Source organism: Ascaphus truei, chromosome 1 (assembly GCF_040206685.1).
Source record: "Ascaphus truei isolate aAscTru1 chromosome 1, aAscTru1.hap1, whole genome shotgun sequence".
Taxonomy (NCBI): domain Eukaryota; kingdom Metazoa; phylum Chordata; class Amphibia; order Anura; family Ascaphidae; genus Ascaphus; species Ascaphus truei.
Genome location: NC_134483.1, coordinates 72,136,743 through 72,208,831, shown reverse-complemented (window position 1 = coordinate 72,208,831; position 72,089 = coordinate 72,136,743). Strand labels below are relative to the sequence as shown.

Genomic DNA, 72,089 nt, shown 5'->3' with positions numbered 1-72,089 from the left:
TTAGAAGATCACCATGGGAACAGGAATAAACATAATCAGCTAACTAAAGTCATATTAAACGCCCACATTTACATAGAAGAAAATTGTACAATAGTGACACGCAGAATGTACAACTAGCACATACTTGCGTACAAGAATTAAAGGGACAATAACAAAGAAACAATACATTTGAAATAAGATGTTCAACAATATAGACAAAACGAATATTATGAACTAAACAATAAAGCCCTTAAAGAGACACATACATAATTAGAAAGAAAGAAGACAGGTCAATTCAAAATCATCATGACCTCTCTCCTCTTGGAGATCTTGCCTAGGCTACAGTTCCGTGTGGTGCTGGTTACCTATGAGGGTCCATGAGAGATGAGCTTCCGCGATGTTGTGGGGAACACGACAGGCTTTAGGTGATCCTCAGGTTCTCTTCATTGGTGACAGCGCCTCCAGTCACAGTAGAGCTGGGGGCGGTCCTGTCCATGACAGTCTTTTCTCCTATACTTCTGCCCAATAGACTGCGACTTAGTCAGAAGTATATATAAAAGGGATCTTTATTCAGGCAGCCACTGCAGGATGTCATTACAGCGTATGCCTTGTATTGGAGAATGGGTCCCTGACCCCTGGATGGTGCGGGCCTTCTGGCAATACTGAGTCCTTGTGCTCTGCACAGATCTTGGCTGCATCTCTCTACCCCAGGAGGGGAAGAGCTCCACTCCACATTTCAACCCAAGGAGGGGAAGAGCTGGACTCCACTCCTTACCCCAGGAGGGGAAGGACTCAACTGTAACAATTTAGACACTTACTCTCTAAGGCTCAGAGGGAGAGGGCACAGGGTCTGCACCATGATTGGTTATACACAGACTCCCATTCACCTCCACCCCAGTCACTCAGAGAGGCAGCATGAGGAAGGGTAAACCCACAGGGCAGCTTGTCACTGTCTGTAGCTATCAGAACTTATGTGACAAGAAGGCAGAAAATTGTCTGGATCAGCCATGGCTATACAGTATTTACACTTTTGACAATTAAAACATCCCAATGTTGTATTGCTCGATAACCAAGTTTTGGTATTAAATTCTGTTTTAATCTGGGAATTCTTGGAGCTATTTTTTTGTTTAATATTGTCAGATTTGCTGAATATTATTTTTGGTTTGTTCATAAGAATACTATTTAGATAATAATCTTGTCTTAATACGTGATGGTTTTTTTCACTCTTTTTTGAAGCTTTATTATATTTTGCGATGAATGGAATAAAGTGATTTTTACAATCTAAAAAATGTGGTAGTTAGAATTTCTGATTGTTGTAAAAACATTGCATCTTCTGAGCAATATACATCTACATTCCACATATCCATCCAGGATAAAGATATTACTGCTGCTGTCAACCTTTTTATCAAATGTTTTTTAACTTTATTGACTTATTCTATATATATACACTGTGTGTGTGTATATATATATATATATATATATATATATATATATATATATATATATATATATATATATATATATACAGTGTTCGACAAACCTATACATTTGCTCACCCCGGGCGAGTAGATTTCCCCCGGGCGAGTAAATATTGGCCCAAGCAGCACACGTTTGGTACTAGGTGGCGAGTAGATTTTTTTGTGTGGCGAGTAGATTTTTTGGTGATTTGCCAACCACTATATATATATATATATATATATATATATATATATATATATATATATATATCAAAAAATAAATAGATGATACCGTTCTGTGGCTAACGAAATGCTTTTATTTGTGCGAGCTTTCGAGATACACTGATCTCTTCTTCCGGCGATGTTACAATGAATGAAGCAAGGATTACTTAAAAACAGTGTCTCCCTGTTATATATATATAACAAAAACAGGCAGCTGGCACTCTAAATAATAAGCAACAGTGGTGGTGCTAGTCCCATAAAAATAAGTAAACAAAAGATCTTATCCTACTTGCGTCAGGCAAAAAAAGAGGCAGCACTCACTTCAAGGTATAAATTGTGTATTAAGCATGTGTAGACAGACAACCAATCCCGACGTTTTGGCTCCGGACCGGAACCTTTCTCAAGGGGGGTGCAACATACAAATGACAGACAAGACATATATATAGAAAAACCAAACACCACAATCACCTGTGCCAAATTACCTAATTGTGGTTTGCCCGCGAACTTTAAAATTACCTGCTGACAAAATGGAACCGCCATCTTGGAAGAGGCGGCGTACTGCGCATGTGTACACGACTAATGGCCGATTGAGGGTGCCATCTTAAATGTGGCACTTATATTGCGCATGTGCAGTTCCCAAGAGTACCGTTGAGCCTGGCCATGCTAAATGCAGGGTTGGGAGGGATAGTAGAGCACCCCTGGTGCTTGTATTGTCCACCTTGTACATGTGTAACCCTCTAGATGTTCCGTGACAAACGCAAATCTGTCTAGAAGTGCGGGCCGCCATCTTGGATGAGGAAACGCACTGCGCATGCGCAGAACAGTAATGGCCGATCGAGGACGCCATCTTGGAAGTGGCACATATATTGCACATGTGCAAATGAAATATGTGTCAAGCACCTTACCAACGATATAGGGGGAGGTAAAGGGAAAAGGAAAAAGTCACCAGTGTCTCTAGTAATGAATAAACACATGCATAGCACCTCTAGACTCTCCAAGACAGCCCAAAGACCAAATGTAAATATAACAATAAATTGGAAAACAGACAGCATAAGGGATAATAACCTCCTCAGATACAGGAGATACTCATAAACTACCAAAGTCTATTCTTATTGACCAATATATCTAAATGAAGTACAACCCTCTTAGCCCAGTCCATCTAACAGAAATCTTCATTTGTACATATCTTAATTAATAAAATGCATAACTCATATGCTTTTTGTGAAACTGAAGCTATAGAAAACCATATCTAGCTAGTAATTTAATAGATGCCAGATTGGTTTTAACTACAAAAAGTACAAAATAATGTACAACTAATAGAAGGAAAACAAAAACAGTATGTAAATAACTAGCTAATAAAATCCAACAAATGAATAACATAGGGACAAACCACAAGACATGAGTGTGAGGGCAGGGAGTGTGAAAACATAAGGGGAATGCGTGAGTGGAAAATAACCACCCAGGAGTATAAAACATGCAATGTCAATATTTTGGTCTAAACCAAACATCTATACTGAATGCAAACTGTAGGCTATATTCTAAGCAATTGAAAAATGCATCGGCACGTCAATTATCAAATAAAAAAGGAAAAAACAAGATAATTCATTTTTTTGATTATAAAAAGCATCCCAAACTGAGGTCCTCATTTAGACCCAAAAGGGTCTAAATGAGGACCTCAGTTTGGGATGCTTCTAATAATAATAATTAAAAATTAAATGAATTTGTTGGATTTTATTAGCTAGTTATTTATATACTGTTTTTGTTTTATAACAATAATATAACATTGATCTATCTGACATTGTTAATCATTATTAAACATTTTAACTCAACCTATATGACTGATGTTGCTGATCTCATACATGTTTATAACAAATGAATTAATTGCAATTGATCTATAATACATCCGTATGAACCTATCTAAACAATCATATATCAATTAATCTTCTTCACAATCGTAATGGAAATGCCAAGGATACTAATATATATGAACAAAATAAATGACTAAATAATTAATAAACTAAAACATAATATTTTATACAAATATAAATGAAATAAATTTCTAAGCTTGATGTAATTAATCATACATCATAATACTATGAATAGTAGAACGATGTGTGATTTTAGGGAAGAAATGAAATATATATTTGAAATTATAATATAAATTAATTGTATATACCAAACTAATTTCTAAAAACCAAACAAATTATGATATATATATAATTATATAATATATATATAAAATATATGAATTAATAAAAAATGCAAAATAAATAATAAATAAATAATAATAATAAATCTTATAGGATAAATGGAATGATTAATAGAACATGTTTATACTATATTTATTTAATTTTTGGGATTATATATCCACCAATTTGAGAGAGACCTTAGAAACTTTATGGACAGAGAATTTATGAACAAAGAATTTGGATATATATACACTAATGTGTGTCTCTTTTAATAGACTAGTGTACCGCAAATAAATCATGTGAAAGATAGAAAAGGACAAGGGGAACATAATGTTAATCTCCAAAATAGATAATATCTAACCCAAAAATTGGAATATTTATTTAATGATTGTATAATGACACAGTGAAAGGAAAGAGAGAGGAGCGAACAAAGAATAAAGCATGGAGACCAGATGCAAGATGCCAGTAATCCATTATGTGATGAAATATATAATATAAAAGAAGATATATAGAATAATATAATTGTAAATGTATTAATATCTAATATTATGTGTATATTTGAAAATAACTGGATTGTGAAAATGTCTATTTGTATACTCTAAATAAGTGTAACTATGTGTATAATATATTTACATAAGATTGTGTGATCAATTGCAATTAATTCATTTGTTATCAAACATGTATGAGATCAGCAACATCAGTCATATAGGTTGAGTTAAAATGTTTAGTAATGATTAACAATGTCAGATAGATCAATGTTATTTTTTATGTATGGTATATCTTATACTTCCTTATAGCTATGTGTGATATATGTTATAGTCCATTAACTTTACCTCTAATTATTGATTCTCTTTTAATAATATGCTTAATGTTAACCTGTTACCATATATTAGCATCCAGCACAGATGACCTAAATTAATTATCAAAACCATTTGGGTTTGTATTCGTTCAATTGGACTGAGGCATTATAAATAGTAAGCCATTACAATGATAGTCCATCCCCTGATGAAATCCGCCGAGTCGGAAGAAACGCGTAGGGTCACGTGGTTAATGAACTACGGTGGTGGAGCAGTCCAGACGCCTAACACAGACACCAGCACAGAAGTTCCCAGTCATCTTATCCAAGACGAGCCGTGCTGAATAAGAACTGCAGGCTGCTCATTCGGGTTGCCGGAGAGACGCTGAGACGGTGACACCAGCAGCAGTGAAGCCTTGCAGTTCCCATAGCTAGATGGAACGGAAGGAACTTGCTACAGTCTGATATTTGTTTGGTGCATGGGCTTGTCCCATGCAACGCTTTTAATACACTGGCAAAGTGTGAATGTGCATTTGTCTTCGTTCGTGGTAAATGAAACCTATATTATTGGATTTTACACATGGATCGGGCGCTTTTTCTTTCTCTTTTTTTCTAATATATATATATATTAGAAAAAAAGAGAAAGAAAAAGCGCCCGATCCATAAAAGCGCCCGATATATATATAGTATATGAGTGTAAATGTGATAGTAACTTAATTATTGTCACTTGTGATGTCGCCTCCCAGTAAACCTATACACATTATGTCATTTAGTTCAATTATTTTCATTTAGTTCAATTATTTGGCCAAAACATTTGAAGCCTGCAACCACTTCAAGGTGGACCATACCCGCAGGCCCTACACTGCAATTTTATACTGTGACTTGTATATTTCTTCCATTGCATGAAGGAAAGAGGAAACAAAACAATAAAGCCAACAGTATGGGATGCATGAAATATATGCAGAGCCTAAGGGGTTAAGATTTAGGAGCATTGTATGTGCTTTTGTATGAACTTCAGGGCAGTTTCTGTCCTATCTGCCAAAGAGGTAGGTTCTCTCTAAACAAGTTTTGTTGTTTTTCTGGAACATACAGATGCATCTGACGGTTTTAGACCACTTGCCAAGGAAAATCTGTGACCATCTCGCAGTAACGCGTGAGATGATGAACAGAAGGCTGTAATGGTCCATCGGATTAACACAGCGGGGTCCCAGCGTTTGTATGGGACTCGGAGCCCGGTAGGCAGGGCCGTCTTAACGTATGGGCATGCTGGGCAGTTGCCCTGGGGCCCCACAGCATAGGGGGGCCCCACGCGCCCAGCCCATGTGTGCCCACCAATGCACTCCCCCCACCCGGCACCCCGGCTCGCTCTTAGGGTTGCCAGGTGTCGGTATTTGTTTCCCCTGTCCGGACATGGGATAGAGCAGGGCTGCTGCTGCTAGGGGGCTGGGCAGCTTCTGATTGGTTGCTGCTGTGTAATTCAGCCTATCGGGAGGTGGCAGGAGCCTGGGGGGGTGGGGCCAAAGAGCGGAGGAATAGCATGCAGCAGAGAGGTGAGGCTGTGTGGGTGGTGTCTCAGTGTCCTGCCTGTGTGTGTGTGTGTGTGTGTCCTGCCTGTGTGTGTCTCAGTGTCCTGCCTGTGTGTGTGTCTCAGTGTCCTGCCTGTGTGTGTCTCAGTGTCCTGCCTGTGTTTCTGTCTGTGTGTGTCCTGTCTGTATCTGTGTGTGTCTCAGTGTGTGTCTGTCTATCTGTGTCCTGTGTGTGTATGTGTGTGTGTGTGAGTGTATGTGTGTGTCTCAGTGTGTCTGTCTTTCTGTCTGTGTCCTGTGTCCTGTCTGTATATGTGTGTGTGTGTTTGAGTAAGTGTGTGAGTGAATGACTGGGTTGTATCTCAGTGTGTGTGTGTGTGTGTGTGTGTGTGTGTGTGTGTGTGTGTGTGTGTGTGTGTGTGTGTGTGTATATATGTCTCAGTTTGTGTCTGTGTGTGTATATGTCTGTGTGTGGTGACAGAAAGTACATACAGTACTGGCAACTTTGTTTAATTGCTCACTCACCCTCTCTTTTACTATACTAAATATCTTCCCATTTTCAAGATCTATTAAAAATAACTAGCATTGTAAATTCTCAGAAAAGCTCCATAACTCAGCTCTCATCACAACAGATTGCAATCTCTGCAGCATCCTTCTTACTTACAGATCATCCCCAAGTAGGCAGAGCAGGTTACTTATCCAATGGCATGATTTAATATGCAATTTAAAGCTTGATTTTGAAGTCTAAATTTGCGAGCTACTGTACTGATAATGACAGGGAGAGGGGGGGGGTGAGAAGATGAAGGGATGGGGGGTAACAGAGGATGAAGGGAGGGGGTTAGAGAGGATAAAGGGAGGGGGTGGGGGGATGAGATAGGATGAAGGGAGGGGGTGGGGGGATGAGAGAGGATGAAGGGGGGATGAGAGGATAAGAGGTGGTGAGGACAAAGGGGGGTGGGAGGGGAGAAGACAAGGGGGAGAGAGGATGAGGAGGGGGTGCAACAATTTTGGAATTTGTGGGAGGAGCAGTAAGATCAGTATTGCTCGCCATGTACAGTATGACTGCAGGTCAGTTATTTATAAATGATCTGACCATTACGTCATTTGTTCTAAATTTCACCGCAAGCGTGCACCAATTTGCACTAATTTGCACTATTTCATATTCTATTTCCTAAAACAATCCTCGGAAGGGCGCTCCCTCCCAATACTCCTCCCCAGATTTTTTACGAAATATAATATACATTGGTGCAAATTGGTGAATACTTGGAGTGAAATTCAGAACAAATGACATAAACAGTCAGGTCATTTATAAATAACATTCTTCCCCACCAACGATTCTCGAGTGCGTCGCACCTTTCACCATTGTGTCCAGTATTGTTGGACAAGCCACCTGGCAACTCTACTCGCTCTCCCCCCGCCCGGCACCCCGGCTCCACTCGCTCTCTCCCCGCCCGGCACCCGGCTCCCCTCGCTCTCCCCCCGCCCGGCACCCCGGCTCCACGCGCTCTCCCCCCGCCCGGCACCCCGGCTCCCCTCGCTCTTCCCCGCCTGGCACCACGGCTCCGCTCGCACTCCGCCCGCCCGGCACCCCGGCTCGCGTCACAACCGCTCGCAGCCTAGCTGTGCAGCACTTCCGGTGCCTGCTGCTGCTAGTGAGCGCGTGGGAGGCTGGGGGCGACAGAGTAGGCACGGCCCCGTGCACTGCTTTGCCCCGGGGCCCCTAATGTTGTTAAGATGGCCCTGCCGGTAGGATTCACACAGCGTGATTCCCATTCAAATGTGACACGCGTGCCCGGTGGGGGTGGGGGGGGGCGGCACATGCACAGCGCTATCCGCGATCTGCGGTCTGAGGGGAGAGAGGGAGCTTGCGACAGGAGGGGGAGTGGTCGGGAATTTCATTGAGTTTAAAAAATCTTGCAGCACGGCGCGGCTGCGCCTTCAGCGTGCACTGTGGCAGTGACTGGGACCGCAGCCTTAAATTGGTTTTAGTGCAAAATTCTCAAAGTAAGCAGTCCACAACCGGCAGTTGCTGTATTGGTACAGGCAGCCTTCGGGCGTCCCTTTACCCGAAGAAAAATGTGCCTGAGGTCTCTAAATGCCACAATACACTATCCTATGATGCGCTCTGCTCCTGTCAAGAGCAGTATACTCTGCTGCTGTCCTGAGTGGTGAACTCTGTTCTGGGAGCTGTCCATAGCTCTGTAGTCTGAGAACTGTCAAGGGCTATGTGCACTTGGAGCATTGGGATCTGCTGATATTGATCAGGGCTGTGGGCTCTGATGTTGGCCTGTACAGTGGCTTATCCGTTCACAGCCATGTGTGCTCTGTGGCAGCTGCCTGTTCGGAACCGTGTAGGCTCTATTGTGCCTCCTGGTTCGTGCATGCTCTGTGCTGCTGCCTAGAGTCTGCTGTATTTTTGCACAGTGATTTAGCGCTCTTCTGTGTGATGCTCTGCCATGGGTTTGAGTGCTTTGCCATGTGGTGTTCGAATCTCGCCTGCTCGGAGGGACTTGGTGATGGTCTTTATTCCCATCCTGAATAGGGGACTGCTCTGGTATATCCCCATCTGTTTGTACTAGTATATAACTGATGTATAGAGAAAGGTTGAATTGTCCTTACCATTAATTCTCTTTCTCCTTGTCCCTGAATGACAGTACATATTTTCCCTATGAAATCTTTGCTATTTTTGTTATTTTGTATTTATTTATTGCTTTGTTATACTGATAAACTGTTGCAAGGAGAAGAGCAGGGAGCCTTGTAGGGGCTGATGGAGACTGATTTGTTGAAAGTTTTGTCCTACCCCCATCTGGACAGGGTTTAAACCTCATTTGTTTGTACTGGCATGGAGGGACTAGGAGAAACTGGTTGATTTATATATGTGTCCTAGTCGCAAAAGGTGTTAGGTGGTTAAGCGCCCCTATCTACAGTATCCACTAACAATACAAATATGTAAAGATGTAGCAGACTTCATTGTTCTCCCAGAAAATTCAACATACCCAGGCATGAGAGAGAAATATGGAGTAAACAAACACTCCTAGTTTCAAAGAAATTGCCCCTGTGCCAGTCAGGAAGCAGGGCGAATCCAACAAAAATTGCCAGCAAGTATCCAAAAGTATAAACAAAAAGCTCTCCGCACGCAGGAACAAAATGTCACCAAGTCCTTAAGACATTAAAAAAAAAGTGTGTGTGTACCGTGCACGCGCACTTTAAGTGAAACTCCTTTGTGCTTTGTCCCTGTTTTGTCACAGAAATTGTATTTGTGATGGTGATGTTTTTAATTAAAACACAATTTCAATGACAAAACACGAAGAAGTTTGACTTAGACCGCAAGTGCTCGGCACCCCCCCCCCCCTGTTTTAGTTATTTGTACTTCTATATTTATACTAACTGTGAATTCCTCGTGTGTGGGTCTGTGTGTCTCTGTGTGTGTATGTCTGTGTGTCGGTGTGCGTGTCTCTGTGTGTGTGTGGTATCATTGTCTCCCAAGTGGGGCGGGGTTGCTGCTGCTCCTGCGCGTGTGTGCCGCACCGGCAGCTGATGCTCATGCGCGCCGAGTCGGTGCCTACAACCTCCGTTTTTTGGAAATATTTTTACCGTACCACATACTACATTATAAATCAAGCTTTATAAGTGGTAGAAAATGAGTCACATTTAAAGTATTCTTAATTGTATGTCAATTTTAGAATACTGCAAAGTAAATCTATAATCTGCTTTTGATTAGAAACTATACTTCTGCAGCAGTTCCTTACTAAGGATAAATTATATCCTCCGTCTGCCACAGACATCCCAATGCAGACTGAAATGTCGGCCAAATAATAATCTTTGCTTTGTTTTAAGTGTCGATGTAGATAAAAAATATTTTACTTCTTAAGGAATAAATGGGCTTATGTATGATGAGAGCCATTTGCTTTGAGAAGGGAACACCCCCACTTATCACTTGTAGGAGGGTGTGATGTTTATGCCTGCCAAGTTTCTGTTAAAAAAATAACAGGAAGGCAGAAGAAACATTCTTCCTGTAGACCTAATTATGACATTCCTTGTAGATGTTCACAGCAGCAATGCAACTTGTGTTCTCACTGTTCCTTGACACAACTTGTTTTTAATGGAATGCACAGAGATGGGAGTGACCATCCCTTGAAAAAGGGAAAGGAAGTTACATACCAATAAGATGATAGTACACCAAGAATACCACCCCCTCCCTGTGGTTATTCTCAATACAGTTATAATTTGAAAGACAGACTCATTTTTATAAAATCTGCCTATTAGATTATAGGTCATGGGTGCAGAGCTGATAAATATTTATGCATCTACTAATTTCAGTTGATCCATACAGGCATATTTACAAAATATATGCTTAAAATCTATAGCATAGTAATAGGACCAAACATAGTATTCTCAATGTATACTTGCATTCATGCACAGTTACATATTTTTTAATGAAAGCAAGAGTTGTGTAGATTGCATCTAATATAGCCTTTTAAATGCCATAACATGCAACCTGTAGGTTCAATCTAATAATATATACTCCAATTTTTACCTTGACATTCTGAGGTCACTGCTAATATGCAAATAAATATCACGTGAGAATTAAAAAGGGAGAAACTTTTCAAAAGAGAAACATAGATTGTATGCTGACCAATTGATTATCTGGTATTAATGCTTTAAAATTCACAGTAGCACAGAAACTACTTTTGTCAAGTACATCTTGCAAAATAAAGTAGCTACTGTCAAGGCAAAACATATGGCATATACAAATGCTGGCATATCCATTAACAGTGGCTAAAAGACAAAATATCTCAGCTGTTCACTCTTACCACTGGGATAGCTGTCATTCATCGAGTTGTACGGATCATTAACTGGAGAACATGAACCAGCAGAATTGTTACATTTTGCAGTTTGACAAATAATGTCACCAGCAATATTCTGCATATGATGAACCTGAGGCCTGGATACATCAGGCTGGGGTAACCAAGAAAATGCACTATTACTACCACAAAAAGTGTGTTGTTTTTTTAGTGCAATATATCATTGCAGTACTGCTAAAAATAAAATTTTTTATCAGATCCGATAAAAAATATTCCTAATACCACTTTTTGTACTATCAGCCATACATAATTTCAATTTACGACAGAAATATCACCGGTTTTTGTTTTTTAACCACCTGCACCCAGGTGGTATTAGCCCTATCTTTCCTATGTATGTTATAGGTAATATATTGCCCATTATATCTATATGCAAGATAAGCTAAACCAACCCCAAATAGGTGATAAAACAGAACTTTAAATACATATTTACAGTTGCAGACAGCATGTCTAACTTTACGTGGCATGAAGTAATCAGAAAGTGCTAAGGTGCATGAGATCGAGGACCCCCCTGACTCGAAAAGTGAATCAAATCAAAAAGTGTGGGGTCCCAGCACTCAAGGAAATAATCAAGGAGAATGATATATAAATCAAAATGTTGTTATGAGAGAAAAGCAATTGGTACAATATAAACAGAGGTCTCGTCACACATGTGATGGACCGATAAAAAACAGGGACTTTGTCCCTAGTGTATCCCAGTAAAAATCGTTAGGATCACCATAACATTGGTGGGTGAAAAAGTTACAGAAAAAAAAAAGGGTAAAGTTCCTTAGTCTATGTTTTGTATAGAGCAAAGGTATCGGAAATGGTCTTGCTATATGTGCAAGTTTGGAGCAGATCTAGGGTCTGTTCCTCTTATGGCACAAAGCCACTTGTAGGAGGTTGAAGTGCCACACTAAGTAAGTCTCCTCAATAGAGTAAAGTGTGTTCAGTAAAGCAAATAGTTCCTGGTCAGTCAAACACAATCTTAGTGAAAATAGAAAAAGTCTAGGAAATTAGCTTCAAGTCTGTCCACCAGCTAATGTAGTACAGTCTTGCAAATATTTTTGGCTTTTTTTATGGCCCTTATTCTGGACCATACAGTGGCGGCCGACCTGAGTCTAAATCGGCTAGATCCGCGATTTTCAGATTATCCCGGTTATGTGCGGTTTTGTGTCGTTTTCTCTTCCGGAGTGAACTGCGTTATTTTCGCGCTCGTGATATTAGCATTTTATTCTCGCTGTCTACAAAACTGCAATGCCGTGTAAAAACTCAGGGGGGCGTTTGCGAGCTGTTGTCTTGGAAGTCTAATACCTTCGCGGTTCAACCTACGTCAGTACACAGTCTGTGTGTGCGCACGCAGTAATTGTAAATTTGCATATTTAAAGTATACATGCATTTGCAGTGCTGTTCTGCAGTACAGTACAGTATGTCTCATTTGAAAATTGTTGAAACGCATAGGTGTGTACTGTACTGTAACAGTGTCACATTTCGACATACACAGCGCTCTCCCCTCACTCGGGATAATTAACTGCACTGCAGGGTATTTCAACTTCTTATCTTCTGTGCAATGCAGTACATCTCTCCCACACCATTCCTTTGAACGTGTGTCTGGTTTGAATCACATTCCTGCTTGACAGCAGTAATTTACTGTGCATGCGCCTGTAACTTTGCCCACCACTGCTAGCTTGAGTGAGTGAAAAAAAAAAATTTTATTGTAATTTTTTTTTTTTCTCCACAAGCCTGCAAAAACCATCTTACTGTATTACGATATTCAATCTGTGCTGTACAGTAGCTTTTGTCTGCAACCCTGTGCGTTTGACTGCACATGGTTGATTTGTGTGCTTTTTACGTACTGTATTTGGGGGTGTATTATAATGATGAACTGCCTTTTGAAATTAAAGTATGTCTTTAGCTTTGAACTTCATGCGGCTGTCTTTAATTTTTGGAATCTTGCCATTATGTTTTTAATCCGTCCATAGCCGAGCTTCAAAGCCTCACTGCGCCTGCATGTAATCCTTGTTCAGATGGGAGCTATTTAGCTGCTTAGCTGCTTACTGCGCATGTGTCACCCAACCCCCCCCCCCCCTCTCCACAGTGTCATTCATTTTCTGAAGTTAGTCATTGTGTTTTTAATTCGTCCCTAGCCGAGCGTCAATCGCCTCACTGCGCCTGCGTGTACTCTAAGCCTCTTTGAGATGGAAGCTAGCTGATTACTGCACATGACTCACCCAACCCCCCCCCCCCCCCCAACCCTTTGAGGCTTTGTTTATGGTAACGCTTTGGAAAATCCCTTCTCGAATTTGAAATGTAAATCTGATTTGCTCAGCATTGTGAGAATTGAGAGTAAAAAAAACCATTAACTGATTCATGTTGTTTTGTAATTCATTCTTATACTGTAGGGGTGGGGGGGGGGGGGTGTGTGGATGTTGTCAATGATTATGATTACCAGGAATGTGAATAAATATTTATTTTATTTCATCAGGAACAAAAAAATACAAATATAAAAATAATCATGAATAATACATAATGCAGTCTTTATTAAGTCTTTACTAAGTTCTTCTGGCAGATTGAAATTGGATAAACATTTAGAAAACATTTGTAAAACATGGAGAAACATGAATTATGCACATTTATAAGAATATTATGTAATAATATATATATACACTGTAATGTATAATATATGTATACTGTATATATATATATATATATATATATATATATATATATATATATATATATATATATATATATATATATATATATATAATACTGTACATAGTAATATTATTTTTTCCGTCGTTATCTTGTTCCTCATTCCATGTACAGTACAGTAGTTCATTGAGAGGAGAGGTTTTGTGTACATCAATACTGCTGTTTATATACTGTACATTTGACTGTACAAACAGATTAGACTGGACACAACACCCCACCTCCCCCCAGGCCACCCTTTTTTCCTGAAACGACAAGAAAACTAAAAATTAGTGCAGTTACTGTATGTGCGTACTGTATTATGGCATTGTGTGATATGTAGTACTACTTTAGATGGCTGGTGCTGCTTTCTCTGAAAAGAAAAAAAATGACCAGTTAGTAAGCAGTTACTGTACTACTGTCAAACTAGTCTACTGTATACTGGAACTACTGTATACTCTGACTACTGTTAAATACTACTGTATGTAACCTGATGGCTGGTGCTGCTCTCTCTGTAAAGAAAAAACTGTAACTACTGTACTGTATACTCTGACTATTGGGAAAGAAAAAAATCTGTGCCATACTTACCTGTATCATACTGTACTTACAATACTACTGCACAGTACTACTTTCCTGATGCTTGCCCATTACACGCGATCACAATGGGCAACACAGTCGCAATATGGTCTATATATTTATTGCAGCGTTCCACGGTGAGTACATTGTTCCAAAAACTCATTATGCCTTTCAACAACTCGTCCTTTTTGGAGGGTTTCGTCACTTTCCGGATATGATCCTTCAGCTGATGCCAGACCATTTTGATCGGATTGAAGTCTGGCGATCTGTCATTGGAAAAAAAGGACAATTAGTTTAAGAGATACTGTACACAGTAAAAACAGTGGGGAAAAAATGAGACACGGTCTACTGCACTTACTCCGCTGGCGTCTTCACCCAGTTGATACCGCGCTCAAGGATATGCGCTGTTGACGCGGTGTGCTTCGGATCGTTGTCCTGGTAGAAGCGGTGACCATTCGGGAAGTCGCGTGTGATGTATTGCAGGGACAATGTTGTCTTGGAAGAAAGCTTTATTCATTATTCCTATAGCAAGAAAAGAAAAGTGCTTAAAAAACTGCACAATAGTACAGTACAGTGCATACAGTAAGGTTACACTAGTAAAGTACAGTGCATAAGGCTACATTATATTTGATATATTTTACCTTCAAAGATGACAATGCATCCTGGTCCACACCTAGAGATGGCACCCCTCACATGCAGCTTAACGGGGTGTTTTGGCCACGGCTTCAAAGATATGCAGCCTTTTTTGTGGAATGCAAAGCTTGCAAATCTCTCCAGCGACACAGTAGACTCATCAGTGAATATGCAATCCTGGAAAGTCTCCCCACTGTCGATCCATGCCTGGGCCTGGACCACTCTTTTGATTTTGTTTGCGTCCCGTATCATGGGGTACACTCTGTAATGACAAGGAATAAATAATTTTAGTGGTACAGTACAGTTTCCTAAACAACACTTTTACCTCCTGTACTGTCCAGTACTAACCTCACACGTCCATATTTCCATCCAATGCTGCATCTCATCTTCTTTATGCTGGTCTCAGATACAGCGAGATTGTGATTTTCCTGCAGAGTGTATTTGACCCTTAATGCACTCCTCTCATCATTCTCCTCACTTATTTTGTCCTCCAGAAGAGTTGTCTCCCTACAATGTAAAGAAAAACATTCCTCTAAGTAAAATATTTAGAGACAGTAGATCAAGAGGATACAATATATTGTTCTATTAATACAATATGCAGCAATACAAAACTGTTGAAATATAAATATAAATATACAAAATATATATACTGTTGTAATATAAATATAAATATACAAAATATATACACTGTTGTAATATAACTATACAAAATATATACACTGTTGTAATATAAATATACAAAATATATATACTGTTGTAATATAAATATAAATATACGAAATATATACACTGTTGTAATATAAATATACAAAACATATATACTGTTGTAATATAAAACAAAAATATTAGATACAGTACTGTAGATGTACAGTACATTTTTGGATCAAATTTTTTTATCAAAGTTTTATAAATATAAATATACAAAATATATATACTGTTGTAATATAAATATAAATATACAAAATATATATACTGTACTGATATAAATATAAATATACAAAAAATATATATACTGTTGTAATATAAATCAACAAAAATAACAAAAATATTAGATTTAAATTAAAATTAAAAAAAAATTTTAAGTTGTATAAATATACTTACGCGTTAGTTACCCTTGGTGCCCTTTTGCGGTCTCTGTTTTTTCTGTGTGCATGATAGCTTACGGTGGTTGCTGGCACAATAATGTCAGAAGTAGCTAACCAGCGTTGGATAGCAGCAATTTGGTGTCCGCTCGTGTACATGTCCTTAATTCACATGCTGAGCTCCTTGGAAATCTTTTTAACAACCATTGCAGCGAGTAGAAAGAAATACAAACACAAGAATGTATATTCGATGTTTAGTCGATGTATATTCAATGTGCAGTGAATCCACAAAATGGATGGTATATTTATACGTTAATGACTCACATTAGAGTACGCCCACTTTCAACACCTGTACCTGGTCGCCATGCATTAAAGGTTACACACTTTGCATAGCCCACCACTCGATGATCTTTATCTGAACTTGCCCTTGTCCAGATACTGCATTGTGCCACCTGCTTCCATGGAGCAACCCCGATTCTACGGACGCAGGAACCCACTCGCCTCTGCAGTGCCTGTCAAGCAGAAAAAGCGAAAGGCGGTTGCCTTTTTCCACGCAAAGGCAAAAGCGACAGGCTAAGGCCAATAAAGAAAACCTTCTGCTGACCCCAAAGGCTAAGGGTTTTCATAGACGTCAGCCTTATTATGTCAAGAAGATATACAGTGATGTACACTGGCGACACACTTTATTCGAGCTTGGCTAGTCCCACGAATTCGGGTATACCCGGGTGTATTGAGGTTTGTGACTGTTTTCTGCCCGAGTGCATTGAGTTATTTTCCAGGCAGGGATTGAAGCATTTTATTCCCGCTGGCTGCAATACTGCACAGTATATATATATATACTGCATTACAATTCATGAATTTATGCCATCTGGTAGACACGCGAAGCATTGCAGCCTATTAAATCCTAATCATTATCATTTAACAGATCAGCCGCCCATCAGCCAGGCATGAACCCAGGCTGGGAAGGCAAATGCAACGGGGCTTGTCAGAGGTGAGGAGTGGCGCATTCCAGGTATCTGCCAGGTACATACTGGGTATTTGCTCGAATAAAGTGTGTCGGTGCAGTACTCTCGACGCAAAACGATTGGCAGCCAACCCATCGAACCCGCAGACCACTTCCTCACATACGCTTCGACGACTCTGCCGCCGCTGTCCCGGAAATCTTCAGCCCGTCTTCTCCACCCCTCGTTCTTGACGCTGCCGCCGCCATCACGGAAACCCACAGGCCATCTTCTCCAGTTCTATCTGACGACGCTGCCTCCGAAATCCACGGGTCACTTTCTCCTTTGCTCTTAGACGACTCTGCTTCTCGGCCGGAAATCCAAAGGTCACTTTCTCCATCCCTCTTCGATGACGCTGCCGCTTCTCCTCTACCGGATATCCACAGGTCACCTCCTCCACTCTTTTTCGACGTCGCTGCCGCTTCTCTCCATGGAACCCCCATCTCATCCTCCGTTGCACCCATCCACCCAGATGTTCACACGCCATGCACAAGAAGCAGCTCATTAGACCGGATGCTATATGGGATAACTGTGGATCTCCCCGGGAATTCTATTGTGCTGGCAAAGATAGATCTGCTTCTGGAGACATTGCTAAATGTGGAGCAACGGATGCTACAAATGGATCAACGGATGGATCGACAGATGGAGAAGATAGAGGCTGACATAGCGGGCATACATTATTTGCTCGGTGTTAATGCCCCTGTTTCCCCGACGCTGGAGCAGGGGGGTGACATGGATGTGATGAATGGGACCTTCAACCCCCTTCCATCACCAAGCGCATCCCCTCCACCAGAAGATGTAGTGTACATGTATACCATTGAGGAGGACATGACAACCCCGTCAAGACCACGCCAGGAGACAACACGGTGACCAAGATCGGAGGAAAGCTTCCTCCCAGACAACCTACCATCGCCCGTCGCCTCAAGCACACCTGCTCCCAAAAGACCTACATTCGCTCGCATCGATACGGTGCCCGATACGGTGCACACGGTACGATCTGCCACAGGCGCTCAGGGAGAAGTATAGGGTGAATAGTGCTGGTGCACCCCACAAGTATGCCTTGTTACTTTTTAAGCACCATGTTCCCTACTCGTTGTACTGCGACTGGGCCTTCAAAGTGAACTATGAAGGAAATCGCGTTAAAAAGGCGCTTCCTGCCAATTTAAGAAAGAACATTCAGGATGAAATGCGGCGCTTTTATCCAATTACAGATCCTGTAATGAAAGGCGTTTGAGACTGCATTAATGGCGTTTTGCGCCATGCAAGGAATCGGCCATGGACGGACAATGTGGAGGACTTTCCGTAAGACCATACAGTTGTGCTGAACTGTATTGTACTCTACATGATTTGACCTGCTGTACTTAAATAAAGGAGATGTTGTTGTGTGTTTTTTTACTTGTATTTATACAGAAATGTTTTAACTTGCTGTCCACACACATAGGACCTGCACAATTCCAGTCCCTGAGGGCCGCAAACAGGCACGGTTTCAAGTTTGTCCTGAAAACCTGCCCTGTTTGCTGCCCTCGAGGACTGTAGTGGTGCAGGTCTGACTGACAGTTTTGCACACCATCCCACTGTACTGTATATGTTTCTTTAATAAAGGAGATGTTTCGTTATGTATACTGTATTTTATGAATAAAGATTTTTTTTAATCACAGGTAAGACCATACTGTTGTGCTGAACTGTATTGTACATGTTGTGACCTGCTGTACTTAAATAAAAGAGATGTTGTTGTGTGTTTTTTTACTTGTATTTATACAGAAATGTTTTAACTTGCTGTCCACACACACAGGACCTGCACAATTCCAGTCCCTGGGGGCCGCAAACAGGCACGGTTTTCAAAGGTTACCCTGAAAACCCGCCCTGTTTGCTGCCCTCAAGGACTGTACTGGTGCAGACTGTTTTGCACACCATCCCACTGTACAGTATATGTTTTGACTTGCCGTTCTTTAATAAAGGAGATGTTGCGGTTTGCTTATTTTATGAATAAAGAATTTGTTTTTAAAACATGTGACTGTAAACCATACATAAATGTTTTCACAAATGTAGCAGTAAACCATACACCTGTTGATGTTTTGAATTGCTGTGCACTTAAAATGTTTCTACATTGTACAGTATTTGTAAATAAATGTTTTTGTACTTACTCCACCAATAAATGAACATGTTGATTTGTTTTACATTGTTCCATTTGCTCCTTTGCTACTGTAACAAAATACAGTGTTTCTAGAATGTCGAGGCACACTGCACTGTATACTGTAGGCATGCTCAGTATAAGAGTATTAAAAAAAAATAGAAGACACAAACTGTACTGTACTGTATGTACCGGCACTGTATACTGTAGAAGCCACATAATGTATGTGATACATGTAGAATAAATGCATAGTTTGTTTTTTTCGGGTTTATTACACAGTATACTGTACTGTATATAAAAAAGTATTGTACAGTATACTGTACTCCCGGAAAACATCAGCATACTGTTTCAGGTACAGTATTCTATCCTAATCAATAACTATGGCCGCTAAACTGTAGACTCCGGTACGTGGTTTTTTAAATCCGATTCAGCAGGCATTGTTACACAAAGCGATATTATCCATCGAAATCCCTCCATTAGCCGTTTTCTTTTCTGAGGAAAAACAAAAAGAAAGGTTTTACTGTAATGGTCAGCCCCCTAAAGAAGTTCCCAGCCAGTCCCACCAATTATTTTCTCGGGGGGCGTCTCCTGTTCACATGCGCATGCGCCTACCGTCGATGTAATGACACGCATACTGTATGCGTTTCAAGAAGGTTCCAATGCGCATGCGCCTAGCGTTCCACCAATACAGTAGTTCAGTATCTGCAGTACAGTACTGTAGAAGCCGCTTAGCCACTAATATTGCTTACAGGAGAATCGTTTGACTTTTCAATCGCACCGATATTGATACTGTATTGTCAAAATAAAAAAAACACAGAAAATAATACGGCAACAATACTTACCATAGAATTTCCCATTCAGCTGGCGCCGGCGCCGGTCCACTGCCAGTCCAGCATTCTTGATCATCCACGTCGATAGTTTGCAGCGGGACTAGTCCACCTGTAGTCAGCTGATGAGGCTGGAAATTGCTTAGGTAACTGTATCCATATGTGGAAGGAAAAAAGATACAATGATCTCAGCGAGATACTATGTACACAATGTGTAGCCACATGTAACAAGCAGGTTGCTACAAAGGGGCCCAGAGTAGCTAGTAAAGTTCCTGTGAATTTCAAAGTGCATAGGATATGCTCTGAATGTATTCTCACTAGATTAACCCTTGATTGGTCGTAGTCTAGTGAATCATTGCAGACCCACTTAGTGTGTGTGCACAAAGGGATCTGGCCACGTATTGTAGATTCAGTAAAGGGCCCACAGGGTCCTAGTGGTACAGACCCAGGGAAGAAATAGTTTACAAAGTGTAGTGTCTAGGTGTTCCCGGTGCAGGGAGAATATAGAGATGGGGGCTCCCCAGACAAAGTGGTTAATGCATCCATGCAATATCAGGTCATCGAGCTCGTCGGGCAGTCTGGATAGATAGAAGGCATAGTTCTGTAAAGATAAAAATGAAAGATCTGACCCCCCTCATGGCTGGAAGAAAGGTTCCCTGGATTCCAACCAGGATTTGAGTTATTCCAGAGATGCGAATCCTGGTATTCAAGGATGATGGGGTATCCATCTTGTATGGAGCCAATTCCCAGAGTAAAGTGAAAGTTTAGTGGAAGCATCTAAGGTCCAGTTCTTTATTCTCACATGTGGGAAAGTGTGTCTAGTGTCCCAATCCAGTTGGCCTCCTTCCCAAGGAGTCGTTTGGATCTGGTTGTTTGGATCTGTCTCCCCCTCTTCGCATTTTCGGTACCCCCATCTATGACTGGAAAGTGCAGTTGGTTGGGATTATGGCCCATCTGCACAAAAACGGTGTGCTATTCGTTATATACATCTTTTCGGTGTATCGCAGTTTGGTCAGAAAGCTCTGATCCATGTTAGTGCCTCCTATGTCCACTGAGAGAGTCTCAAATGTTTGTGCCCTTTTTATAGAAAAAACAGAGGCTGCTGCAAAAGTTTCCTTGAACCAAGGTATTATAGAGTGTTGGATGTAACATTCTATTGCCTTATATCTGCTTACATTGGCCTTTGTCTATGTATTGGCCTGTCCTGTTTTTATTTCATCCTGTGTGCTGTTTTGGACACTTGTGAGAGACTTTGAAAGACTGTTCAAACTTCCCTATTGAATCCACCACTGCTGCATCGTGGCACGCTGAGGGCATCCCAGCAAGCTGCGTTTTAACCTCTGTGCAGAGGATACACCTGCCGAGGTACAGGAGCAGCTTCATATCGGCCAGGAAGCAGGAGCGATTTCACCGAGCCCCAGTACCAGCTGCTGAACCTGGCTGCATGAAGGGAAATCCCCTTGGGAGTGAAAAGACTGACGTCCTGCCCCAGAATCAACTGAGCTGCAGCAGCAGAGGGAAGCAAGCACCTGAATCTACAGCTAATAGCTGCCGAGTGGTAAACAGTGTGATACACACTACATGCCTTTTACCAACTTTTTTCATGTACGCAGATATATTACCCCCTTTTTAATTCTATAATATATTGTTGAATTTGCTTCACTATTTGGCGTTGTGTGCTGTTTTCTTTTGTTTCCATTCTATTAGAGAGTGCTGCTCATCCCTTTTTTTTTTTTTAAGATTTAGACCAGCCCCGTGCAAGTATCACTGCGGGGTTCACGGATTGGTCCACCCAGTATTAATTGCTTAATTGGTAGGGGTTATTCAATTACCCAGGGTATAAGAAGGGGTTGTAGCCCTCTCTCTAATCTATCTCTGATGAAGGCCACAGAGGGCCGAAACACATTGGATTGAGGAACAGATAACGTGCACCCCCTGTAAGAAGAGTGAGGGTCCACAAATTTGTTCCAGTAAATTGGATTGTTTTCATTACATCAACGTCTGCAACGTCAGCAGCGCCTGCAACATGTGCAGCTGTTAGTGAGAAGCAGCATACAGCATAGAGCCCAAGGGAGTCACAGAAAACATCAGACCGGAAACGACCTGTGGTTAGACCGCATCCAGGTTCCAGAGAGAGGACAACGCCAGCCGCAGCATCAAGTTCTTTCTAAGCACCAAGCGCGACCCCTCGGTGTCCAGCGCAAGGAGGAGTGGTGCCCAAACAGAGAGATGACGCAGAGGTATACCTAGGCACCTGCTTCCCCTTGAACATCCCAGTGACCCGTGGTAAACCTCCAGGAAACAATTGAAGGACAACATACCCCCCCTGAATTGGGCTTCTACAGCAATCAGGCAATTTAACCTCTTTTATTTTGTTCAATTCATTTTTATGTATTATGTATCATTTATTGCATTTTTCCCTTCCATAAAGAATTTACTTGTATCACTTGTGCCCTTTTTTTCTGTTTTGTTTGAGGTTCGATTGAGGATTGATCAGCCGTATATTGGGGCTGCAACCACTGCAAGTTTATTTACTGTACATGGGACTGGATTTTTTTTTACCAACTGATAGGTTTTCATGTCTATTGACTAATTAATAATTTTTTAATTAATGTTTTTATGAACTTCTACACAATTTTTTGCTCTTGCGCTTTTTTGAATCTACCAGGGATTTGTATCTCCTTTGTTTATATCTGTTGTCTGCATCGTTTAGGAGTTTTACAGGTGGTTCATGTCATACACTGTGGCATAATTTGTCAGTGTGTTATTACCCTTTACAGTACCAAGCACGCAGAAACAGGTTTTTTTTTTACCAGGGAGATTGTATTTGCCTTGCAATATTATTTGTCCTTCACTCTCCTTCCCAACCTCCCCAGTTGTTAACTCAGATTTTTTTTGTTTGTTTTTTACCCCTGCGTAACATTGCTTTGCCCAAGGCTGTCTTTTTATGTATTTAAGCCGTTTGTCTCGCTGCACCAAAGTGCAGTGTCTATGTACAATCTCTTTGATCTTGCCACTGTGAGTGTTGTATGTAGAGACAAAGGGGACATAGCACTCCTTACTGGTTTTAGGTGTCTTGGTCTTAATAGGTCTGGACTAGTAGGAATCATTCCCATTGGTATGGTACCTCGATACACATACAGTATATAATAAAGATAAATCTAATAATAATAAAAAAATAAAAAATAAACCAATACACACACACACAGATATATAGGCGCGCTGACGAGTATTCTAAAACTTGCCTTAAACTTGCCTTGGAAAATCTGGGGCTATCACCAACAAGATCCAGGTACATGCTGGGTACATGCTGCAACATTTCAGTGATGTTTCTGCAGAGACTAATGGCCCATCGGATTAACGCATCAGGCGTCCCTGGCAGTCCCATTCAGTTTGAATGGGACTGCCAGGGACCCCCGCTGGTAATCCAATGGGCCATTAGTCTGTCTGTCAGGGAAATGTTGCAACATGTACCCAGCATGTACCCGGGTCTTGTTGGTGATTGCCCCAGATTTGTTTTAGAATACTCATCGGCACTACGGTATATCCGTCCACACTCTAATTAATGAAAGGTTGGTAGCATTACAGACATAAAGGCCACCACTGGCATAGTGAAACAGTGAAGCAGTGTGAAAGTCAAACTACAGAATATTGCTCTGGTATGGCAAGGATCACCATTTAGATAAGCACAAAATACATTATAAAGTGTGTGGACAAATTGCATAACACGAGCATTGAAGGTAGAACATCCTTACCTGAAATACAGCCAGTCCTTCCTCCGTAGGAGGCAGAGATGGATTCCCCATGTATATCTCCATAGTCTGTATAAATAAACAGACCCACAGGCTGGCATGTTGGCGTGCAGACATGCAGATACACTAAATCTCTTGCACACGGACTTGTACATCAAGCTTCAGGCGTGCTGGATTAATGACACACTGACGTGCTTCTGTGTGCCAAACACGCATTTCGCGAAACATACCACCGTTTTTGTTTAGCTGGTGGGGTGTCTGACATCTTTGTGCATGTAGTGGGCTGGGGAGCTGGGAATTTAAATCTTTTCAGGGCTATTTTATCTCATAATTCATAGGCAATGTTTTTACTCTGTGTCCACCTGAAGTGAGAGAGTGGGTGAAGGACTGAGGTCCTAAGCCAGCCACAGAGGCAGGCCAGCTTGTAGATTCCAACATGGCTAACAGGAAACCAGCGGTTAACAAGGGAGTCTCAGGATGGAAGGAGGGGTAAATCCAGAGAAACTCCACAATGACCTCCTGTTACACCTACTTAGGCTTTATTTAGGGGGGTGGATGACACACCAGGAGTGCGTGAGGTGGGTTTAAATTATGATAATCCTGCTAATGTGTTGCTTGGTAAAGATCTTGGAAAGATGATTGCCCAATATGAAACCACTGTGACCCAACAATCTCAGGAACCTGCTGAAAAATTCCAGGTACTGACGCACACTGGGAACCGGGGAAGGGGGACTGACAGGGGTTGTACAGAGATGGGGGGTGTCCATCTCCCCAAACAATCCATCACCACCAACCAGATGGTTGCAGGGGGTTTCAACTAGGTGATGGGAGGGGGGGGGGGCGGAGGCTGTAGTGAAGTGGGGGCAAAAGAGAGCTTTTTATTACACCATTGTAGATTTTTATCGCAGTGAGCCCCGAAGGGGTTAGTGAAGGGGGTTATACCAAATTGGGGGGCAGTGATAGTTTCCTTGTACAGTCCGTTATCACTGGAGACCACCAAAGAGAAGATTGAGGGTGTGGTTGAGGGGGGTTATACCAAATAGGGGGGCATAGTTTCCCATTACAGCTTATCACTGGAGAATCCAGAAAATTAGAAAGAGAGAGAGGCTGGGAAAGGCAGAAATAGAGATAGTAAGAGGACGGGAGGCAGAGAGCCATATACAGAGCAACAGCCAGCCAAAGAAAGAGAGTGAGAGAGAGAGAGGCTGAGAGAGGGAGAGAGAGTACAGAGAAAGAAGAAGTGCCAGAGCAAGAGAGCAGGCTCAAGAGACAGCAAGAGAGACTGTAAGAAAGAAAGCAAGGCTCTCAGGTAGAGATAAAGGGGGCTATGCACTAAGCTCCGAGCTTTCGCGCCGGGCTGAAAAAAATTAGCACGTCCGATAAAAAATTAAGCCGGTGGCGCGATTCACTAAGGCCCTGAGCCCATTTTCTATCGGACGTGCCCAAAACTGGCTTATCGTGCGTGCAAGCTTTCCCTCTGCTATCGCACTTAAAGTTCCCGTACGCTAGCTGATAGAAAAAAAAGCCGCATGTAACATTTGAATGGAGATTTGCCATCTCCATGCAAGACTGTTACAGGCGATCGTACACTAAATAAATACATTTTAATAATAGTGTGCATGAGCAGGGGGTGTCCGGAGCTGAACCGCATTGGTTTCAGGTCCGAGGACCTCCTACTTCAGGAGATATAGGCCCCATTATGGAGTGCCAGTATCCCCTGCAGTTTAAAGCTCCCGCGTCACGTGACCGGGTTATTTACATTCTGCATGGGATACCGGCACCCTATAAAGGGGCCTATATCTCCTGAAGTAGGGGGTCCTCAGACCTGAAACCAATGCGGTTCAGTTCAGGAGACCCCCTGCACATCTACACTAGTATTAAAACACACATAACAATCAATAATAATTCATTACCGTAGCGGCTATCCGCTATGGTAATGAAGCTGCTTTAATGTATTTTTAATAATAGTGTGCGGGAGCAGGGGGTCCCCTGAGCTGAACCGCATTGATTTCTGCCTCAGAGACCCCCTGCTTCCCGAGTTACAGGCCCCGGTATGGGGCATCGGGTGCCAGTGTCGCCGCCATCTTTATAGCGTCCAAGACGCGACGTGGGCTCTATAAAGATGGCGTCCACACTGGCACCGATGCCCCAAACCGGGGCCTGTAACTCGGGAAGCAGGGGGTTTCTGAGGCAGAAAGCAATGCGGTTCAGCTCAGGGGACCCCCTGCTCCCGCACACTATTATTAAAATTTACATTAATGCAGCTTCATAACCTTAGCGGATAGCCGCTAAGGCAATGAAGGGGTTAAGGCACATTAGCATGTTTATTGGGGACAATTGCCCCCAATAAACAACACACATCCCCCCCGCCCCCTAACACATACAGTACTGTAATGGGCAAAAATACTATTATCCACATATGGATAATAATGCATTTGCCCATTTTAAATACATATAAATTACAATAAATACAGGCAATATATATGACACTTACCTTTTACAGGCACCCACAATGAAGGCCGTCTTGATCCTCATCTTCATCCTGCCCATGCCCCCTCCGATGCTGCAAAACATGCACAACAATCACAATAGCCAATGTAATGTCCCCTAACCCCTTAATCACCATAGAGGTTATTAAGCGCTACAGTCATTAAGGGGTTAACCCACCCTCACCCACCACACGGGAGGCCTACATACCCTCCCCCACTAACCCCCCACCCTGTGAGGCCTAACGATCCTCACCCACTACCCAGCTGGGAGGCCTACCCACATACCCTTGGGGCCAATACCCCCTTCCCCCACCCCCAGTACCCACAATAAAAACAATACACAGCCCCACAATCATCATTCTATTTATTAAATACATAACCCACCCCTTTGTGCCCCCCCATAAATACATGATTTATTCTTTTACATAAAGGGTTCATACCCCAGGCCCACGCGAGTCTCCGGTGGGCCCGGCGGGTCACCTCACAGACCTACAGGTTACCAGCAACTTGTTTCATACAAGTTCTGGAGGCCTGTTGGTGGGTCCCACCAGGCGCCCTGGCCATCCAGGTGGTCTCCGCGGTTCACCGTGGGCCACAATTGGGTCCCCACGGTAGGTCCGCGAATGTCTGGGAGCCCCGGGTCAGACCCACAGGTGTCTGAGGGGCCTCGGGTGGTTCTCACTACGGGTCTGCGGTGCCCCCACGGGCAAGACACCGTTATGGATTGTAATGGTTTTTTATTTTATGGTTTACCTGTAGATTGGTTCCTGTCCTTTCCGGGTCGCTTGGATTCAGTGAGTGGACATCTAATGGTGAGTAAAAAAAAGAAAAGTTTATTATTTTTACTTTTACAGGTTTTTTTGATTTTTCATTCATGTCTTTTATTTTGTCAGTCCCATTTAATGCCCGTGAATGAGCTACTGCTGCGGCCGAGTTTATTCGAGCATTTGCCCGTTCTCGGCCGCAGCAGTAACCTGGCGCGCGCCGGAGGGTGCCGGGCGTGCGCCGAAGCCTCGGAGGAGGGGCCTGCCGATCGGGGCTTCCCCCTCTCCTTACCTGGTCCGCCGGGTCCCCCGGAACGTCCCGGCGCCGTCAGTACATCCACGCGACACCAGGGCTCCCTCGGGGAGCCCTGGGCACGCGTACAGGCGGCACAGGCACCCGATGATGCGTGACCGCGCATCGGTGATGCGCGGCACGCTGAGGGAGTGCGGCTCGCAAGCCGGGACATTTCCCGGCTTGCGGAATGAGCCGCACTCGAATAAAGTGCGCCGCCTGTGTATGTACCTATGTATATACATACATTCACGGACACTGAATGGGTGTATTCTATGTGTTTTTTGTATGGAAATGCATTGCTTTTTATGCTGTATTATTGCCCCTGTATTTTATGTATATCTATCTATATAGATAGACATACAGGGATAATAATTGCTTGTTTTGCTAATGTTTATGTTCTTTTCATGTATGGCTAATGTATTTATCAGCTTTATTTTGTCATTGTTGTGAATAATGTAATTTGTATTTAGTTACAGGTTAATTGTAATGGCTTCTTTATGGTACTTAGATTAGAATGATGGTGGTTACTTTAAATTAGAATTCTTTTGACAATGGTTTGGCTTTAGGAATTGAATAGGGAATTGTATAATTGATTTGCATTGTATTATAATTGTTTGAGGTAATGGATTAATTGATTAATGCTAATTGTATTGATGTTGCTTAGTTTATATTTGATTTTCATGATGGCATTGGTGGTTAGGGGACATTGTTCATATTGTATTTTATTGTTACATTATTTTGCATAGTGTTACATGATGCACAGATTAATTGCATCATGTACACACTCAATTGTGTGACATTTCATATACATTTGTCTAGCTGCTGGTTTGTTGGTTTATACAGGTAAACCCCGTTATAACGCGCCTCGTTAAACCGCGATTCGGTTATAACGCGGTTTTCCCGTGGCTCCCGTTTTTAAAAAAAGAAAGAAAGAAATTTTTTACATTTAAATTTTTTTTTTTTGCACAGTGCACACACTGCACACACTCTCACTGCACACAATTCTCACTGCACACACACTGCTCACACTGACACACACTGCACACACACACTGCTCATTGCTCACACTGCACACTGCACACACACTGCTCACACTGACACACACTGCACATTGCTCACACTGCACACTGCACACACACTGCTCATTGCTCACACTGCACACACACTGCTCATTGCTCACACTGCTCACATTGCACACTGCACACACACTGCTCATTGCTCACACTGCACACACTGCACACACTGCACACTGCATACACACTGCTCATTGCTCACACTGACACACACTGCACACTGCACACACACTGCTCATTGCTCACACTGCACACGCTCACACTGTACACACTGCACACTGCACACACACTGCTCACACTGACACACACTGCTCATTGCTCACACTACACACACTGCACACTGCACACACACTCACTGCACACACACTCACTGCACACACACTCACTGCACACACACTCACTGCACACACTCACTGCACACACTCACTGCACACAGCTCTCACAATACACTCACATGTCAGCAGCCCACCCCCCTCACATGTCAGCAGCCCACCAGCCCGTTTTTCACATGTCAGCAGCCCGTTTTTCACATGTCAGCAGCCCCCGTTTTTCACATGTCAGCAGCCCCCGTTTTTCACATGTCAGCAGCCCTCGTTTTTCACACACACGCACACACACACACGCACACACGCACACACGCACACACGCACACACGCACACACGCACACACGCACACACCACACCTCTTGCAGCAGCAGCAGCAGCAGATCTGGCTGGGAGGACACACGCTGCAGTAGCAGATCTGGTAGGAAATACACTCACACATGCTGCAGTAGCAGATCTGGCTTGGAAGACACAGACACACGTTGCCGCGCACCGCAAAACCAGGGGGCTGGGAGGGAGAGGGAGGGGGCTGGGAGGGAGAGGGAGAAGGGATGAATTGCCGCCATTTTTTTAAAACTTTTTTTTTATTTATTTATTTAATTAACTTCCTTCCCTCCTCACTCCCTCCCTCCCGATCAGGCGCGCGGCGGCCATGTTTTTAAAAAAAATTAGCGCGACCCCATTACTAATGCGGTGGTCTCGGGGTGGACCCCGAGGACCGCGTTATAACGGGGTTTACCTGTATTTACAATGGCTGCTGGATTTATTTTAACATGCAATGTGGTGATTTTAAGATTAAAAATTCATGTTTTGATTTATGCATGTTTTATGTGTTTAATAATGGCCAAATGATCTATTATCCATATCTGGATAATAGTTATTTGGCACATTATTGTACTATATTTGTTGGGGGGGGAGGGATGTATGTATTGAATGTATAGGTCAGGTTTATTTATTTTACATTCAGGGTTGGTTCCTTGGTTCTGCGTGAGACCTCTGGAGACCACCTGAGGTATCCTCAGGTATCTCACGGGTACCAGGCTGCGTGGTTGACGGGTGACACCTGCAGGGAAGAACCGGTGGCCCCACATCCGTGGGGGCACCGAGGACCCGTAGTGAGCACCCGTGGGTCCCCAGAGCCCCGTGAGAACCACCCGTGGTAACCCTAACCCTAACCCTACCCACGGTAGGCCCGCATGGCGCTTGGCGGGACCCACCAACAGGCCTCCAGAACCTGTGTGAAACAAGTTGCTGGTACCCTGTAGTTCTGTGAGGTGACCCGCCGGGCCCACCGGGGACTCGCGTGGGCCTGGGGTTTGAACCCTATATGTAAAAGAATAAATCATGTATTTATGGGGGGCACAGGGGGTGGGTTTTGTATTTAATAAATAGAATGATGTTTATTGTGGGGCTGTGTATTGTTTTTATTGTGGGTACTGGGGGTGGGGGGAGGGGTTATTTGCCCCAGGGGTATGTGGGTAGGCCTCCCGGCTGGGTAGTGGGTGAGGGTGGTTAGGCCTCACAGGGTGGGGGGTTAGTGGGGGAGGGTATGTAGGCCTCCCGAGTGGTGGGGGAGGGTGGGTTAACCCCTTAATGCCTGTAGCGGTTAATAACCGCTATGGTGATTAAGGGGTTAGGGGACATTACATTGGATGTTTTTATTCTTGTGTATGTCTTGCAGCATCGGAGGGGGCATGGGCAGGATGAAGATGAGGATGGAGATGGCCTTCATCGTTGGTGCCTGTAAAAGGTAAGTGTAATATGTTTTTACTGTATTTATTGAAAGTTACAGAGGCGGCACACTTTATTCTTAGTTGGCTCGAGCCGCCAGCCGGGAGGCTTGCTCGTTTTTTTCCCTCGGCGTGCTTCATCGGGAGCGTGCGCGCATGGTGCGCGTGCCCAGGGCTCCCCGAGGGAGCCCTGGTGTCCCGCGATGTGGGGGATGGCGGTCGGGGGCTCCGGGGGACCTGGCGGACCCGGAGAGGGGAAGCCCCGATCAGAGGACCGATCCTCCGAGGCTCCGGCGCGCGCACGGGACACCTCGGCGCGCGCCCGGTTTCTGTCGCGGCCGAGACCGGGCAAAGGTAAGAATAAACTCGGCCGCGACAGTATATGTATTTACAATGGGCAAGTGCATTATTATCCATATGTGGATAATAGTAATTTTGCCCATTACTGTACTGTATGTGTGAGGGGGGTATATTTAGTTATTAATATTGTTTATTATTTTTGGAGGCACAACATTGTTACTGCAGGCCCGTGGGTACCCCGGGACTCCCGCGGGGACCCCCGCACTCCCGCGGGGGCCCCGCTTGGTGAGCCGGGGACACCCGCCGGCCTGTTGTATGGGTGTTGCGCATGCAAAAAGGTAAACAAAGATTTTTTTCTAAGTCCTGCTTTTTTATCACCAGCCTTTAGCTGGTGAGCTTTATTCAGCGCAACTTTCACGTATGATTAGTTTGCGTTGCTTAGTGAATCCCGCAGAAGGGCAGGATTCAGCGCAAACAGCTGATCGTACGAGCAAAGTTGGACTTTGAAAAAATTTCAAGAAAAAGTCTGTTTTAGAGCCCAAAGTGCCTGTTAGCGCGGCTTAGTGAATAGCGCGGAACTTCGCGCTCTTAAAACGACTTATCACTGCTTAGTGCATAGCCCCCAAAGAGCTTAAGAGACAGTCAGAGGAATAGACAGCTGGAAAGAGACAGCCATTAGGGACATGGTCCCCAGACTGGGATGATATGGACGGTTCATCACACCAAGATGAGGGCGGTATTCATGTAAGCACAGAGAATAGTGTGTAAGATAGCCTCTTCGCTCATTTTAAGAAGGGAGATGTATTGAATAGGGCAGAAGATATTGGGTATTTTAACCAATCTGGCACACAAGGGGTTAATGTTGGTTACAAATTGCCTTACAAATACAATAATTTGTTTTATGGCTTGTCAAGCCAGGCCTGGCTTGTATAGAACTCCAGTTTTCTCAAATCATCATCTGTTTGCCAGAGATGGGATTAAAATATTGCTTTCCTGACACTGGAATAAATAGGACACTTTAAATGTACCTTCCAAGACAGTCTTTGGAGGGTTCAGGGGTGCTTGGCTAAGAAGATATTCCAAAAAGATTAAATGTAATAAATATGACACCTATTTTGAAGAATAACTAATAGATATTCGTAACAATTGCAATGAGACGGATGCAATACGGTCAATGGATACATGCCACCTCATCTAAAAGACCATTGAAATCAATAGGAAAACATAAGCTCTTCTTTCGTTTCTAAAGCTGCAGTCACATCAACAACCTTACTACATTTCTGCTATTGTAGTGACATGACTTGGGTATGTGAATTTTTGTCTGTCAGCCTTATAGTGCAGAAGAAGTGATCTCACGGACAAATATCTATGGCATACAGTAATACTCACGAGATACTTATTGTTTGAAAAATTCAATTTTAGTTGCTATTTAAACACAGAGGTAGATTTCCATGAATAAACATTGCAGAGACATTATTCTGTGCTGCTACTTTAACATTTTGGTAGATTTATAAACTACTTAAGGAGAGATGACAAGTCAAATAAAGTGTTAAACTTGTGGTGTGAATATCAATTAAAAGATAATGAGGTAATTTCTATTTACGATTGGGAACGGCACAGTATGTTATTCTGCTCTGAAGAAACCATTACATTTGCAGTCAACCTTCATTAACAGAGATGCAATCCACCTTGTTATAGTATAGTAACAGCAGAGAGAAAACTCCTCATGTGTAGCACTTATGAGGCAGTTTGTACAAGCACCGCTTAGTAACTTCCTACCATACTGTTCCTATAGTAATAATTTTTTCTTGTAACTAAAGGGATATTGCTTCATTAAAATGAAGTATCTTTCAAGGCTGCTAATATGGCCCTTGCTAATTGTGTTAGCTTGGTTATGAAAATAAATGTAAGAAAAAAAGACAGCTGCTAAATTAAAGACCCGGGGTTATTCTTCATTAAACTGCAATATAAGTCAATGGGAATTTCTATGCAGTAGTGCCCCAATCGCAATTCAATGAATGGGCAAGGAATGAACAAGGGCATTCTTACATGGCTGGTGGAGAGGGCAGCTGTCTCCTCATTTCTCATTTGACCTTCATTTGCAAGAGAGAGGAGCTCCTTCCAGAAACATTACTTTGGCAGGTGATAAAAGCAGGGTAAGAATATGGAGTATCTTTCTTGGTGCACACTATACTTACCACATGAAATTTCAAGATACAGATCTCATCAAATGTTTGCACAATCCAATTGCTTTCCTAGCCACAATATCCTGAATGCAAGCCAAATAATCTGGTGTGAATATTCTCCAAATAAACAGGTGTGTTCACAGTCATACAGTCCATAACAATTCTCCTCTGCTGGGATCCAGCAAATGGAATGCGGGTTTGGTTAGTCAATAAAAACACCCAGAGCGTGGGATAAAACAAGCATATTAATATCCATTTTTCATTTACTGTATTTTAATGCTAGTTCTGCTCTTAGTTTGTATTATAAAATCCAAAAAATATACACAGAGAGAGTTATACTGTAGCGTGGAAGCACTAATTACAAACATAAACACAGAATATCACTTAAATACTAAAATCAAGCTATCAGACCACATATCACCTGTCTCATCCCTACTGCATAAAATAAAATGTTAGGGTAAAGGGGAGAGTGAGGAGAATAGTGAGTGCTGCTACATTTCTCAGATTGTACTGTACAACAGTCTCTGTATTTGAATGGTGGAGTGGCAGGCACAAAGGGGCCTATGCTAGTAGCCTTCATAAAAAAATAATCTCTGGGCCGTTTAATCCGCCAGTTTTTTGGCGTTGCTATCACGGTATTCAGAAAGCCTTGATTACCTGTGATAGCAAAATTCCAAAATCTGGCGAGTAGCCGGCGTCGTGATGATCGCCTCTCTCAAAAGGCCTCGCCAGGTGATTTGTTTTGGATGGCAAAGAGAGCTGCACAGAGAGAGTCGCCTCTCCCTGCACATATCCCTCCAGCAATCAAGAGTGTTTAATATAAATGTTAATACTAGTGTAGATACGCAGGGGGTGTCCGAAGCAGAACCGCGTGGATTTGAGGTCCGGGGACCCCTTGCATCCCGAGATACAGGCCTGTTATGGGGTGCCGGTATCTCCTATGCATTTAAAGATCTCACGTCACGTGACCGTGGGAAGAAAATGCATAGGAGATACCGGCACCCCATAATGGGGCCTGTATCTCGGGGTGCAGGGGGTCCCCGGACCTCAAATCAAAGCGGTTCTACTCCAGAGACCCTCTGCTCATCTACACTAGCAATAAAATGTATATTAAAACAGCTTCATTATCTAAGCGGCTAACCACTAAGGCAATGAAGGGGTTAACCCCCCCCATCTACCTACAAGGGCCAAATACCCCCTTGAACTAACCCCGCTACCCACAATAAACACTACTACCCACCTCCTATACACCCACATGATTGATACCAGAGGCCGCGGGTGTCTGGGGCCAAAAATAAACAATAATCAAAGAAATACACAAGCACCTAAACACCCCAACAATAAAAGAACTAAATAACCTAATAGTACACATCACAAATAATTATATACCACCAAAATAGCAACATTTTACAATTAGGTTATTCTAAAACACATGCCAAAAAAAACGTCACATGCTTAAAATGAAAAAAAAAAAAAGGCGGGCGCATGATACAGCATCCAATCGGATTGGAGCTGTACCATCTGACCATAATATGTGATGTCACAGGCCATATATAAGGCCTGTACGTCTCATTTTACCTCAAGAAGCCGACGGGACAACATCATGTTGTGGATTTACTATGGGATTTTGGATTGAAAGAAGAAGATTGAAGATTAAAGTAAAGATAAAAATAATGACAGATGAAGATAGAAGACGGTGATAGAAGATAAAAGAAAGAAGATTTGTTTTACCTTGTCCTGATTTTCAAGGTGGATGCCGTTGGATTGCGGGTGATGGCGTTGCGGTACGAGAGCTTGCAGAATCGCCAGGAGTCGGACTGGGAAGACTTCTAAAGGTAAGTAAAATATTGAATGTATGTTTAATGTCTTTTTCAGGTTTTTTTATAGTATTTATGTGTTTTTATGTTCGTGATTGCCCATTGACTGATATTGTATTAATCTGTGCCCCTTTAGGGTACAGATAAATACAGCGACAGGCAATGCATTTTTTTGCAAATGCTTGTTTTATATTGATTGTTATTTTTTTGATTTCTGTTTATTGTTTGGATTAAATTGTTTTGAATTTGGACTGCTTGTTTTTAGTACATTTTAGGATTTTTTAGCATCTTAAATGTATTATATGTTTTGTTGCTACTGGTATAAATTAATTAATTGATGTGTTGGCTACTGGTTTTATTTCTTTAATTGATTCGCTAGTGGTATTATTTTTTAATAGTTTGCTTGGATAGGTCTTTATTTTAATTGTAATTGTAGCACTGTCCCCCCCCCCCCCCCCCTATGGGAGATTGCACAGCCTATGCTACGTGTGTGGTGCACTACCTGTTTGGAGCAGGAGTTACTGAGCTGTCTGTGGTAGAGTAGAGACTTGGACAGGTTTGGGTTCTTGTTCGTTCTCTGTTGTTCAGCGCCTCCAGCCGTAGTGGGTCCCAGGGTGTCTGGAAGTCAGCCCTGTAACAGGGGATTTATCCCTGTTCAGGAAATGTGCCTCTAATCCAGCAGTGTGGTGGTTTACTGCTGATAGTCAATTAACCAACACCAGCTGGCTGATTAGGTTTGTTAGAAAAGCCTGCCTTTGAGACAGGAAGTGAGATTTTTCCTGAGTCTCACAAGTTGTGGGACTGACCATAGGAACAGACGTCTTGAGCCTGCCAGAGACTGCACGTTGCCAGCAAGACACAGGGGAAAGGACTTCTAAAACCTGGAGAACAAAGAAGCCATCCCCTACAAGAAACAGATAAGACTTTACTTTCTAAGACTTTTTGTATATCTGCACATATCAAGATATATGTTTGGGGCTGGGAGACAGCTAATCTAAAGGGCGTTGTGGACTGTATAGGTTTCACTAGAAATACTCCCAAGTGGAACAGAAGCTTTGTTTGACCCCTTATTTGCATACGTTTGGATGATTTTCTTGTGTTAAAGAAACAGGCGCAATAAAAGCCTTATTTAATTTCACCTTAAAAAAGTCTCCATTGCATACCTCTGCACATGTCCTCTTACAAGCCCCCACTACTGCATTCGTCTCCCTCCTGCCCAAGGACTGATACTCAGACAAGAGTGTATAGTAGAAACATGATTTTTATTGGTATACATCACAGGCACCCACTGCAGTTCTCCCTACAGTGGTGCAAATTCTTGCAAGTCCCAGACTTTTATATGGTGCAGGTGCTGGTCTTACAGGCCTTGGACCACCTGAGGACCCTTGGAAACCCGCGGGAACCACCTGAGAACCCCCAAACACCTGTGGGAACCACCCACAGGACCACCCGAGGGCCCCCAGACACCAGCGGCCTTTGGTATCAATCATGTGGGGTATAGGAGGTGGGTATTAGTGTTTATTGTGGGTAGCGGGTGCGTGAAAGGGGTATTGGGCCATTGGTGGGTAGCAGGAGGGGTTAACCCCTTCATTGCCTTAGCGATTAGCCACTAAGGTAATGAAGTTGCTTGTAAATGTATTTTTATTGCATGCATGGGTATCATGCCGGGGACCCCCCGGCATCAATCCAAGGCAGGAAAAATGCATTTCTTTTCTAAGTCCTCTCTTGCTGCCTTATCGGCAGGGTCTCACCACCTTCACGCCAACTTTTCCTGGCGGAAGGATTTTCTGAGGAAATTTCCATTCTAGAGCCTCGATTATCTCCTATAAACCTACTCGAAGCTACTAGAATTGCACGAATGTAAAAACCTTCCGATAAGTGACTTATCGCGGCTCGCTTGGCATTTTTTTTTTAAAAGCCGATAAAGGCTTTTATTGGCCACTTATCGAGGCTTACTGAATAGCAGTAGGGCTTTTGGGCGAAAAGGCCTCGATATGTGGCTTATCGAGGCTACTAGCATAGGCCCCAAAGTGTACAACTTCTCTGATATATTTTTGTGCATTGTATTTTTATAAATAAATACTTGTCAATGAATTTCTAGCACTGTATACTATGACCAGTTTAACCATTTTAAAGGTGCAATCTCATCTTGGAGATCTCATAAGTCTCAAAATAAAAGAAGACGATGCAAGGTCATTTTTTTATCTGATAATGTCCAAAGCACCCTTAATTAAAAAAAATTTACGCATGTGAACTCAACAGAACTTATTACTGTATATTTCCATACATTTCTCCCATGAATGTACTGTATATGTGTTTTACTGAACTATACATGTATGAATGTTACACCCCCACAAACACATACATATACTGAACACACACTAATAGGTATATACTGAATAAGCATTAACATACAACAAACTTATCGTTTCCTTTCCCTAATTCTGATTATGTGGGGGAATAAAATGCAACTCACAATAAGTCCCTTTATTTAGTTTTTTTCTTCTCCATTGTTTTTCTGTTCAAAAGTTCAAAACAGTGTACAAATTATACACATACTGATACATATATGTAGCACTGGCACCCCCCCACCCCCTGGGAGATCTACATACTACATGGTCTGTGGTGCTTTACCTGTTGGTTCAGGAGACAGGGAGCGATCAGCATTACTGTGAGATCAGGACAGGCTACTTTCTTTTGGTTTCTGCAGTTCTCATCTCTGGTGCTGTATGCCTCCAGCAGTAATGGGCTTGTGGGTGTCCAGAGGTCAGTTCCCACCACTGCATACTTATTCCACTCTGCCCAAGAACTGACACTCAGACCCTGGGTGGGACAGTGCCGGAGACAGTGCAGGAGGCAGCACAGCAGCTTGGGAGATAGAGGCCTAAGCAGCACCGGCCACCCCCCACCCCACCGTAGCACACAGTGAGAGAGGCAGCAACCTGTGAGAGCCACATGTAGGTGCTGGAAGAGCCGCAGGTTGCCGACCCCTGGTCTAACACAACTCTATAATATGACACCTTTGGACACTGGTGTCATGCAGACTGCTAGATTGGGTACATTTATGTTTCTTCTGCAGTTCCCCATGTGAAGAAAGTTTATTTTACAAATGTAGCATGTGTAACGGTTTTTCTGGACCAGTCGGACCCACCCAATCTCACATTGGGGGCACCTGGCCGTTGTGCTGACCACACCACCCGGCAGCCAGAACTTCATGAATAAGCACTTAATTATTTCCTTGCCACCCGCCGAGAGCACCAGGAAGCCTCCTGGGGCTGAGTAGGGGTGAGCGGAGATGTCCATATCTTCCTCTGCTTTGCTGGCCATGATGATTACAGGAGACACTTTCTGCAGTGGTCTTGCCTGTTCGCCAGCTCCTCGCAACTGAAGTGCAGGGGTTGGTTTGATAACTCCTCCCTCCGCCAGCTCCACTCTCATTTGGCACAATTGGAAACCACTCCCCCTGGTAGATATTAGGGGAGGGTCCCACAAGTTCACTGGGTGTCCCAGCACCCGCTCTGAGCCCGTCACTGTCCATGAGGGTGCGGCCACAGCTTTCGTGCCATACCCCCCCAGCAGGATGGGTTCTTTGCTTGGCGCCAATCCCGGCCAACTCCTTGCAACTTTTGCATTTGCAGAATTTTCTGCACTCGGCCCACACGGTCTCCCAGGGAAGCGGGAGCCGCAATCTTGGTTCACTTGGCCATTCACTTTAGCAACTGAGGTAGATTTTTGGCTGTAGCTCACCGTCTGGCAAGCAGATTCTCCATTTTCTCCACACACAACCACAATGTCCTCAACACTGTCCTCCAGGGTAGCACCCCTTGATCCTAGGCAGGACCAAAACGGCGCGGCCACTGCCTTAGCACCATTCCACAGCATGCTGGCAAAAGTTCCTTCTGCAGCTTGCTCTTCAGTAGCACGCACACCACGTGCGCTCCCTCCATAAGCCGCGGTCCGCCATCTTGGACTATCCGCACCGCGCGGATCCTCCTTTCTTGCGGTTGCCATCTTTACACTGTTCTTATTCATATCGCACATGGAGCTCCTCTCTGTGGGGCAGCTGCCATTCCAATGCAATAAAGAATGCCACGATGCACCACCTACGTGTACCTAATGTAAGTCTGACTCATGTTGCACTACCTCAGGCTAGGCTCACTCTCTCAGTGCAGCAGACAGAACGTCAAGTCGGATGTCATCAATGGTGGTAGAAGCAGTTCCTTGATCTCTCGATTCCAAGTGGGGGTATAGAGAGTCCTCAAAGTTCCCAATCACATGGGTAAAGAGTCCAGCAAGTTCGTGGTGCTCACGGGAGATGTCGCAGCATCAAACGGGTCTCCACGACGGCTGGATGCACGCTCACAGCCCTCTGTTCCGGCGCTTCCGGATTGGTGACGTCACTGGAAGGCGACACCGCAACTCGCGTTGCGATCTTCCCTCCGGTAGCCGGTAAGTCCACAGTGGTAGGGCAAAGTGTACAGTAGAGTAAATAGCACTTATCCAACGCGTTTCAAAACCTTACTGTTTCTTCATCAGGGAATAATAAGTGATTAAACCATACAACATTGAAATACCCCACGCTTGCATCCAATTGGCCCATCAATCAGACGCTCTAGCCAATAGGGTGAAAGCGAGGAAGAGTCATTGACCCAGATCATAGCAACAAGTGGTTGCTATAAGCAACATTGACAATAGTACAAACTTTATTAAAACAGACAACAATACAATGTTGGAGATATGAAAAAAAACGGCTCTAGAGTAAAAAAGAAAAAAATGTTAGAGTGTTCTTTTTTATGTACGCACAATACTTACCTTAATTGATGATTGTTTTAATATAATTTTTAATGCACTATGAGCATTGTGCGCTGTGTCTTTTGTGTATTTTGTGTATCCAGACCCACTTAACTCCTCTCAGGATCCTAGGTCATCCCTGCGAGCTGACAAATCCATCAGGCCCCCGGACTACCCCTAGGCTCCGTCCGAAACACAACACTGACTGGCAGCATACACTCTCCCTGTTTCCTAGTGTGCCTAGCAAAAGCCTGTCCTGTTGATGCAGATCTCAGCAGCTCGCCTCCAAATGTAACGTTTTTTCTGGACCAGTCTCACATTGGCCCCTGGACACCACCCAATCTCACATTGGCCCCTGTGGTCTAACCCGTCCCCATTACATGTATGGGTCTTGTGGCTGGCTACAGGACTCCTGAGTCTCCCGCATGATATTAGTGGGGATATCAGCAAGACAGACGTTGAGGTAGTGTGCTTAGAGTCCTACCTATATCCAGTGCAGCGCCTCCACCTCATCAGGATCTCTGCGTCCGCAGGGAGATGGGTCTGATGAGGACCTCCTCTGGGGTGCCTCCTTCTTTGCAAGGACTTCACTCCCACACAGTAAGGATTTGGTGAACTTGGGCATCTTTATTCTTAGCATAGGCAGACTGCCCCTCACAGCGGTTGTACTTAGCCGCTCATTGTCATACTGCTCATCCCTTCAGAAGGTCATGTCCTCCTAATGGAGTTGGGTCACCTCTCCCCGCAGGGAGATCACCACCTGTGTCAGGTCCCTGATCACAGTGCAGATACTATTGACTAGGTCTGACAGCCTTGATTGCTGCAGACTTCCAGAACTGAATCATAACTCTGGATTAACACACTAAATTTGGGCAGTGCTGTGTCTTATATAACTTAGGGAAAAGCCACACCTCTTGTGTCACTAACAGTGGACACAGAGTATGTTACCACTCCCCTGGTGTACATATGACACCTCACCAGGGTGTGAGGGCAAACCTCCATGATTGATGCTGGCAATCCTGCATACCTACCAGGTTTACTGCCAGCATGAGAGAGAACTGTATACCATTTTTATACATGGCTACACATGCAAGGTAATACATAGAAAGAGCCAATAGTCCAGAGTAAAGTCTTCATTCATTTCATATGTCCCAAGATATACTGGGTGCATGTGCTGCTCGTAAATCCCAGCACTATAAGTGCATAATGAGATATGGGAGCGTTGCACAAGGGTACAGATGGAAAAGTCCCCAGAGTATCCACTCAACTATACCTCCATCTTGTACTTCTTATAACGTTTTTAGCACTATTCAGGAATGTCCTCTGTGTGTGGGAATATATTTAGCTGCCCGATATCCCCAGCATTGTTTAAGGAATTCGTTTTTACTCACGGGAGCCATCACATCCCAAACTACATGGGCGTGTTTGCAATGATAGATAGAGTACAGGAAGATCTGGCTAAACAGCAAGGACTTGAAGGTGCACAGGGTGGGAAATGACAACTGCAAATTGAATACTTTATCAATCCACAGGGCTGTGCATCTTCAAGTCCCTGCTTTTTAGTAGGATTTTCCATTCTCTAGATTGCGCTGGTTAGCAGCAGAGAGACACTACCGTTGAGTGTCTTTATAAATTTATAATCTTCTACAGCTTATTGGGAAATACAGGTGTAGCGCACTTTCCCCACCCCCTGAGAGATGTGTGGCTATGGTGTGTGTGTATATGGTGGAATACCAGTGGTGCAAAGGAGATCTGAGTCTCTGCTACTGGGAACCTGGGGTATAACTGAGTCGAGGTTCGATCAATAGCGCCTACACCTGTACAGGATTCTATGATGTAGAATAACCCCACTACAGGACCCGCATACAATAAAACACACACTTATGAAAGATAACAGTTTTACTGAACATTAATAACCTATGGGGGGGAGATCTCTCTCCACTGCCGTACCCTCCAATGCTCTGCTCCCCCACCCAAGTTGTGTGACAGCGCTGCCCCACTATAGTGTTTGAGTTGGTGCACTAATGCGTTGGGTACCTGCCGGGTGATGCCACACCCGTGTGCGCTGATGCCACGATGTTTGATCCATGGATCCAATGCTGATACTGCGAAGCCTCCGCCACCACATTCAGTGGGTCCCTCGTGGATTGCACCACCATAAACAATGTCTTTATTAATGTAGGGCGATCTGTTTCCTGGACCAAAGGCCACAGCCACCGTGCGGCATCTCCCTGTGTCCCTAACACTAATATTGCCAGGTGGGGTCCCTATCTGAGGGGCACATCCCTATCGCAGCCACAAACTATGTGGGAGTCGGGGCCTAGCTGGGGCATAATAGGGGGTATCTGGCCTGGTGCAGATGCAACTATCTGCACATATAACTTACTCCTTCCTTGTCCCAGCTCAAACTGCCACTCTCCTAACTGGCAGCTAAAACTTCAAGCACACCCAAAGTTCCAATCTCCCCTCAGGAGATTCTAGCAGCCCTATCGGCTGTACTGTGTCATGTGTTGTGCAGCCCATGGGGCTGCTGGAACCTTTGCATGCGCAAACCTTTTCTGCGCATGCGAGCGCACAAACAAAATGGTGGCGCCCTTACCGGCTTTCCGTGTGCAGCTGGAGGTGAGGAGAGCTAAAGAGGGACTGGGCTACATGGACATTAAAAAACATAATGTCACCATGTCAGAAATGTTGAGTCTACACATTGCCTGCTCGAACTGCAATCCACATTACTAATACATTTTACTACAAGTACAGTACGTGTCTCACCATTGAGTTACAGTATTTTGAAAACCATCATATGGAAGCTAGAAATTGTACATAGCATAATGCATTTGAGTCTATAATGGGCTATTAGTAATTAGTAACCTGTGTGATTTATTTATTTTATTCCGTTCTTTTTTTTACTGTACAGTTGAGGGCCTGTACTTAATTAATCAAATCAATGTTACAGTACACATACATACATGTTCTACTCAGAATACTCACATGTGCTTTAACTGTACAGTATACAGTATGCTGTTTAAAAGTCTGGAACAAGATTATGGGCTGTCTGAGGCATGACTGATTATTTAGAGTGGGAAATGATGGCCACTGCAAATTGATTACTTAATCAAAACGTATTATATCATCCAGAGACAAATTATCTACATCTCTTGATGGGATTGACTACATATTTGCTGAATAATCAATTAAAAGCAAATGGGGATCTTCATTTTTGAATAGCTATTCTATAATTAACCAAGGAGATTCCAATTGACTTCAGTACAGTCCCTTCAGCAGTCACATTTCTCCATAAAACTTGTGTTAACACCTCTGAATTTGTAGAATTAGAAGCATTCGCTTCATCCACTGTCGTTTTGTCAAGGGTTACAAACAGGAAAGAATGGCATTGTTACATTTAGTGTGGGAATGAACTAGAAAAAAAAGATTATTCAGGTTTCCCTAGAATAATTAATAGAAGAAAGGTCATAAGTTATAATATCTGGTACAAGTGTGGGTGTGAACAAGATACTTTAATTGCTATCTTTACTTGTTCTTGTTGTCCAGAGGCAGTGTGCCAAAAATATCTAGGTGAGGCATCATGGGGGAGCTTTCAAAGTCTCTTTGATTTTAACAGTGTATGTGCTGGGGCAATACAAAATGCTCTAAGACTTTTTGAAAGTACTGAATCTGGAAAGTTTGGGTGTTGGTCAGTTGATCCCTAGTCAGAAAGATTTGAATATACAGTACTTGCAAAAATGACCAATTACAAGTGTAATTTGCTGCTATTCTTGCAGTCATTCTTTCGTTGTAAAGAACAGCACCTTGAAAGCACATTCCAAAACTCACCTGTAATGAAGCATTGCGGAAGCTTCAAAGCACTGACCCTTGCATACACTTACCACAACCCCTTGCATGCCCACTTACCATCTACTGTCTTTTCCATTCTCCTCACATACAGTGCTGTGATTAGGGTTGCCAGGTGGCTTGTTCAAAAATATTGGACACAATGGTAAAAGATGTGCCCCCCCCAATACATATAAAATATACCCCCACCTCCCCAATACATATGCAAAATATCCCCACCTCTCCAATCAAATTCAGGGCTTACCTTGAGGATAGTGTCAGGTCGGGCACGGTGGCTGCAGGGGGGCCGGTGGCTGTGAAAGGGCGGGGGGGGCGTTGGCTGTAGTGGGGGGCCGTGGATGGGGTGGGGGCAGTGGATGTGGAGGGTGGGCAGTGGATGCAGAGGGGGGCAGTGCATGCAGAGGGGGGCCTCGGCCATTCAGAGCAGTTGCCGCCATGTCTGGCTCTCCCAAGCTGCAGGCTTCTCTCTCCCTGTCTGTCCCACGCCGAGGTGTCAGAGGCTGACGCACGCCGGGCCTCCCTCTCATGCTAGCACACACCAGAAGCACAGCTGACTTCCGGCGCTGACGTTAGAGGACCCGGTGCACGTCATCATCACAGCACCTTGGCGTGGGATAGACAGGGAGAGAGAAGCATGCAGCGGGGGAGAGACGGACATGGCGGCAACTGCTCTGACCAGACACCGCCCCCCTCCCTCCACCCCCCGCATTCACCCTGCATTTGGAGAGAGATAATACCAGACACATACATGTCCGGTATTACCTTTCATTTTATACTGGACGCAGGGGCAAAATACCAGGCTGTCCGGTTCAAAACCGGACACCTGGCAACCCTAGCTGTGATACAGTGGGCTGTGCAGTAGTTGTTTTCAAAATGCGTTTATAATGTAATGTATTTGAATTACTCCTTTGTGTGTTGGGTGGTTGTAACGAGTGCTCACCACAAACAGGACGGGACCGCGAGGCTTTGGTGGGGATGTCAGAATACACCGACCTACAACCGCGTAACCGTGTCCGGATTGCAGAGGCGTGGTCGTGTAGCTGGGTCAGGGCTGGAGAGGCCAGAATGGTCGTATATACTTGCCGTGGTCTGGGGATGGAGAAGTTGGATGGTCGTTGTGCATAGCCAGGGTCCAGGAGTAGAGAAGCTGGGAGTCCAAATACAAGCCGAGATCAGGAGTCAGAGAAGGCAGGGGTCCGGGTACAAGCTGAGGTCAAGGTAACAGAGAATCAAAGCAGAATGCAAGAGCAGGGCAACAGGATGCTTGAGGCAAGCACTTGAAAACAAACAAAGTTTATGCTCAGCCAATTTGCCAGAGGGCTGGCAGCGGGCTTGCCGGCGGCTCCCTCTGCAGGGCGCCGCCAAGTTATAGGTGCTCGCGCATGGATGGAGGCTTGCGCATGTGCAGAAGAGTTGTGGCAGCCATTACAGGGATTGAAAAAGGGCAGAAGAGGCGCTCCGTAGTTACATAGTTACATAGTTACATAGTTACATAGTAGATGAGGTTGAAAAAAGACTTCCGTCCATCAAGTTCAACCTATGCTAAATTTAGACAACAGATACTTTATCCTATATCTATACTTATTGATCCAGAGGAAGGCAAACAAAAAAAACCATTAAGGGGAAAAATTAATTCCTTCCTGACTCCAAAAATTGGCAATCGGATTAATCCCTGGATCAACATCCTTCCCATGTATACTTATTTGGTATATCCCTGTATACCTTTCCCAACTAAGAAGATGTCCAACCTTTTTTTGAACAAATCTATTGTATCTGCCATCACAGTCTCCATGGGTAATGAATTCCACATTTTAACTGCCCTTACTGTAAAGAACCCTTTCCTTTGTTGCTGGTGAAATTTCCTTTCCTCCAACCTTAAGGGATGGCCCCGAGTCCTTTGTACTGCCCGTGGGATGAATAGTTCTTTTGAAAGCTCCTTGTATTGTCCCTGAATATATTTGTATATAGTGTGACAGAGTCACTGACTGAGTAGGCTGGAACAGTGAATGGAGAGATGCTGCAGCCAGTACACAGAGCGTTAATCTCCTCAGAGAAAGAAAGCACAGCTGAAGACTGATTAAACAGGGGATGAACTCATCAGTGAAACAAGTGCTTTAAAAAGCAGGAAGTAGCTCACACAAGGTGAGCTTGTTTTTCCAAAGGAAGGTGGAGAGACTTCTCCCGGCTAGGAAGCCGTAGCTGTTGCTCTGGTCCCCCAGTCCTGCGAGGAGCTGTGCTGCTGGGACCAGCTGGGACCCCCAACCCAGGATAAAGATAAAGATTGCTGCGAGGCTGGACACAGCCTGCTCCCCGGAACCGTGTTCCTGTTTGCTGTTGGAGCTGCACTACAGATAAGACTTTGTTATGATACTTATTGGTTATACTTTGTGGAGCACATGTTTTGGGCATAACCAGATTAGCTGGCTGCCCTGTTAGTAAGGGCTCAAGAAGTGAGTTAGTTTCCATAACGGGAACAGGATTAATTTTCTAGAAAGTAGTTTCTTAAAGGGACAGTGCACCTGTACTTTATTTTGATTGTGGCTAATAAACCACTACAGTTTAAAGTTTCCCATCATGTCTAGCGTCTTACTGACCCCGCCGCGAGGCCGTCCTGCCACAATAGTTATCATAACCCTTCTTAGACGCCTCTTTTCTAATGTAAATAAATCTAAAGCCTCTCCTCATAAGTTAGAATATCCATCCCCTTTATTAATTTGGTGGCTCTTCTCTTCACTCTCTCTAGTTCTATAATGTCTTTTCTTAGGATTGGAGCCCAAAATTGTACTCCATATTCAAGGTGTGGTCTTACTAATGCTTTGTAAAGGGGCATAATTATGTTTACTTCCCTTCCATCCATTGCCCGTTTTGATGCAAGATAAGATCTTGTTTGCCTTTGCAGCTACTGCATGACATTGGGCACTATTGCTAAGCCTGCTGTCTACAAGCACTCCTAAATCCTTCTCCATCAAGGATTCCCCCAATATATCTCCATTTAATTTGTAAGTCGCCTTTTTATTCTTGTATCCCAAATGCATAACCTTACATTTATCCGTATTAAACCTCATCTGCCATTTACCTGCCCACGTTTCCAGTCTCTCCAAGTACTTCTGAAGAGAAATTACATCCTGCTCTGATTCTATTAGTTCAGAGACTCCCCACAGTTGCGCATGCGCAGATAGAGCTAGCGGCGGCCATTACAGAGTTGCGCATGCGCAAGGGAGATAGCGCACACGGCCCCAATGTTAAAGAGGTCAACAAGGGACTACAACACCCAGCAGCCCCTGGGGCTGCTAACCACCTGATGCCAGGGAGCAAATAGGGTTACAGGATTCCCTGAGAGGAGAGATACATTTGGCGCGCTCAGGACAGGAAGAGGCAGTTGGAGCTGGGTAAAGGTTAGGGGAGGTTGTGTGTGCTGGGGTCAAGGACCCACTGTACTATGCCAGGTAATCCCCTAGGCCCCAGCTAGTCCCCAACTCAAGTGTTTAGAGTGTGGCTGCTTTAGGGACAGGCCCTAGGATAGGGAACCTGCCCCATTAGTATAGAAGAGAGAGAGGTCTGGGACCAGGCCTAATCTGGTAGTCAGAGAGGGAGATGGTCTTCAGGGTGAGACCACTCCTAATGGATAACAGCCCCCGCGGAGTCCAGGACGATGCTGAGGAGATCGTGGATCGGCAGATCCTTTGTGAAGATATCTGCAGGCTGGGTGCTGGAGCATCCGGCAGGTATCGTTAATAAGTGCACCAACAGAGTACATACACATTGTGGGCAGCGCTGTCTCACACACCATGGGGATTGGGTGTAGGCTTTGGGGTGCTGAGGCACGGTGTGGGGTTACGCATTGCATGGTGCGTGGGCAGTTGTACTCTTAGTCATTATAGAGAATAGAGTGTTAAGAGTTATCCGTTATCAATGTTACAGTAAAGGGCCTTTATATTTTACATTGTGTGGCTGTGATTTATGTGTTGGGTCCTGTGAGTGGCTCCTCCCACAATTGGGATCCCTCACAGGTGGAGGCGCTGCACCGGATTGTAAGTACATCACCCCAGGCTCTCCGTGGCAGAGGCTCAGGCCCCTGTAAGCCTATAGGTAAAGGTAGCACCAGTAGCATATTTACAGCCTACCCCCAGATCTCACTTAGGGGTGAGGGGAAACATAACATAAACATTTTATTTATTGATGGTTTTGTTTTGGATTTTTAATTGTTAATTCTGGTGTTTATTTGGTATTTGCTTAATTGATTGTTGGTAATTTTGTTGTGTTTACTTATTTATTGTTGTTTATTTTGTGATTGTTTTAATTGCATTTGATATTACATAGTTACATAGTTAAATAGTAGATGAGGTTGAAAAAAGACATAGGTCCATCAAGTTCAACCTATGCTAAATTTAGACAACAGATAATTTATCCTATATCTATACTTACTTTTTGATCCAGAGGAAGGCAAACAAAAAACCCCATTAAGGGGAAAAATTAATTCCTTCCTGACTCCAAGAATTGGTAATTGGATTAATCCCTGGATCAACATCCTTCCCATGTATACTTATTTGGTATATCCCTGTATACCTTTTCCATCTAAAAAGATGCCCAACCTTTTTTGAGCAAATCTATTGTATCTGCCATCACAGTCTCCATGGGTAATGAATTCCACATTTTAACTGCCCTTACTGTAAAGAACCCTTTCCTTTGTTGCTAGTCAAATTTCCTTTACTCCAACCTTAAGGGATGGCCCCGAGTCCTTTGTACTGCCCATGGGATGAATAGTTATTTTGAAAGCTCCTTGTATTGTCCCCGAATATATTTGTATATAGTTATCATATCCCCTCTTAGACGCCTCTTTTCTAATGTAAATAAATCTAATTTAGCTAGCCTCTCCTCATAAGTTAGATTGTCCATCCACTTTATTAATTGGATGACTCTTCTCTGCACTCTCTCTAGTTCCATAATGTCTTTTCTTAGGATTAGTGCCCAAAATTGTACTCCATATTCAAGGTGTGGTCTTAGTAATGCTTTGTAAAGGGGCATAATTATGTTTACTTCCCTTCCATCCATTGCCCGTTTAATGCAAGATAAGATCTTTTTGCCTTTGCAGCTACTGCATGACATTGGGCACTATTGCTAAGCCTGCTGTCTACAAGCACTCCTAAATCCTTCTCCATCAAGGATTCCCCCAATATATCTCCATTTAATTTGTAAGTCGCCTTTTTATTCTTGCATCCCAAATGCATAACCTTACATTTATCTGTATTAAACCTCATCTGCCATTTAACTGCCCACGTTTCAGTCTCTCCAAGTCCTTCTGAAGAGAAATTACATCCTGCTCTGATTCTATTACCTTACACAATTTAGTATCATCAGCAAAGATGGAGACTTTGCTCTCGATCCCAACCTCAAGGTCATCAATAAACATGTTAAAAAGCAGGGGTCCCAGTACAGATCCCTGAGGTACTCTACTCACGACTTTAGCCCAACCTGAAAAAGTTCCATTTATGACAACCCTCTGTTGTCTGTCCTTTAACCAGTTTTCAATCCCGGTGCATATATTATTACTGAGTCCAATTTTCTTTATTTTGTACACCAACCTCGTGTGAAACCGTATCAAAAGCCTTTCCAAATTCTAAGTAGACCACATCAACTGTATTACCCTGGTCTAAATTCCTACTTAACTCCTCAAAGAAACAAATAAGGTTAGTTTGGCATTATCTATCCTTCATAAATCCATGCTGACTATTACTAATAATTTTGTTTTCCATTGGGTATTCCTGAATATTATCCCATATTAAACCTTCAAGTAGTTACCCTACTATTGAAGTCAGGCTTACAGGTCTGTAATTTTCCGGTTGTGATCTAACTCCCTTTTTAAATATAGGCACCACATCTGCTTTACGCCAATCTTGTGGTACTGAGGCTGTGGAAATGGAGTCCTTGAATATTAAATATAATGGTTTGGCTATTACTGAGCTTAACTCCTTGAGAACTCTTGGATGTATGCCATCGGGGCCAGGTGCCTTATTTACTTTAATTTTTTCAAGTCGCTTATGAACTTCTTCCTCAGTTAACCAATTGTTCATTAATATGGAGGTTGTGGCTTCCTCCTGCAGCATTACTATTGAACTTGATTCTTCCCTGGTAAACACAGAGGCAAAGAATTTGTTTAATACCTCAGCTTTTTCCTTATCTCCAATAATCTGCCTACCCATCTCACGCTGAAAGGGTCCTATATTTTATTTTCTCATTTTTTTGTTATTAAGGTACTTAAAGAACTTTTTAGGGTTGACCTTACTTTCTATTGCAATCCTTTTTCATTATCCATTTTGCTAATTTGATTGCCCTTTTGCAATTGTTGTTACATTCCTTATAATTCTGATACGATGTCTCTGTCCCTTCTGACTTAAAGAATCTAAACGCCTTCCTCTTCTTGTCCATTTCCCCCCCTACCTGTTTATTTAGCCACAATTTAACTTATTTCTTTTATACTTATTACCCAAGGGTATACACTGATAAGTGTGCTTTTCTAACAATGGTTTAAAGACTGCCCATTTATCTTCTACATTTTTCCCTACAAAAACATCATCCCATTGTATTACTACTAGATTCGATCTCAGTTTACTAAAATATGCCTTTCTAAAATTTAAGGTCTTTGTTGAACCCAAGAAATCTATTTTTTGATAATTTATTTCAAATGAGACCATGTTATGATCACTGTTACCCAAATGTTCCAGGACTTGAATATTTGTTATTACTTCCACATTGTTTGATATGACCAAATCCAGTATTGCCCCTCTCCTGGTTGGTTCCTCAATAATTTGGGTCATATAATTGTCTTTAAGCACCCCCAAAAACCTGTTTCCTTTTGTTGTAATGCTAATCTCATTGCCCCAGTCTATGTCTGGATAATTAAAATCCCCCATTATGCAAACATGACCCAGTTTTGATGCCTTCTCCATTTTCAAAAGTATCTTTAGCTTCCTCAATCTCACAGATATTTGGTGGTTTATAGCATATTCCCTCAAACATTTTCTTAATACTTTTACCTCCACTGCTAATTTCTATCCACAAAGTCTCTGTATTTTCATGATTCCCTTCATAAACATCATCCCTTATAATAGGTTTTAGATCCGGTTTAATATATAAACATACTCCACCTCCCCTTCTATTTGTTCGATCCTTCCGAAAAAGGGAATAACCCTCTAAATAAACTGTCCAGTCATGAGTTTCATCCCACCATGTTTCAGTAATGCCTATGATATCATACTGCTCCCTTGAAGCTATTAATTCAAGCTCCCCCATTTTATCTGTCAGGCTTCTTGCATTAGCAAGCATGCATTTAAGTTTTTTTTCAGCCTGTACTGTTATCTTATCTGCTCCTTCCTTTCTGCGCCCACTTGGTTTAGCCTTTAGAAGTTTTCTAGTATTATCTGTATTTACTATGGGTGTCTCACTGCTTGTCAAACTCACACTTGCCCCCATTCTACCTCCATACCAGCAAGGTATCCTCACCGGGGAGGAAAGAAAACAGCGGGCACGGCCGCGCAACAAATTGGCAAAGGCTGGACTGTGCTAGAAAAAAACTTTATTGTAGCATGGAAGTTTAAAAAGAGAGAAGGGATGGCACCCCCCGCAACTTTTACACGTTTCACCCACTCGGGGCTTTTTCAAAGAGTGAAGATTACTTGCTGCCGTGCGTCCTGAAGTACTGAACACACCCGGAAGTGACGTCACTCTACCGGTGCTTGCAAGATCTCCTGAGATGTATGAAGGGAGTGACGTCACTTCCGGGTGTGTTCAGTACTTCAGGACCCACGGCAGCAAGTAATCTTCACTCTTTGAAAAAGCCCCGAGTGGGTGAAACGCGTAAGAGTTGCGAGGAGTGCCATCCCTTCTCTCTTTTTATACTTCCATGCTACAATAAAGTTTTTTCTAGCACAGTCCAGCCTTTGCCAATTTGTTGCGCGGCCACTTCCTTGTTCAAACTGCACACACTTTAATCAACCAGCACTTCAAATCAACCACACAGATCAGTCGGTACACGCAAGCTCAGGATTCATTAGAAGCCTTGTTTAAATAGGGACACCCACCAGATGTGTTAGGTTATCAATTAACTAACCCCACCCACTGCAGGTGTGTTAGGCCAGCCAATTAACCAACCACACCCACTCTGCCTCAGGCAGGAGAAAGGGGGGAAAAGTTACAGGCTTCAAATTACAGCACACTTTAAAAATAAATTAACCCACTGCACACTCCCCAAAAACAGCCACCCCTGCTAGTATACCCAGTACTTCCCTTTCCTTCTGATTCTATCTGCACATACTTTAAACAACCAGCACTTCAAATCAACCACACAGACCGGTCAGTACACGCAAGCTATTGTTGGTGGTTGTTTATTTTGTAGGTTGACTGCCATATTGTTTAATCATGCCTTCATCATGGCAGGCTGGCAGGGGGAAGTGCAAGTTTTATTTACTTTATTTCTGCTTGCTAATGTTTTATTTTTAAATGAGCAAATGCACAATTATCCATATCTGGATAATAGTAATTTTGCCCATTACTGTACTGTATGTGTTATGGGGGAGGGGGGAAGAGGGGTGTATTTATTTCAAAGTATTGGACAATTTATTTTTTTGGGCACAGTATTGATACTGCAGGCCAGTGGGGACCACCCGAGGGCCCCCGGACACCCGTGGGAACAACCCGAGGACCCCTAGACACCCTCAGGGACACGGACACCCGCAGGGACTACCAAAGGGCCCCTGGACACCCACAGGGACTACATGAGCCCCAGGACACCGGCAGGGACCACCTGGGGGCCCCCGGACACAACAGGAACAACCCGGGGACCCTTGTGGGGCCACAGGACAACCACAGGGACAACCTGGAGGCCCATGGACACCACCCGGAAACCCACACCGGCCTCTTGTATTAATGCTGTGCAAGAAAAAAAAATAATAATGCTTTTATACATGTCTCCATCTCTTGCGCCAGCCTTTAGCTGGTGAAAAGAAATTGTGAGCTTTTATAGTACAAATCAGTTATGACTGCTTTGTGAATAGCGCAGACTGGCAAAAAATGGCGTTTTTTTCTTTTTTGCCCCTTTTGTACGACTTTTTATCAATGACAGTTTTTGGGTTAAAAAAAGCCTTTATAGCGCGATACTGAACTGTTATCACTGCTTTGGGAATCGCACAGCAGGCAGTATCACGCCATAAAGGCATTTATCACACTTAAAACCACTTATCACTGCTTTGTGAATTGGCCCCATAGTCTTTGTCTTGAATGAGATAGAAATCTGTAGTATCTGATCGCACCCCTAAAGATGCAACTCTAGTTGTCCACTCATCTTTGCAAGGCAAATAGGGGCACACGACTACAGGTTTGCCAACTACAATAAAGAGTGAGGAAAACTATAGCAAGATTGTTCTCAAAATTAAGGATCCTGAACTAATTACCTTTTACTGATAAAGGGGTAGTGCATTTTCCAGATAACACCGTGATGGAGGAGGAAGCTGTAGGCTGGGTTCCCCTGGTACTGAAGGAGCTTCAAGACAGTACTACTGTAGTAGAGATACCCCACCAGATATCCCTTGGGACATCCCCACACATTAATTTAGCAGCCGTCTGCTTCTTCAATGTAGCGAGAAATAATGGCCCAAAAGTATGTCTGCCAACTTCAAAAGATAGATGCCACGGGTTACAATCAGAGTTGATGAGAGCTCCACCAAAGGTGAGCTGCTCGAGATCAATGATGCTGAGCCAGACACAGGTGGTCACCTAAATGACCGGGAAGAGAAGATCACATGACACGTCATAAAACTCGTTGCCAAGCGAATAAAAGAAGTATTGGTGAAATGGAAAAATGAGCTTGAGAGAGGTCCTCCACAGGGTGGAGGAAGCTAAGCACATTGTGGAAAGGCTGTGCTTTGAAAAAGTCAAAACAACTAAAGCGTGCTGAATTTTCCTACTTGAAAAGTCACTGGTTATGTGCACAGGCAACAGGAACTTTGTCACTGATGTCCTCTTCAACGACGACCACATATCATGACCACGAACTGATAAAAAGTTAGCAAACCTCTGTACCAGACAATTGGCCCAAATGCAAAAAACAAAATAACTGGTAGGAGTGAAAGAATTCTTGAGAAAATATGTTTGCCCTAAGGAAAACTCCAAACCCAGACTAACTAAGTGGTATCTCTCCCTCCAACAATTCTCTTTTGTGCTAGTTTTGTCTCAAGAGAGTGGAGGGACCTGCTTCGGTCATGACTTGCCCTAGCTACCCCGAAACGTGGGAGGAGTGTAACAGGAGTAAGTCTATTACCAGATAGTTGTTGGGTGTCAGCCAGGTAATTATTAATCACTGTCTGGACGAAGGCAGGGCTAATAATGAACCTACCCGAGTGTTGCAAGGGTTTAAAAGGCAGGAAAGGAAAATGTTTAGTCCCTCTCCTCTGGTCTGCATGCAGACCGCATCTACATGTCCTTGGTACAATGGGATACCAGGACATCCCGGCTGTACCTGCTAGGACGTGTTACAGAGGGACTTTGATCACTGAAAAGCCTGGAATGTATACTGCTGGACTCTAGCCTAAGAAAACCTGGACAAGAAAGGCCAAGCCGTGCATGCCACAGGTACATATATATAGGGACACAAGGTATCTATACAGACTTCCTATAGACTTTAATACGCTGGGGAAATTGTACTTTAATTTTTTTTGCCAGGATAGCATTTATTTTATATTGTTAAAATGTTGTTTAAAAAGCCTACATTATTTCCCCCCTCCCCTAAAATACATCAATATATATGTTTTCTCTAAATCTAATGCTATCTTTTGTATATGTCTTTGGGCCAGTACCTGGTTGCCACACTTCATTCTGGATGATTGTCATACTGTAGTTTGGGTTCATATTAGAAGTATTGAGTTTTGCAAGTGTTTTTCTTTCTCAGTACCCATAATGGATCCTTGTCCTTTCTTACACATCTCAACTGTTGACTCCCTTTTCAGGTTGATTTACCTTACAAAAAACTTTTATCCAGACGTTGGTTTTCAAAACCACCTTCTCAATATGGCAATATAGGGCCTTGTTTTCCAGACATTACCAGAAACGTGGATTACAATTGTCTTTCTAGTGACGCTCCATGCCACTGTGGATTACAATATTAACCTGAATTCCAGTTGCTTGCTGTACCTACTTGTTTAGATTCCATCCTCTACTCTTCGGAATACAGCGATTTGTGTGTTGATCTAGTGGAGATCTAGTGCTCATCCTTTCCAATTATCTCGATTGCTGACTATCCGGATATGGAATGATGGTTCTTGGTGCGTTTATAATCATTGTGACCTCTGGACTCTTCTGAAACAGGTTCATTCTACATCCAATACATGGCTGTTTTTTTTTATCATGCTGTGTTTATATGCCTACTTGCAGCTTGTGCACTGCCCCTTTAACATGCTAGATCCTCAGCTTCCTAGGATTGTAATATGTGGCTTGTACTGTCTGCAAATTCGTGATGCGTTCATATTTGCTCTATTTTAGTACACACACACTCACACACGTAGCCCTGTCTGGTTTGGGCTATCAGTCTGCCCTCCTCCTGGCAGTAATCCCTGGTAAGGGCAGGTGCCAGGAGAAATCATGAGTTTTCCCCACACCTCTGCAGCCCAGTGAGTCACAGAGAAGGCAGTGTAACCAGGCCTGGTGTCCAATCAGGGGCAAGAGGTTGGTTCATGCTGGATCTGTACTTAAGGGCTGCACTTCCTGAATTTAGCCAGTTGCCTCTACCGTGAGAGAGGCTGGTCTACCCGAGAGCAGTGTGCAGGGCTCTGCACACTGTGTGCCCTCCCTTAGGGGAGCGGTGGGTTACTGTTCCCCTTACTCTATCAGAGAGTAAGGGAAGAGCTAGGACTGCTCCTGGTGCCCGCTGGCTGGGAGTGTAGTCCAGGGACATCCTGAGGGTGCAGGCCCTAGTTCTGCTGAGTGACTGCTGTGCAGTGTGCATAGTGAATAAAGAAATACTGTTTACTATACTTCTGTCCTGATTAAAGTCTAATGGGAAGAAGGAGAGAGAGACTCTCAAGCAGAGATTTCGCCCCTTATCCTGGGGACTGCAAGAGATGGAGGCACTGTCACCGTGAGTACCAGTCAGGTTATACTCCAGAAGCCTGTCCTGAGGCTATCCCCAACCATCATGTGGGAGACTCAGGGCTACTGTTTATCAGCAGGTATGCACCACACTACTTCAAGTAACCAGCATAGAATTTCCCATAATAGACACTATCTGCGATTGGGGAGGGGGGGTGGGGTGGGCGGAACAAGGCTACATATACAGGAGGGCCCCACTAATATGGCGGGTTCCGTTCCGAGGACCCGCCGTAAAGCGAAAATTGCCGTAAAGTGGAACCGGCAATTTTCGTTAGGAGCGCACACGCAGACCGGCAATGCGTCATTCTGCGCATGCGCGACTGGAGGAAACCCCTCCATTCCGCGCATGCGCGACCCCCGGGCGGGCCCGTTTTGCGCATGCTCGACCCCGGTCAGCCCGTTCTGCGCATGCGTGAACATGGCGGCAACATGGCGGCCCCCTTCTCGGCACCGCCGTATCGGCGGATCGACGAAAAGCAGAGCTCCGAGAAGCGGGGCCCTGCTGTATATGATATTTCCCTTTAATGTATACCTTTGCCGATCGCACGTTCATCATTGCCATATGTGATATTGTTTTTTCTTTAGAGGAGTGTTCAGTTTTATGTTTTTTTTTTTAAATGTTCTTGTACATTTAACGTGCTTTATGTAAACACTAGTTCAGTCAGACAACTTTGTATTGTACACACACGATCTTGCATACTATCACACACAGCTCCAGCTTACCACTCTCACTGAGGTTTGTCTACTGTATGTCTTGTGGCGCCAGTGACTGCATTTTTTTGTTCTTCTGGATTCACGGTGTCCTGGGTGATGTGCAATGCATTATGGGAATTAACGTGTAGTAAAATGTTGTTGAAAAAACAAACTTGCTGAAACAAGAACAGGGCACCTATAGACTAGCACTCGTAGGGAAGCGGGGCAGGGTGGGTTAACCTTAATTACTATAACGGTTAATAACTGCTAGGGTTATTTAGGGTTTAGGAGCCATAGATTGTATTTTGCTATGTATTCTTTCTGGCAATGGATGACATGGACCTGCATTAAGCTGGACCACTTGAGGACCTCCGGACACCCACAGGGACCACCTGAGGATCCACGGACACCTATGGGGCCCGTGACCACCCGAGGGCCCCCAGCCACCTGTGGGGACATCTCGGGGACCCCCAGACACCCGTGGGAACCCCTGGGTTGCACTGTGGGGCTGCGGACACCCGTGGGGTCCACCCAGGGACCCCGCCGGCTTGTGGTATTAAGACTGTGGTTTTATGTGGTGGCACAAGGCGTGGATGGGTTGTGTTTTGGTATTTATTAGATATTGTAATGTTGATTGGGGGCCTAGGAGGTGGGTAGTGGGGCTGTTGTGTGTATTTGTGTTTATTGTGGGTAGCGGGGTGGGTCAAGGGGGTGGTAGCCTTAAGGATGGGTGTTTTGTCCTACCAGGTGGGTAGCGGGAGGGGTTAACCCCTTCATTACCATAGTGGTATTATTCACCCACCCCTGCTACCCACAATAAGCATCGCACTGGTGGTTAACCCTTTCATTGCCTTAGCGGTTAGCCGATAAGGTAATTATGTAACATGTAAATGCATTTTTCAGGCATCTGATTCATGCTGGGGGTCTCCGGTGGTCATATTAATGGATATCAGCTCCGGAGACACGGCATCAATCCGATGCTGGAAAAATGCCTGATTTTTTCTAAGTCCTGTATCGCCGCTCATCGGCAGCATCTCCCCACTTTCTTGCCAACTTTTTGTGGCGAGGTGATTTGGAGGGGAAATCTCCATTCTAGAGCGGCGATCAGCTGGTGGGGGCTACTAGAATACAGCGAGTTTGAAAAGTTGGTGATGAGTAGCTGGCGAGCGGGTCGCCGGTGCTCCGCCATATGGTTTGTGCACGCGCACACGCAGATAGTATCTAGAGTTGCGGGGGCCATCTTTGTAAACCTGGCGCATGCCATACTGTTTCCCATACTATGTGTGTGTATTACTGGGCATATTGTCTTGGGAGGGGTTATCCTACTATGTGAGGATCCTTCTCAGGTGGAGGCGCTGTTTAGTAGATATATACACCCTAGGCTTCCCAGTGGCGGAGGATCAGACCTCCTGTTTGCCACACAGGTATAGCAGCACACATAGTCACCCTGACACAGGGGGAAACGGGGCTACAACTGTTATAATGTTTTCATTTATAAGCACATGATTCGATCTGAATAGGCTAGGATAGCAGAGAACTCTAGAATTTCTAGTTTATGATATTGATAACTATGTTTCTGGTTAGTGTTACCAAAAATATTTCAGGATATAGTGGGTTGTATATGGCTTAAGGCGTTGGAGGAAATTAGGGATGTTCTGTAGAATGCACATCTATGGTATAGCTAAGTGATTTAACAGATATGTTGTTATAAATCACTATACAGTACAGCTATTTAATTCACTATCAATAGATGTATGTACATCACACAGAGACACCATTGGCCATAGATCTATGTTGTTGTCAGTGGATATCCAAAGTTAAGGAAAATGCATAGAGGGAGGATACTCCAAATCAAATAAAGGGTGGTAAAACAAGACCCTCATTCAATCCTTGAGGAGACATAGCACCCAGGGTGTATATCCATCAGGATTCCCTTTGGAGTAACTCTTTATCCCAATTTCCACCTCTTAGAGTTTCTGGTATATGATCTAAACCTTTGAATTTTAAATTGGTGAAGCCTCCATTGTGTGTCCCATTAATATGTTTAGCTAGAGGAACATCTAGCTTATTCCTAATTGTTTCCACATGTTCTAATACTCTCCTTAGTTGTCTGTGGTCTTACCATTATATTTCATCCCGCCGGAGCAAACAGCCTGATAAATTACCCCTGCAGTGCGGCAATTTCTAAAATGCTTGATCTTAAATGACTTAGAGTCATCCCAGTTGTTAAAGGTGGTGGTCAATTAAAAGGTATATCACTAATGTGTTCTATCTGTGTCACATTGTCCTGAGAAAGGTCAGAGGGAATTGACCACTGTTAATAAAACAAAGTTTTCAAAAGACCACCTTAGTGCTTTCTCCTTTATTATACATGTACAGCACTAGAGATGGGCAAAACTGTAAAAATCAATTTCGCTGAATTTCCCAAGTTTCCTATTCAAAATCTGTTCCGCAGTGTAAAATCCGTCAACGGATTGTTCCAGTTTCAATCCATGCCGATTATTAAAAAATCGCCATTGGATACGGATTGTTGAATCCGCGGATCGGATTGTTAAAATCCGTCAAATGGTATGCGGAATCCACGGATTGGATTGTCGGTGATAATTTTTTTTTTTTTTCAAATCCAGAAAAGACGAACTGCCCTTTTTGAGACCGATTTGCAGAAATCCTCGGACCAAAGGAACCAGCCAATCCGCAGTGAATCCAAATCCACAACAAAATATTAGCCCATCTCTACACAGCATGGATCTTTTAATGCCCCAGTCAGGACCCAGGGCACAATATTTCATTAGGTGAGTACTCTTTTCATCTTCTATCTTTCTACTGTTCTCTCCCCTCCCAATCTCTCTGGGGGTTTTTTATAGAAAAAAAAACTTTCAGAAATTCTAACTTTTGTGCCCACGTTTAATTCATAGATATACTGTAATGATATATATGTATAGCAATGGCTGGTCCAGTTAGCTCTCTACCTACCCTATCATGTATAGTTGTGTAAAAAAAGAAAGCACACCCTCTTTGAATTCCATGGTTTTACATATCAGGACATAATAACAATCATCTGTTCCTTAGCAGGTCTAAAAATTAGGTAAATACAGCTGCAGCGGCCTTTATTCTAAAACTTTGCCCAGTGTACTGCTCGGAATACCCCTGTCATGGCGCGTGATGTTTTCCAACCGTACCGCCATTGACTTGGGTTTCTATCGGGTGCAGAAAATTGCATTTCAGCGTTGTCTGCAATCCCGTCTACAAACTCAAGTGGGCGATCGCGAGTTGTGCTCTTAAAAATCTAATAGCAATTCAACCTACACAGTACGGTACGTGTACAGCCATACAGTTCTGCAAGTCTGTGTGTGTACATTAATTGTAATTTGAAGATTTATATTTGAAGCAGAGATTAAAGTTACGAGTTCATACTGTATAGTCTGAGGCTCCTTAGCCATACACAGATTAAAAATATGAGGAAACACTGTATACAGGAAAATAAAAGGAAAGAAGTACTACAAAAATATAACGTTGCGCCTTCTTCCGAATGTAAAATATTTTTCCGCTCATGCGTGTACAGTATGTCTAATTGGAACCTTGTTGAAACGCATATGCGTGTCATCACATTTCTCTATGTATTATTTATCAATCAATACTTTTTCTAGGCTTGCTCTTGTTTTCATACTGTTTTTATTTAATGCGCATGCGTGTATGTCTCATTGGAACCTTGTTGAAACGCATATGCGTGTCAGCACATTTAGGCGCATGAATGTATTTAAAAAATTTTTTAAATTATCATCTGTGATAAGCCGTTCTTGGAGAATCCCACACACATTCAAAGTGAATTTCAAGTTTTGTAATTTTTCTTTGGGGGTGGGGGTGTTCCAATGATTCCCGTGAATTTAAAGAACACGTTTTTTTATTTAATCTGGATAATCATTGAAAAATGACAAATATACATACTGTAATCATGAATAATACAAATGTACAATCTTGTCTATCTTCTTCGTATTGGCTGCATTGTCATTGAGAGAGGGGGGGGGGTTGTGTAAATTAATGACTGTTGCTACAATATACAGAGTTCAATAATTTTACACATTATTCCCCCCCCCTGCCTTTTTTAGTGCAGCAGCTCTGAAAAGAAAAGAAAAAATTAGTGCAGTAAAGTGCATTTAAGGCATTGCGTATATCACTATATATAGGACTATACAGTAACTACTGTCAAACTATATACTGTACAGCAGCGTTTCCCAAACTTTTTTTTCCGTGACCCGGTTATTTTTGAACTTCTCCTTCGTGACTCACTAAAAATGTTATCGCCTATACTGGCCTATAGGTAAAATGAAACAGTTATGAATGCCCATACAGATTTCATATATTCTCCCAATCCCCTCTATTCTCTCTTCCCCCCCACTATTCTCTCTCTTCCCCCCCCCCCCTATTCTCTCTCTTCCCCCCCCCCCCTATTCTCTCTCTGACCTGCACAGACACACAGTCCCTGACCTACGGACACACACAGACAGACCAACACAGACACTGACCACGCACAGACACCCACACAGTTAGACCTGAACAGACACAGCCACTGCTGGCCTGCACACACACACACACACACAGCCACTGATACATATATATAGCCACTGATATGTATGTATAGGAGAGAGTGTGTGTGTGTGTGTGTGTGTGTATATCAGTGGCTGTGTGTATAGGAGAGTGTGTGTGTATAGGGGAGAGAGTGTGTGTGTGTGTGTGTGTGTGTGTGTATAGGGGAGTGTGTATATATATATATATATATATATATATATATATATATATATATATATATACACACACACTCCCCTATACACACACACACACACACTCTCTCCCCTATACACACACACTCTCCTATACACACAGCCACTGATATACACACACACACACACACTCTCTCCTATACACACAGCCACTGATATACACACACACACACACACTCTCTCCTATACACACAGCCACTGATATACACACACACACACCCCTATACACACACACAGCCACTCTCCCCTACACACACACACTCCCCTACACACACACACACACACACACACACACAGCCACTGACACACACACAGATACACACACAGTGGATTACAGAGGCAGCGACGGATGTGAGTGACTGGAGGGGGGGCGGGGGAGAGGGGAAAGGCCGCGATCCGAGCAGGGTGCTCCCCGCCTCCCCCAGCCCGCCAGCGACTGCGTAGCCACCACTGCCCACCCCAGCACAAAGGGGACCGGGGGGAAAGGAGCGCCAGGACAGGCGACACCGGTACAACACCCCCCCCAATCCCCCGGCAGGTGCACCCCCGCTACCACTTCCTACCTACACCAGGGCATCGTGTCCTGTGGGCGGCGGAGCATGGTGTTGGCAGCCTGCACCACTTCAGCACCGTCCCGCACTTCACCTCGGGCCGCCACAAGGAGAGGGGGGGAGGGACACCGCGCGGCCAGCCTCACTGCGACCCGGCAATTTTGCTTCCGTGGCCCGGTGCCGGGTCGCGACCCACCATTTGGGAAACGCTGCTGTACAGTATAACTACAGTATATACTGTAACTCCATACTACATTATAACTACTGTATAACTACAGTATAACAAGTTGAAACTATTTAAAACAATGTTTTTTTTGGAGTAAAAACATTTACTACTGTAGGTTAGACACACCCTGTACAGGATTTAATACTGTACAGTAGAAAGTGGAGAGAAAGGGCTGACATAAAAAGGTTAAAATGGTTATTTTGAGTGCCATACTTACCTGTATTATACTTGCTGTACTGTACCTGTACTTACAGTACCATACAGGTAATGGAGGGGGAGTGGGGGATTTCCTATACTTTATCTTCGCCCACCTCCAGACATGCACATGCAAAACAGAAATAGAAATAAATTATACAGGCATACCAAGCATTAAAAACATGAAACCATTTAAAACAATCAACTTTTTTTTTACATTTTTTTTTATTTGAGTAAAAATATTTTTCTATAACTTTTGAACTACAGCACAGTACAATCAAACAGCAAAGTCGTTCCCAAACGGTCTGGCCTTTCAGGGACGAGCCCTTATATGCCTCAAAAGGCCATTGATGGTGTCTCTCACGGTTCTCATAACATGATCGTTAACAGTAAAATAACGCTGCACTTCCTCCAAAATGATTTTCCTTAAATTTTCCGGCAGAGCCCTCTTGATTTTATTCCCTTCATAATTTACGTTGTGGGTCCACCCGCTGTACATCTCAAAACTGATGTGGTGTTTAAAGATAGACAGGGCATATTTCTAGGCTAGACCAGCACTTCCAATCTTTTATTTCTCCCCGACTTGCAGGGGCAGGTCGCTCAAGATGATGTCTGGCAGCATTACAATGGGAGCGGGTGTGCTTCTGGCAGCGGGCGAGGGTAGGTGGTCTGGGAGTATGCTTTCCTCCTGCCTTGGCCTTACCGGGGTTGTCATCTCCTGTCGTGACCTTACCGGGGTTGTCATATCATCCTCAAGGGCACACAGGTACGCATATTCTGCAGATGGAGGGGGTGAGCGTGGGGGCGCCAAATTCTGCTCCTGCGTCGGACAAACAGGACATACATATTACACTGTGTCATGATTTATTTAACAAAAATAAAGCCAAAATGAAGATGCTATGTGTGAAAAACTACATTATGCTTTAGTAAGACACAGACAGTGACAGGCTGTCCCATTGGGTTTCCCCCCTCATAGTGACAGTGACAGGAGTGGTGGTGCATGTGCTGAGCTCTCCCTCTTTGAGCTACAGGAAGGAAGTGCCTAAATTATAGTATGAAGTTCAGCCCCCTTAGGGGTGAGTCCTTCAGTCTGTGATTGGGGTTCCAACTATATCCTCATGGAGTAGGAGATCTGAGCTCTCCTCCCGGCTGGGAGAGGGAGACATGTGCTCAGTCCCTCATGGGCTGAAGCACTAATTCCATCCAGAGAGGTCTCACTATTACCAGCAGACCGGTACCATCCAGAAGCCAGGGTTTTACCTTATCAACTAAAGCATTCGATGTAGCAACATCGCAGTGGCTGCTATAATAAAGATCATCCTCATTTATACTTCTGGCTCTGCGGTAGTCTGTGTGGAGGGAGTATTGTGAGTAAGGACTGTCATAGCAGGGACCGCCTTCAGCCTTGCTGAAGCCCCCTATGTCTGGAGGCACTGTCACCAAGAAGAAGAAACAGAGGAATCCCTAAAATTCTGCCTGTCTTCCCCCACACCATCGCGGGTACCTCAGCTCTCCTGTGCCAAACAGGTAACCAGCCATGACTAAATCTCCAAGGGGGGGGGGGGGTCGACATCTGCTACATACACTGGCGACACACTTTATTCGAGCTCGGCTAGTCCCACGAATTCGGGTATACCCGGGTGTATTGAGGTTTGTGACTGTTTTCTGCCCGAGTGCATTGAGTTATTTTCCGGCAGGGATTGAAGCATTTTATTCCCGTTGGCTGCAATACTGCACACTACATATATATATACTGCATTACAATTCATGAATTTATGCCATCTGGTAGACACGCGAAGCATTGCAGCCTATTAAATCCTAATCATTATCATTTAACAGATCAGCCGCCCATCCGCCAGGCATGAACCCAGGCTGGGAAGGCAAATGCAACGGGGCTTGTCAGAGGTGAGGAGCGGCGCATTCCAGGTATCTGCCAGGTACATACCGGGTATTTGCTCGAATAAAGTGTGTCGGTGCAGTATGCATTAAGCGTAGGCACAAAAGTTAACTGCAGGAAAAAATGAATTCTATCATTTTTTTACAAATTTAAAAACAATCTAGTTCTGGCAAAAACAAAACCTAATTCTTTTTTTTTTTTTTTAAAACTAAAGGCAGAACACCAGTGAAGGGGACCATGCTTAATCTACAGTGTTGTTACATGTTTACACTCCACTATTTTTCATTTTTTCTCTCCGGTGGCTGTCTCACAAAGATGATGTTTCTGTCACTTTCATAATCATGGAATGTTCTGTATGTACACATTCTTCTGAAAGGCGTTTTACAGATGTTAATGTATGTGGGAACCTGCCTTCAACCAGCACCTTGCAAAGCTGTCAGTCACAAAAAGGTATCTGAGAAGATTGTTGCAAGCTAAAGGCTATTACTTTCATATGAACAAATATAAAAAGAACACAAGGTGGAAAACTTTATAATAGAATATAAAAGAATAGCACAACTAGTGTTTTTTTAGTTTTTTTATCTGAATACCCAGAAACCCAAACACAAAAACACAAAGAGGGTATACATCAAAGCAATTTTGAAGCTAAAAAAGTCAGTTTTTATGCATAAATATGTAGCCAAATTCACCTTCAGAGCCGTGAGTAAAATAAATTCTTTCTCCAAGCTCCAGGAAAATTAAGAGCTACCGTATGGAGATCCGCAGCAGTTCAATATTAGTTTACCAGCTGGGATTTCCGACTTGGGATTACCTCAGTTAGCTTTCCCCCAGCATTGCTCCGTCATGGGGAATATCAGTCAAGCTATAACGGCATCCCCATTTATCAGGTGCACTATTGTGTCAAATGTAAGAAACAGTTTCTTACATCTGGTGCAGATTGTTAGAAGTCAAAAAGGTTACAGCTTGTCTTACACAAATTGAAAAAAAAAAGTGACACAGAGATGCCTAGTTTGATATATCTTATTATATATGTATTTGTATATGTATACTGTATGTATACAGGTACGCCGACGAGTATTCTAAACACTTGCCTTAAACTTGCCTTGGAAAATCTGGGGCTATCCCCAACAAGACCCTGGTGCATGCTGGGTACATGCTGCAAACATTTCAGTGACATTTCTGAAGAGACTAATGGCCCATCAATTTAACACAGCAGGGGTCCCTGGCAGTCCCATTCAGTTTGAATGGGACTGCCAGGGACCCCCGCTGTTATTTCGATGGGCCATTAGTCTGTCTGCAGAAATGTCACTGAAATGTTGCAGCATGTACCCAGCATGTACCTGGGTCTTGTTGGTGATTGCCCCAGATTTGTTTTAGAATACTTTTCGGCACTACAGTATATAGCACCACCAATGTACATGGTGCTTTACAGCAGTAGCACACATAACATAATATGAATAAGTGCTTCATACATAAAAGTAGACATTAGGAAAACGATTCCCTGTCCCAAAGAGCTTACACTCTAAGTGGTAAGTAGGAAGAACCTACAGTACAGAGACATTATGGTATGTTCTTCTGCAAGGAGTGAAGGTAAATGCATTTGAGATGCTTAGTATCAGCCAAAGAAGTACCCCAAATGCTTCATTAAAGAGGTGTGTTTTAAGAATGGCCTTAAAAAGGTGGAGAGAGAAGGTGCTAGTCGGGTATGAAGGGGAAGGGCATTCGAGATGTGTGGGGTATTGATTGAGAGAGGATTTAGGTGGGAGTGGGCTTTTGATACAAAGGGGTAAATAGAAGACATCGTAAACAGAACACGAGTTGGGCAGGTGCATACAGTAGCAAGAAATTAGGGCTCAGAGAGGGGCAGAGCAGTATATTGCCTTAAAATTGAGAAGGAGAAAAAGTACTGGAATATGGGATTTAATAGGAAGCCAGGAAAGGGATTTCTGCAGAAGAGATGCTGAGACAGATTTAGGAGAGTGTAAAGTGATTCTAGCAGCAGCGTTTAGGATAGATTGTAAGGGAGACAGGGGAGAGGCAGGAAGGCTGGACAGCAGAAGGTTACAATAGTCGAGACGGGAGAGAATGAGGGCCTGTGTTAACGTTTTAGCAGTAGAGTGATGAGGAAAAAGTGTATCTTTGCAATGTTAGAGGAAAAATTGACAGTTTTTTGCTACATTGTTAATGTGAGAATATAATGTGAGGGAGGAGTCAAATGTGACACCTAGGCAGCGTGCTTGTGATACTGGGTGTGTGATCGTTCTGCCAACAGTAATGGAGAAGGTGGCAGTTGGGCCAGGTTTGGGAGGAAGTCTGATGAGCTCGGTATTTGTACGGTGACTTGACATCCCGGTTTAGGTGGGACCGTCCCGGTTTAGGCGGGACAGTCCCGGTTTTTAATGAGCTGTCCCGATGCCCCAACAATTTTCAAAATGCCCCGGTTTAGCAGGAACAGTTCCCGGTTATTGAGCCGTGCCCTCCCAGTTTGGGCAGGTAGGAGGAGAGCGGAAGTTGAAGGAGATCAATGGTGGATGCCGGCTGCGGAGCTGATCACATTAGAACAGCTGTACCCGGTAGGAGGAAGGAGGAGAGCAAGGCTGCCTGGCTTCAAGAGACACAGAGAGACAGAGACACAGAGAGACACAGAGAGGCGAGGGGGGGAGAGAGAGAGAGAAAGGATGAGTTGGGGGGAGAGAGAAAGAATTGGGGGGAGAGAGAGAAATGATGAGGGGGGAGAGAGAGAAAGGATGAGGGGGGAGAGAGAAAGGATGAGGGGGGAGAGAGAGAGAGAGAAAGGATGAGGTGGGAGAGAGAAAGGATGAGGGGGGGAGAGAGAATGGATAAGGGGGGAGAGAGGGGCAAGCAAAAAAATAGGGGGCACTGTTTGAGAATAATTTGTTTTCTAAATATTTTTTAATGTGTCCCGGTTTATACATCTCAAAATCTAGTCACCCTGCATATTTGACATGTTTATTTTGAGTCAGCAGAGGGTATTTCCAGGCTGATATAGCGGAGAGACATGCAGAGACTTTGGTCTGTACAGCAGTTTTAAAGTCTATGGTTGAAAGATAAATTTGTTTGTTATCAGCATAGAGGTGATATTTGAACCCAAGAGATGTGATGAAGTCACTTAGAGAGTGTGTGAAAAGAGAAGAGGTCCCAGGACAAATCCATGGAGGTACACAAAGAGTGACCATGGCTGAATTACCCATTAGACACATGCCTACAGGCTCCAAAGGCTAGGGGGGCCCACTGAGGGCTGCGATAGGTAAGTGTGTGAGGATATGAGCATCAGGACAGCTGCCCCTGGCTGGAGGTAGAGGGGGGGATCCCCAGAACACTGTGCAAATGGTTTCCTTACACAGAGCTCTGTGCTACTGTTTTCCTTGATCATTCTCATGTGCAGGGCCTTTTGGGGAGTTACAGTCCAGCTCCAATGCTTTAACAGCTGAAGGCAGCAGGACCACATCTCTTACAATCCCTTTGTGTAACCCCCAGAAATAAGAAGTAACATGAACAGGCATCAGCCAGTGGCTACAGAGGCTCCCATGGATGTAATAGATCCTATAGGGAGGTAGGACCTGTTTCCTCAGCTCCTCTCCCCCTGTCTCCTTCTCTCCTGCTTCTCATATCTGCCTCTTGCAACCCATACCCCAATCTCTTTCCTTCCTGCACTCACGGCTTCCTATTCTCTCTTTGCCTCCTGCCCACCGTACTGACCCTGTATCCATTTCCTCACTCTTCCCTCCTTCATCCTCTCACTCATGCACCCACCGCCCCTCTGTCTTCCTCTCCTACACACACTGCCCCTCTGTCTCCCACTTTACCCACTGTCCTCTGTCTTCCTCTCATGTACACACTGGCCCATCTCTTGCTTCTTCCTGTACCCTTCTAGCTCCCTATCCTGTCCTCACTGCCTCCCTCCAGCATCGACTACCTCTCTCCCTCCTGGGTTCATTGCCCCTCTCTGTCCATGTGTGTATGTGTGATAATAATAATTTCAAATACATCCTGCTTGCAGTGTAATGTGAAATAAGAGCACATAGCCTAAAGGTAATGGCTTAATAGTCTGAAGTATCAGTAGACTATTTGGAAACCGCACATTCTGATTTCTGATGCTTTCGTTAATGATTCATACCTTTGATATTCCCCTTCTGGGAATTGAAAATGGCTGTTCATGCAGCGAGGGAGACCCGACGTTAAATGATTCCACTAAACTCTCATGGAGACGCGTTGCCTTGACAACGTAACATCACATGACACCGCAAAGTCATGGCGACCCGACGCTGTAGGAGGAGGGCCGCCTTGAGGAAAGGACCCCAAAGTCTTTGTGCCTATGGGCCCCTGAGGGTCTTAATCTGGTACTACTTCCTTAAATGCATCCCTTTTGCCTTTTTACATACAGTAGGCCAGTATGCGATGAGGATTTATGGTGCCAATTCACATTATATGAATCTTCTTTAGTTGGGTTAGCAGGACAATGCTTCAAATACGAATAGTGTGCTAAAATTGCCTGGTTCCTTGTTATCTGTGTACATAAATAGGGTAATGCTTAAAATATGTAACCTACAGTATGTTATGATTACTAGAGATGGGCACATTTTTGGGGCGGATTTTGATCCGCAGCGGCTCAGCCAGTTCCTTTGGTCCATGGAACAATCTCAAAAAGGGAGATTCTTGTTTTGCAGATTTATTATTATTGCCAATACGCTCCTCTTATTCTACAACCCGTTGACAGATTTGTAGAATCCAATCAGAGGATTCAAAAATTCACCAACGAGTTGCTGAATCCACGAATTGGATTGTACAAAGGATTGTATCCAATGGTGGTTTTTGATGAATCCACGTGGATTAAAACCGACCAACCCGTTTGCGGATTTTACAGTATGACACAGATTTTGGGGGAAATGCGAGAAAACCTGGGAAACCGATTTGGGTGGATCCGCCAAATCTCTAGGGACAATTTAAAAATTAATCCCACCACATTGACCTTTGTCACATGAAATGACATGCATTGATATGTGTAAGAAGAACTTCAATTTCAATGGCATATATAATTTCGTTTTTGAGCCTCTACAACATTTATGAAATTAATCAACTGATAATTGTTCAAGAAATATTGTATTGCAATATTATAGGTTTTACAATAAACTCCTCTAACTTCCACCACTATTCTCCTCCAAAGTACACAGCAACAACAGGAATGATGTCTATACGTCTGCGTTGGGAACCTTTGTGTGATCATTGGGGGTTTGGAGAATTATCAATGCAATACTTAAGTGCAAGGCTGTTAGGTGCACAATACAATAATGGAGAAAACATACAGTATAGGTAAAGTTCTACCATAATCCCACAGTGTGTCCTTCTCTTACTCATGGCTAACTCTCCGCACCCCATGGTCTGATCTTGTTGGAAAAAAACAAAGCTAGTCCCTTGCTCTGAGGATCCACATAAGGAACTGTATAAGACTGCGTATTTAAGAATCTTAGACTGTTTCTGTATTCTACTCTTCTAAGCTTAGTTTATACCCAACTGTTTATGCTTCCTTGTTTTAACAGCATGTCACCTCAGTGATTTATTTTCCTACACATGCTCTTCTGCCCTTTTATTAACCTACTCAAAACATTCCTTGTTTAAGTCTATGGCACTGTAACAGGGGAGTTATCCCTGTTCAGGTAATGTGCCTCTAATCCAGCAGTGTGGTGGTTAACTGCTGGTAGTCAATTAACAAACACCACCTGTCTGATTAGATTGCTTAGAAAAGCCTGAGGAGTGCTGATCTCAAGCACCTCCGGGAGGAGACACGAATAAACTGGAGAAAGGGCTCCAATCCCAGCGGGACTGAGGGTTCTGTTCCTCCATCCACTCTCATTCAAGTCACAGAGATATCTCGAATGAGAGTGGAAGGATGGGCTTTGGCCGTGGCAAGCCCGAGCTTCCCACAAACAGGGGAGGTATGTAAAAGGGGAGTTATCCCTGTTCAGGTAATGTGCCTCTAATCCAGCAGTGTGGTGGTTAACTGCTGGTAGTCAATTAACACCACCTGCCTGATTAGATTGCTTAGAAAAGCCTGTCTTTTGAGACAGGAAGTGAGACTCCTTAGCTCACACCTGAGCTGAACTTGGAGACAGAGCAGAGATTCCTTAGTCCACAACTGGGCTGAACCAAAGAAGGACAGATGTCTTGAGCGACAAGCTGACCACAAGACAAAGGTGACAAGATTCTAACCTGGAGCCTGACATTTCCTGTGCACACAAGGGTGCAGTTCCAAGAGAGCAGAGAAGCTTCCCCTACAGCAGCCCAGCTAACAGATAAGACTTTCATTTATAAGACTTTTTATATCAGTTCATTTCATGCTACATGTTCGGGGCTGGGAGACATGCTTATCTAAAGGGAGTTGTGAATTGCATAGTATGTCACTAGAAATACTCCCAAGTGAATAGAAGCTTTGTTTACCCCTTTTTTGGATGGTTTTCTGATGTTAAGGAAACAGGTGCAATAAAAGCCTTATTAAATTTCACCATAACCAGTCTCCCTTGCATACCTCTGTGAGCGTCCGCCTACAGGCACCATAAGGCTTTCACTTCTTGTATAGCCCTGCAAACCCAACCTTGTGTCTCTCTTTCTCTCTGCACTTAAGGCTGTTATGCCTAGAATCACTAGTTATTAAATAGAAAAATTGGCAATTGATACTTAGGGCATCATGCAGTAAGCGGCGGAAAGGCACTTCTCGCCCGTTTCCCACCCAAAAAGCCTACCCCTATTCAGTAAGGGGCGAGAAAGTGGCGAGAATAAAAAAAACGCCAGTTTTGTTGCCGGGTTTTTTTTTCCGCCAGTGGCGAGGCGAGAAGGCACTTTCCGCCTAAAATAGACACATTTTCCCCCACGCTGTAGTCTAGTAGTGGCGAGTAGCTTAGCGCAGCTACTCGCCACTCTAGAATGGTGTTTTTATGGCGAATCCAGCACGGCAAAAAAAGTTGATAAGTTGATGGTGGGAGGCCGCTGATGAGTGGCGGATCGGCACTTAGAAAATATTCTGGCCTTTTTCCTGGCTGGGATTTATGCCGGGGGTCTCCGGAGCTGATACCATTAATACCAGCACCGGAGCCCCCCGGCATGCATCCGAGGCAGGAAAAATGCATTTAAAGGCCACTTCATTACCTTAGCGGCTAACCGCCAAGGCAATGAAGGGATTAAACAGCCGTGCCAGGTTTATTGTGGGTAGCGGGGGTGGGTGAAGGGGGTATTTGACCCTTGTTGTTTGTTTAGGGCTTGCGGGGGGGTTGAGGGTGCGCTTAACCCCTTCTCGACCGTAGCAGTTAATATCGCTATGGTCATGAAGGGGTTAAACTCTCCCGCTACCCACCCGCAAGCCCTAACAAACCACCGTTGGGGCTAATATGCCCTTCACCCACCCCCGCTACCCACAATAAAAAGAAAACACACACAACAGCCCCACACTAACTAAAGAAATATACATATATATATATATATATATATATATATATATATAAAAATATATATATATATAAAAATATATATATATATATATATATATATATATATATATATATATATATATATATTACACCAACAACACCTATACCCCCCTAATATACAGTATAGTAATGGGCAAAATGACTATTATCCACAAATGGATAATAGTGCGTGCCCATTTAAAATACATACAGAACAATAAATACATTAAATACATATAGCACTCACCCATGTCCGGCTGCCACGATGAAGGCCATCCTCATCTTCATCCTTCCCATGCCCCATCCGCTTCTGCAAAACAGACACAAGAATAAAAACATCCAATGTAATGTCCCCTAACCCCTTAATCACCGTAGCGGTTATTAACCGCTACAGTCATTAAGGGGTTAATCCACCATCACCCACATACCCTCCCCCACTACACCCTCACCCCGTGAGGCCTAACCACCCTCACCCACTACCCACAAGGGAGGCCTACCACATACCCTTGGGGCCAATACACCCTCCCCCCACCCCAACACATACAGTACAATAATGTGCCAAATAACTATTATCCAGATAGGGATAATACATTATTTGGCCATTATTAAACACATTAACTAGCATAGTAAAATAAAGAAAATTCTACTGACCTCATCAATAAGAAGGCCCCGTCGCCAGCATCTTCCTTGTGGTCCGTTGCCAAAATAATACATAGCCAATAGATTGCAATGACATTCACATATCAATGAACCCCTTAATTACCTTCTTGGATACAAACTGCAAAGGTAATTAAGGGGTTAAGCCATCCTGGCCA

At 43.6% G+C, this 72,089-nt stretch overlaps 1 long non-coding RNA gene across 3 annotated transcripts; it reads right to left on the bottom strand.

The window, feature by feature from the left end:
* Positions 1-18,733: 18,733 nt before the first annotated feature.
* Positions 18,734-41,873, bottom strand: LOC142469131 (uncharacterized). Of its 3 annotated transcripts, XR_012788967.1 has the most exons (9): positions 41,510-41,873; positions 35,184-35,585; positions 34,596-34,693; positions 32,877-32,947; positions 26,946-26,998; positions 26,198-26,266; positions 23,707-23,772; positions 19,967-20,101; positions 18,734-19,616 (listed from the first exon to the last, which is right to left on the bottom strand). It is a non-coding gene; the product is annotated as an uncharacterized LOC142469131 (long non-coding RNA). The 3 variants fall into 3 exon arrangements; XR_012788965.1 differs by lacking the exon at positions 35,184-35,585; XR_012788968.1 differs by lacking the exons at positions 32,877-32,947; positions 35,184-35,585.
* Positions 41,874-72,089: the final 30,216 nt, after the last annotated feature.